Source organism: Vigna angularis, chromosome 9 (genome assembly GCF_016808095.1).
Source record: "Vigna angularis cultivar LongXiaoDou No.4 chromosome 9, ASM1680809v1, whole genome shotgun sequence".
Taxonomy (NCBI): domain Eukaryota; kingdom Viridiplantae; phylum Streptophyta; class Magnoliopsida; order Fabales; family Fabaceae; genus Vigna; species Vigna angularis.
Window position 1 is genome coordinate 25,288,141 of NC_068978.1, and position 60,948 is coordinate 25,349,088.

Below are 60,948 nucleotides of genomic sequence, written 5' to 3' on the forward strand. Positions count from 1 at the left end.
TTTTATTAGGTGGTATATATAATTTAATTTAATTTTACTTAATATCTTTGGGCTAAATTTAGACTTTCTTGTAATTGGATTATTTCGAAATAAATCCAAGAAATTTAACACGAGGGGGATGAACGTTAGAGATTAGAGATTTAAGCTTACTTTATATAGCATATAAATTTCGTAATCCAAAATCCAATCATTTGGATAAATACAAATTGTCATTGACGAAAACAATTACTAAATGATTTTACTTTCTTTCTAACCAAACATGATTAATCTAAGATAATATTTTTAACATGGAGATGATTATGCAATATAAAAGATTATATTGACGAGTGAGAGATGAGATAAAAACTTGAGAAAATTTATAAGAAACATGCGTATTTAATGTATGGTTTTGAATCATTTTGTATCATATACTTTGATATTTAATATGTGAGTTCAAAAAGGAGAACGAGATAGGTTATTTTCGTTTATACGCAGCAGTTCCGCAACCGAGACATATACAGATGAGGCAAAAAGGGTAGGCTTTTCGCCTCGGTTCTGAACCAAGACAAAAAGGTGTGTACTTTTGTCTCGGTTCAAATCCAACCGAGACAATAGAGGAGTTTTTTCTTTTTTTGTGTGTTCTTTTTTTTGTTTTTACCATTCGCCAAGTCAGTTGTTAGCCCCTGGTCACACGCCTGGCCACACGCAATCCATCAATACCCACTACTCCATCTCACACCACCATCATCAAAGATTTCCAATTGCGAAAAGCAAAGAATCCCAGAAATCCAAATCAAATATCCCAATTTCAAGATCAAAATACAATAACAGTAAACCCTAAAAGAGAATTCCTAAATCATAACTCAACCACCACCACCTGTAGAGAATCAAGCAAACACTACCACTCTCGCTAAGAATCAATCAAACAGAAAACAACCCAATCAAAATGAGAAAAAAGGGGAGAGAAGGAAGCTTCCTCCTTGCTGCGAATCAGAACGGAGAGAAGAAGAACAACAAGAACGACCATCGCGCCCTTACGTCCCCGTCGCGCCTCCGTTGCGCCATTGATGATCTCTCCAGGTTGGTTGTCCGCGCGAGACGAAGAACCCTAGGCTAGGTTGGATGCACGACTTGAAGCAAGACATATCGCAATAGAGAAGAGGAAGGAAGCCTTCCTCTCGACAATGCGAAAGAAAATGGGCGAACAGAGAGGAGTAGCACAACACCACGCACAAAATCGCTTTTGTCTGAAAAGGCCTCTATTCACGAAATTTAACCTAAAAACATGTTATTACTTCGATTATTTTTTTAGAGGTATATTGTAGAGGAAGCTTATGATGGAAGAAACAAAGAAAGTACAAGTGAAGCTGTGAATGCGTACTATTCAGCAACTTTGGTGGGTTTACATATGCTGACTCACGTCTTGTTGCCACTGGATCAACGCTATTGGCGATGGAAGTTCTTGCTACACAAACTTGGTGGCATGTGAAAGTTGAAGACAACTTGTACAATAATGAATTTGCAAAAGACAATAAGATAGTTGGTGTTTTGTGGTCAAATAAGAGGGATCACTAGTAAAAAATGACGTTTTTAACTTGTACATTATGACTCGGATTTTATTGAACCGAAGCATATCAAAACCCGGTGGCAGTCTCATAATTTTAAAAGCATTATATGCCTCGGCTGTTAAGCAACCGGTGTCTAAAAAAAATACTGGCTCGGTTACCAGAGTGAACCGAGACATAACCTTCACGTAGCAAAGATACGGCATCGGTTGGCATAGAGCCCGAGGCATATTGGGCTGGACTTAAATCGAGAAAAAGCTGGGTAGCCAAATCATTTCCCCAAAACACCTCTCCTCTTCTCCTACGATCTTCTCCTGCGATGTGCGATGTGCGACGACCTCCTCTTCTCCTCCTTTTCTCATGCGATATGCGACAACGGTGGACGCGGCGAGGCAGCACCGACGGTGGACGCAGCGGCGAGGACGCGGCGACGAGGACGCAACAGCGATGAGGACGTAGTAGCGGCGAGGACGCAACGGTGACGAGGACGCAGCGGCGGCGAGGACGCAACGGCGACGAGGACGCAACGGCGACGAGGACGCAACGGCGACGAGGACGCAGCAGCGGCGAGGACGCAACGACGACGAGGACGCAGCGGCGGCGAGGACGCAATGGCGACGAGGACGCAGTGGTGGCGAGGACGCAACGACAACGAGGACGCAGCAGTGACGGAGGGAGGTGACGGAGGGCAGATCTGGGCGCATGGAGGGGCGGAGGTCAGATATGGGCACATGGAGGGGCGGAGGGCAGATCTGTGACGAGCAGAGAACCACCCGAGGGGACGACGCAGGGCAGATCTGTGACGAGCGGAGAACCAACCGAGGGGACGGCGGAGGGGGAGCAGAGGAAGTCAGTGACGGTGGCGAGGAGGGTGGGAACGGCAGAGGATATGCTGGCAAGCTTCGTGGGGACGACGGAGGGGGAGCAGAGGAAGTCAGTGATGGTGGATGCTGGCAAGCTTCGTGGGGGAGATGGTGGTGGTCGGAGATGCTTATGTTGGGGGAAGAATAGAGAAACCCATGTGCGAAGAGGAAGAAATTTGATCTAAAACGCTTCAGCTTAAGTCCATCTTCATCTCTACTTTTGAGTTTCTGCTTCTGAGTTTCTTCTCATTGCTATTATCACTTTGGTTTTGTGGGTTGTAATTTTGACATTGGTTGTTTATATGTATGAGCTCATTTGCTGCTTCTCTATACAGATTTTTGACATTGATTGTTGTAATAATGTGTCTTGTTTGATTCCTGTTATGGTTTTCTTGTTTGTTTTAGATTCTTGGGCTGAAATTGGGAAATCTTGAGTTTGTTTGGCATGACATAATGAATGAATTGTGAATCGTCTGGAAAAAAAACACACACGCTATTGCCTCGGTTATCTAAGAACCGAGACATATTCCTATTTCGTTTTATCTCGGTCTGTAACCGAAGCATAAAACTTAATCTTTTTACCTTGCCCGCATATGCTTCGGTTGTAGAACCGATGCCTATAAACATATACAACTGGTGCCTTTACTCTTTATTGTACTAGTGGATAATGCATTATGGTGGGCCGCTGCTACATGCAGAGAGTGTAGACTTGGAATCTAAGTGCTACCCTTATTGCCTATCAATGAGACATTGTTCTCTGATGCTGCTTATGTGAAGGAGCTTGTGGAATGGACACTTCCATCTTTAAGTAATCAGAGTTGGAAGGGAATGACTTATGCCTTGCAGGGAATTTACGATAAGCAATCAGCATTGCGTGACATAAGAACATTGACAGCTTTTGAAGATGGAAACTCATTCACTAATTTTATATCTTTAGGTTATTACTCTATCACAAAAAGATAAAAGAGATTATGTTGAAGAAAAAAACAATTTAAAACTAATTTTATCATAATTCCATATTATTACAATAAAAAACTAAAAAGAAATATGTACACATTTTTTGCGGTTTTAGAATCCCGGTTAGGTTTTACCTACGGTTTTATTTAACCTCTATTAGTTTTGATGGTTACAGCAGAACCCCGCTAATTCCAGCGGTTCTAGTAAAACCTCGCTAATTCTGGTGATTCCAGCAAAATCCCTGTTAATTCCGGCAGTTTTAGCAAAATTTCCGCTAATTCCGGCGATTTTCTCAAAATCCCTAGAAATTGCGACAGTTTCTTAAAAAAATCATCAATAATTACTTAGTGATACAGCTCTTCCTAAGAGTTTTCCTAACCTCATGTAACTTACTTTTCGAAATTAAAATCGTCGAAAACGAAAAAAATAATCCTCGATAAAAATCTAATTTTTTTTGTAGTGTAACACTAAAGACATTTATTAGATTTTAAAATGACTATATCAAATTTTGAAAGAAAAGTCATAAAGTTCGTTCATACGTTAGGATGAATTTTAAGAAAATAGTAAAAACAAACTATATTTAAAAAGTAATTTTTATTTATAGATTATTTATAAATTGATTATATTTTTATAAATTATAAAAATATATATTTTATTTTATATATGAATACTCAAAATATATATTTTATATAATAACATAATAATAACAAATATAATATAAAAATATTAATTTAAATATAATAAAATTAAAATATATTAAATTATCTAATAAAATATATAATTTTATATGTATATATAAATTATATGGAAATTCTTCCTACGCTTATACATTTTCGTCTTGCATCCTCCTCAATTTTTAATTTCCCATGCCTTAATATGATTTCGGATTGTGCAAAAAGCTTTTGAATAGAATCTAGCATGATTCAAAAGGGTTTTGGAGTGCATGATTATACAATTCAAAAAAATTTAAGTAACTTCCAGAAATTGAATAGGGTTAAAATTATAGTTCATAAATTGTATAATCCGTAAATCGTTTTTTTACTTCATGCAATTCAAAAATATTTTTTTATGAAAAGTAAATAATTTTGAAATTATATAATCTGAAAATCATTTATTACTTTGAAATTATACAATCTGAAAACCATTTATTACTTTAAAATTATATAATCTAAAAAAGAAAACACAAAAAATTTCATAATCATGGGAGCGAAAAGTATAAAGGTGCATAAAGAATTTGCTTAAATAATATTATTTTCAAAAGTTAATTAAAGTTTTATAGTGAAATAAACATTAGTGGCAAAATCGTTTTTTATGACGGATGACCTGACATCATACTTTTGGACATTGTTAACTCTTTGGCAAGTGTACCAAATCGTTCAAAGTAATAAAACCGGTAAGACCGGATATCGTTTCCCAAGAGACTCGTGTAATACCTTAAAACCGTATAATAAGTTAACTATCTTAGACTAAGAATACATCATTTTGGTATGATTCGAGTGTAATAAAATTCCAATTCAACTAAAAGTGATAAAATGAACGTCTTAGAGGCTAAAAGATTGGACAATGGTTAATGGATAATGAAACAATATGGATGAGATGTTGGAGAATGATTGTAATTACTACGCTATCATGCAAATGCACATCACTACTTCATCAATTAATTGCGTTTGTCAACCTTCCTATTATACTTAGACCCAATTCCTTGGTAGAAAAAGCCTAAACTCACTTCTTTCAGTCCCAATTCCTTGGTAACCTAGAAAGTTCATCTGCATTACGATTAGAGGTTTAAGACAACTAAAGCATCAAACTCCATTCCTAGATACAATCTCCCTTAGGTGTTAATTCCAGTTCAAGATCCACACAATACTTTCCAATACCTAGCAAATCTTAGATTCATGTTATGGTTGATCAAGTCACAACAAGCTTTAAGAGAAGGAAATTAAACACTCACAATCAATTGAAGGAAGCTTAAATTCATTAAACTCAAGTGCATTTACATGAAAGTTTCGTAACTACATCATTCCCCAACAAAATGAAATTAGTTCTCCATAGTCATGGAGAACTTGAGCTTACAATGGAGAAAAATGGAAGAATGGTGATCCAAGGAGGAAGGATGGAGAGTTTCCACTGCCCAAAACCAGCTCCCTTAGGTCCGAAAATGGTGTTCCAAGCTCCAGCCGTCAAGAAGATACCACCCTCAGTTACAGAATGCTTTAAATAGATCTAGGGTTCCATGTCAGCAGAGTTCGCGCCCAGGCGCCCCTCCTCAGTCGCGCCCAGGCGCGAAGCTCTCGTAGAAGGTCGCGCCCGGGCGCCCTCTTTCTCGCGCCCAGGCGCGGAGCTCGCGCAGATTGTCGCGCCCGGGCGCCCTCTTGGTCGCGCCTGGGCGCGGAGCTCGCGCATATGGTCGCGCCCAAGCGCCCTTTTGGTCGCGCCCAGGCGCGAGGCTTGCGCAGAAATTGTATTCTGCTTCCTTCTTCTTGGGCTTTTAGGCGTGAACTTCCTTTCCTGCTCCATCAGATCCTGCTTTTGAATCCTTTTCTTGCTCCCATTCTTGGTGAATACAGTACTTCTCTAACAGCTTGCAATTCGCCTACAAATTTGAGGAATTAATGATGAAAACTTACATGTAACGCTTAAGCTAGACTTATTCGCAAACTTAGATGAAAAGGGAGGATTAAACATGTTTCAAGCTTAAAAAGGGTAGATTTGGTACAAGAATTGGTTCAAAGATAATGGTAAAAATTACCGTTATCAGACATCATAATAGGTTTATATTTTTTTATGTAGCAGAAAAATAGGTCATAATACATCCTGTGTATTATGACATATTTTCACTAATCAATTATAATATGGCAAATTTATTATGACATAGCTGAATTTATCTATCATAACATGTAATGTTTTATAACGTAGATTTTTTCAGTTATCATAATATGTCGAATATATGATGACAAGTAATTGTTCATCCGTCATAATATATGTTTTTCAAAATTAACCTATTATTACATACATTGTCATGTACGTCATAAAAACTTGTATTTTTTAAAACAATCATTATTACATTTGACATCAAATCAATTTACAATCAATTTCCTATATTATCATCTCATCCAATCAATTTATAATCAATATAGCGTGAAACAAACAAATTCAATTGAACTAACAAAATGAAATTCATTTCGAACATTAAATTGTCTAATAATATTTAATACATAATTTGTACATCAAACTATATATTAAATCTAAATATTACATTAACCTACATACACTACTAAATTTAGCTTGAGATCTCTACCTTCATCTTCCATTAAGAAAACAACCTTCTTTCCTGATTGAGTCATCTAATCTCCATTAGAAGGTATATGAAAAAAGTGTTATAAAAATAATATGCATAACAGTATTGCAAAATCCATTCGTGATTTTTCTTGTGCAACTTTAGGGTTGTTTTTGAACGTACTTTTCTCTCTCCATAACCACCGAATTTTATGCTTTAGTTTTTTAATGTTGGAAGCTTTTTGCTAGCTAGTGCCACTCTTTACGTGAATTACTCCTCAAGCTAAGGAGGGTTAGTTCCATCAAAGGCTCTATAAATAGAGCCTTTCATCCATTATGAAAAATCATCAGAAACTATTCTCCTCTCATTTTCTCTTCTCTTGGTTTCAATCTTTCTCTTTTCTTCTTTCCCTAAAAATGTTTTGGGTTTATTTTATTCTCTTTATAGAGATCCTTGCTAGTTCTGATATCCTCAGAAATTATGAAAAGTTCATGTTGTATCCTGGGGGGACTTGCGCAATACACTACGGATAAGTCCTTAAGGACAGTGATCTACATGCCTCGGGATATCCTTTGTTTGTGATCTTTATTGTTTTATTGTCAGCTTTTACAACAATCTTAAGGACTTATGGCTGACATCAACAACTCAATCCCCGAGGTTCAAATCTTTGTTTCCAGAACTCATACGATATTTGCGAAACCATTTCTTGACGTGTTAAAAGTCGAGATCTACTCTAGATAGAACTTTCAGAGGCTAGCAAGGTGCTCGCAGTAATGGTGGCTTCTGATCGCATTTCTAGGGATCGCGGATGAGGATGAAGAAGAGGGAGACAAGGCGAAAACTTGGAGTTCGTTGGAGTTAGGATGATGAATCCTAATTTTCATGTGTCGTGTCTTTATAATGTTTGAGAAAAGGTGGAGAAGATTTCTCTCTAGAGGAAGAAAAAGAAATAAAAAGATGAGGCTAGGTACTTGAGTAAATTTTCGTATACTTACCTACAAATAAGAGAAGTACAACCAGATATTTTCTCGTTTACCAATCTTAAATATTTTAAAATTGTGGGGGTTTAGGTAATTTTACTTAATTACTTGAAGAAATAACTTTGGCTTTTCACCTAATGATACTGATAAATGTGTGTACATGCAATGGTGATTGCGTTATTATATGTTTGTATGTGGATGACATGTTAATTTTTGGTACATGCAATGAGATTGTCGCTAGAACTAAATCGTTTATAGGATCAAATTTTGAAACGAAAGACATGAGTGATGAGTGAAGCCAATGTGATTTTAGGTATTAGAATCATAAGGATGAGAGATAGTATATTACTATCCCAAGAATAATACGTTGAAAAACTTCTTAAGAAGTTTGGGTTTTATGACCTAAAATCAGTGAGTAGCCCTTATGATGTTAATTCTAAATTAATGAAAATATAGGAGAATCATTATCCCAGCCTTAGTATGCCTTGATAGTTGGGAGCTTACTGCACTTGATGAGCTTTTCTAGACCTGATATTGCTTATGCAGTAGGTAGACTGAGTAGGTACACTCAATGTCCAAATCAAGAACACTTGATGCACTTTTCAGGATTATGAGATGCTTAAGAGGTTCAATGGATTATGCCATTGAATATAGTGGATTTTCCGCTATACTAAAAGGGTACAGTGATGTTAACTGAATCTCTGATTCAGATGAGACAAAATCTACTAGTGGTTATGTATTCACACTTGGGGGTGGTGCGATTACATGGAGATCAGCCAAACAAAAAATTATTGCAAGATCAACAATGGAATCTGAGTTTGTCGCTCTTGAGATGGCTGGTAGTGAGGTTGAGTGGTTGAAAAACTTCTTAGCAAACATTCCACTAGGAATGAAGCCAACCCCATCAGTATCAATACACTGTGATTGTCAATCGGCAATAGCTATAGCTAAAACCAAGAATTACAATGGAAAGAATAGACATATCCAATTGAGGCACAATTTGGTGAAGCAGCTGCTAAAGAGTGAGATTATTTCCATTGACTATGTGAAGTCAGAACGGAATCTAGCAGATCCTTTGACAAAACCCTTGGGAAGAAATATGATTTTAGAAACATCGAGGGGAATGAGACTTAAGCCACTAGCAAACAAACAAGTGATGGTAACCCAACCTTTGTGGTTAGAGTCCCATGAATAAGGTTCATATGGGTAAAAACAAGTCACTTGTTAGTTTTGATAGCACTAATTTGATTTTAAATCAAATATGTCCATTCCTATGGTGTGTGTGTGAAAGTGCTAGAGACTGCATTATTGAGAGATTAAACTTTATAACTAAACAAAGTTTTTTTAATGATCTTCATATCCCTTATGGGTGGTGTATTATTTGCAGCATACACTTGATGAAATCACCTATATGAGTGTCAAGTGGGGCTGCTTGCATGAGATCTTGGCATGATCTCTAGAGCACTCATGAATACTGGGCACTCGCATGGCCTAGTAAGCGCATCACAACGATAACAACAAGGATTGTGGGGGTGTACTGTGATTAATAAACCTCTAACACACTCAAGTGTCTTTGGTTCATATAGCTTGCTATACCAACTACATTGTGTGTTAAGTTTCTTGATCTAAGACTGATTCATATAGCTTGCTGATGAGTCATTATTTTCTACACTTCACTTAGTTTATTGTGCTAAAATTAATCAGGGAATTGTGTTTAATTGTCCAGTATTTTCCCATTTTTACTGATTGTACTTAATTTGATCAGAAATTCTTATTTTAATTAATTTGAACTATCTGATCTAAATTATTTGTATTAGTAATTGCAGGGAAAATTATTATATAATATTGTAGGACTTAAAAGAGAAATGAACACAGAGAAAGACTTGTGCAGATTTGGTTTTTGAGGATTGTATATGGAGTTAAGCTTGATTGGGAAAGATTATTTTAAAAGGAAGAAGTGGAGTATGGAAATAAAGATGAAAACACGCTACACTTAATTGCTTAAGAAAGTGGATGCTTTATTTTGGAAAAAAATGATTTATTGCCAACGGCCTACAAAGAAAACAACTAAATGAGAACTTCACGGTTACTACATTTTGTGGCTTTAAAAAATGTATGTCCAATGATGAAGAAAGGTTATTATAATATTCAATTGTGGATCATTACATCTTTCTTTCCTGATTTCTGGAAAAGTTGATGGATATCCAACCCATATTCCACGGCTTGGAGAAGCTCTCGTTCAACAATCAATTCAACATGGAAGGGACCACCTTGCCCACACTCACGGTTTCTCTACACCACCTATGAAATATCTTCAATTGATAAAGACATTCACGGCCTTCCAAGGAATGCTGGCAGCACCACACGGCCTTGGTCCAGCAAGAAGGGAGTGGCTTCCGACTTGCACAGCATGGTAGAAATGAGTTGGTGATGAAGCAAACACAGCAACCACCAGCAGCAAATGAAGGTCCAGCCACCAAAGAAGCATGAGCAACCAGCAGCCAATTGAGAGAAGAAAAGAGAGAGATGCACGGTGAAGCAAAGAAAGACATGGCTGGAAGAGAAAGCTGGAGCACACCACCGTCCAGCAAGCTCACGGCTGCTACAAGAAAGCAGTGGTGTGGTTCCTCTCTTTATTTGGTGCGCACGGAGAAGTGAAGTAGACAGCACATCCAGCTGCCTTTGAAGGAAGCACACGTCCAGCCACAGCCACATGCAAAGAAGCAATGGTCCAACAGCAAAAGAAGAAGGCGCTCCGTCCAGCACCAGAAAATCCAGCAGTTTGAAGAGAATCAGCAACATTCAAGATATAGTCCAGAGTTGGTGTTTACGTGATCAGCGGAGAGGCGTGTGCAGAGGGAAGGATGAAAATGAAGAGTCCCTTGCTTAGTTTTGGTACGTCCAGGATGCAAAAGAAATTGGAGAAAAAGTGCTAGGAGACAAAATATGGGAAGAGCACCACTTTCTTTCTTTTAAAAAAATATTGAAGCAATGGTGAGAGGAAAAGAAGGGGAACAGCATGCTCCACACACAACTCACGTTCAGCATAGGAGGAAGCAATGGTATTCACGGGCAGTGGATGTCGTGGCTATAAGAAGTATGGGTGTGGGCGTTCAGAGAGCACGGCCTGAGGCCTGGGAGAAGTTCCAGTTGCCTTCTCTTCCAGGAAGCTCTCTCTAAAATTTTCATTTTTTCCAAACAGTGTAATAGTGTAGAATTTTATTTATGAAGCAATGGTGTTTGCAAGTTTGATCATTTCATTGATATTTTCACATGATTTTGTTTCAAGTGTTGTTTGATAAATTTCATTTTTCAATTAAGTGTTTTTACTTCATTGTCTCTTTTATTTTACCGTTTAGTATTTTGTGTACCGTTAAGTTAAGTTATCGTGTTTTACTCATGTTATTTTCAACGTCATTTTTTTTACGGTTTATTTTTACTGAAGCTTTTGGTAAATTTTAATTATAATGTTTTTACACTTTTGTGCATGTTAAAGTTCACGAAATTTTATTTCCAACACTTTGTAATTTTCTATTGTCTATTTTTATCATCTTTTACCGTTTAGTTTTTACCGTCTTTAAAATTTTATTTGAACGTTTTTACTTTTACCGCAACCAAAAATATCCACAAAACCCCCCTTCGTGTTTAAATCTGAGACTGAACCCATAATTGGTCCTTGAGAGACGACCTAGGAGTCACATCCTAGTAATATACTGCATTCTTAATTGCACATAAAATTTGATCGGCCGCGACAGCTGTAACACTTGCTATACTAGTTCTGATGCATTACATCTTGTGAAACCCAGAATAATTTATTTTCTCTTTCGTTTTATATATTTTGCAATATGTGGGGGATTGTTATAAAAATAATATGCATAGCAGTATTGTAGAATCCATTCGTGATTTTTCTCGCGTAACTTTAGGGTTGTTTTTGAACGTTGCTTTTCTCTCTCCACAACCACCGAATTTTGTGCTTTAGTTTTTTAACGTTGGAAGCTTTTTGTCAGCTAGTGCCACTCTTTACGTGAATTACTCCTCAAGCTAAGGAGGGTTAGTTCCATCAAAGGCTTTATAAATTGAGCCTTTCATCTATTATGAAAAATCATCAGAAACTATTCTTCTCTCATTTTCTCTTCTCTTGGTTTCAATCTTTCTCTTTTCTTCTTTTCCTAAAAATATTCTGGGTTTATTTTATTCTCTTTATAGAGATCCTTGCTAATTCTGATATCCTCAGAAATTATGAGAAGTTCCTGTTGTATCCTGGGGGCTTGCGCAATACACCGCAGATAAGTTCTTATGAATAATGATCTACACGCCTCAAGAAATCATTTGTTTGTGATCTCTATTATTTTATTGTCATCTTTTACAACAAAAAGTCAGTCAAATATTTAAGAGGTACAACCACACAGCAGATGAGAACAATATTAGAAAAAGGAAATAAGAAATATGATAATATTTAGCCTAATATACATAACAACAAGTAATATCTTTAGAATGTATATCACCAATGACAAGATGTCGAAGCCAAATTCATTTTTAAAATAAACCTGTAGCGTGTATTGAAGATCATTTATGGTAGCTCTCAACAGAGCGTCTCCAACTATTAACCTCAGCATCTTCACAAAACCATCCCGGGATATCTGCTTTGACTGAATTAGAATATGATGAAATATTAGTGATATTATTTCATCAATCAAAGCAGAAGGACATGAACTGGAACTTATTTTGCATACCCTGAATTGTTCATAATGTGTTTTGATATGATTCATATCCTTGGACGGAACCTGATTTCTGATAGTAGCAAAAAGCACAGGTAGAGGCATCCAAGGGGATTTCGAGACTTTTGGAGTGCTAGCAACTACACTATGAGCTTTTCCCTATGGAAGTATCCAACATTTCAAAATTATATGGATAATGCTGTATTTATAGGAAATAAAAATACATGATTTAAATAAGACAGTTTTCAAAAGCATGATAAAACCTCTAAATGTGGTATGTTTCTCTCCCAACATGCAGGAACTAAATATTCAAAGCTGCGATAACAACAAACTTTCTGCCCTTAATCACCACCCTGTAACTTTAAGACTACCTTATGTAGCAAAACCTTGTGGAACATGCAATGCTTTTACAAAGGAATATCAAATTATACAAACCACTTTTTAGAATAGATCATCTACATATTTCACCATATCAAGAAAAAAATCAGAACATAAAAATATTGGAATTTTAAGATACAAAAACCACAGTTAAAAACTTGTTTAAAAACTCCATATTACCACTAGAGAACAAGTAAAAGACAAAGTTCTAAAGACAGTACATGATAGAGTGATGAAATTCTTACAAGGAAATCCTACTGCCAAAAGACTGTATTCAACTTTTATTAATGCATGCACAATAATGCTTATCTTTATGAAATATATAAATATAAATAATTAAGTCAAGCACACTTCAAAGAAAAAACAATGCAGAAGATAACAATAACATAGGCCAAGTATTGGTTAAAACTGGGTGACTGAGAAAAAAATGATACCCCTTAAGTTTGTAACATTTATTCGAAGATGCAGAGACTAGTACTCTAATTATAATTTACTAGAGATAGATTTTAGTCACCAGTTGCATTAGAAAAAATTGGATTATAACTTGCTCGTCAACCTTAAACCTTAATCTTAAAATGAAATGTCAAATCATCTTGTTCTTATCGAGAATCTAAACGTGAGTCAAAATGTTATATTGAATAAAAATGAGAAAAATTCATGGAATCCTTTAAGAGTTCTTAAAAAAGAACTGGACATAGATGATATTGAGTGAATTAGAATAAAAATATGTGATTTATTGTTTTGATATTCAAAACATTTTTCATTTACTTATCTCAAAAAATAGCGTATAAATATCTTACAATCTTTATATATTTTCTTTACAAGTCATTAGATGCAGCATTACAAAAGAATTTCAAAAACACTATTCAATCCCCTCTAGTATTTTTCCTATGATTTCAGTTTCCTAGTTCTACCCATTGTCATCCTTAAGTGTGTAAATAACTAACACTAATGCAGTAAAGGGAAACGACAACGGTTATTTTCGCTTATCCACACCGGTTCTGCAACCGAGGTATATACTGGTGAGGTAAAAAGTCTACCACTTTTTGCTTCGGTTGTAAACCGAGGCAAAAAGGTGTATACTTTTTCCTTGGTTTAAATGCAACTGACACTACAAGAAAAAAGTGTATTATATACAGCAAAAATCCGTATATAAGACCCAAAATCCGTATATAATACGTGTTTATATACGGATTACATACGGACAAAAATCCGTATATAAAACCGTCGTAGCTAGGTTTATATACGGATTTATCCGTATATAATTTATATACGGAAATTATATACGGATTTATCCGTATATAAATTATATACGGATTTATCCGTATATAAATTATATACGGATTTATCCGTATATAAATTATATACGGATTTATCCGTATATAAATTACATACGGATAAATCCGTATATAAATTACATACAGATAAATCCGTATATAATTTCCGTATATAAATTATATACGGATAAATCCGTATATAATTTCCGTATATAAATTATATACGGATAAATCCGTATATAATGGTTTAAGAAGAGCTAAATAAATGCCATATATATAGCAGTTCCCCATGCACAAGCAGAATAAAAGTTCTTATTCTATTGACAAACCTTCTGGATTAGACCAATAAATATAAATATAAAAATTAATGTTAACCTATCTAAACCAATATTCACTATATATTCTAATTTCTCTGCATATGTTATTTTATATATATATATATATATATCATATAAAAAGAAATTGTGATGTTCACCATATGCTTAAAATTCCTCAAACTCATGGTATAACACTTTAATGGAGTGATGTCTAATATTTAGTTTAATGAAGCTCAACCTAATAAGAGTAATTTGCTGACTCTTAAGAAAGACCCAATATATTATCAAGTTCAGAGTTAAACAACTATTAATCAACAGTTCCAATAAAAATTAACAAGTAGCTCAGAACTCACTGTCTCTAAAATAGGTTTTTTAAATGTTAGATAATCGATAGGGACATACCACTAAACAGTTTAAAAGACGTGGGAAGGGTTCTTCGTTGAGTGGTCAATGCTAAATCAGATTTCTTTGATAAGTAAAGGGCAGGATCAATAATGATGGGCCTTGCTCTTTGATTCCTGCATAGAATAAGTAATATAAGTCAGGGGAGAAAAACATGCAGAATATAGTCTACAAAAAATTTATCATCTAAAACTAAAACTTGTTTATTTTATTCCCATTTTAAAAACATTTTTATGAAATGAAATTGATAGTGTAAATGAGAATTCGTTATCACCAAAGATTATATAGCATGAGCTATAAGGATCTATTACAGTTAACAAGCAAGGAATAACTATACAAAACAAAAAAGAGAAGTTAATTCATGACATCAAATGATTAACATTTAAAATAAACACTACTAGTAAGGTAAGTTTTTTCTCTGCTATTTTTTATTCCAGTAAGCTTCAAAGAAATTAGATAAACTAAAATAGGTCTACTATGTATTTACACTTTACTTTCAAGACTAATATATACATGAAAACTTCCTTTTTCCTAACATTAAAAATGAGAAAAAAGAGCACTAGCATTAAAAAGTAATTTGGAAGCTCACATGGGCTGTACGGAAAGTGAGAAAGAATATGGATTGTGCAGCAAGCACACGACACTTCATATGACTCAATAAAAAATATATATAGAAGTGGAGGTGCAGCACGTGAATGATGGGCATTCATTTGTTTTTTAAATTCAAAAGTGCACATGGGAGGAGACAAAAACACACGGCTGAAAACAATAAGTGGAGGACCCTTTGTGACATGGAAAGCACTATATTATTGGAGAAATGAGAGACTTGATACGTGAAAGAAGAAGGGGGCAGTGTGGAATTAATGGAAAGGAAATGACCTCTTTTCTTGGCTGAAACAAAGTACATGATGACAAGGAAGAAAGTGGAGAGCACATAGTTAATCACAGTGAAAAACAAATAAGTAAAAGTAAATAATTAGCATGCATGGGTTTTACTGTTACAGAGTTAAGCATAAAAAAAAGATAGTTATGGGAACTGTCAACCTTCTTGGCCTTGTTGGTGGCTTCCTTTGACACTAGTGTTCTAAGTCAATTGATAAGTTAACAACTAATAATCTAAATTGTTCAGAATAAGGCATTAAGAACACGATAAATTATTGTTTATACTTTATGATTTGTCAAAAGGAATAAATGTTTAGAAGTGACACAAGAAGTTTAGAAGATGCAACTCATGTAGATCGAACTTCTTCTCCAATCAATTATGTTCACTATGGTATTGAAGAAGCCAATCAAGCTCAAATAATAGACGACGAGAAAAATAAATAAAAGTAGAGCTTTAAGAATTTATAAATAATCAGTCAATCCATAAAAAATTATCCAACATGAAGAATATGACATGCAAAACAAAGGATCAGAAGCCATTCAAATTCAAAAGGATTTCTGATGGAAAGTTCTTCCAAAAAACTCAAACTTTTTTCCTCTTCCAAGGAAGGTTCCTTGGTGAAGACCTCAGGAAAAGATTACTCCCATGTATGAGCTGAAGAATAAGAAGACAAGCTAGGTGATTTCCTTCAAAAGGAAACTGTAAATCTTCCAATCCAACTTAATTTTGTGAAGAACCAAATTTTAGTGGCTAGATCTGTTCCATCTAAATCGCATTCAATAAAATTAGAGGTCCAGGGGCAGTTACAAATGTATGGGGAATACATATATTCACATTAAAGTACAAACTTCCAAATATTCTCAATATTCTTGTAGAATTTTATATGGAATGAGCGATTTCAGTTTTAATTAGATAATGATATAAGATAATTTTAACATGGTCTTTGATAAAACTTTTGGAATTTAAGTAACATTAATATATAACAAGGATTGGAAAAGTTCTAAGTGAATGTTTATTTTCCAATCTTATTCATATGTGCTATGAAAGAGCTTGTTATATGTAAAATGAAATAGAATTTGTATTGACAAACGAAAATAACAACACCGGCCTAGAATTAGATAGCGTTTTCAGAAAGTGTTACTGATGCACACACACAGAAGAACATATCCACTTATCAGTCTAACATTGTCACTCAGACCTTCTTGCAAGGTTTCAATATTAAGAGTATATAAGTTCCCAAAATATGACTCTGTCTGTTCTATTTGGTCTTTGCGCTGGTACACACACTAGCAGATGAAGAAAGGATAAAATTCACTACAGTTTATGGATTTAAATATTATAACTGTAACCACCCTAATATAAATCCAAAATGGTCGAGTATTCTATCAATCCATTATGACTTCCTTACATATTAAAGCACTTAATAGTACAGAGTAATAGATCAGGAAGTAAATGAGTAACTAAGAACAACAATCTATCCTTATTCACGTTTACTTTACAGTGCCATGACAACTTTAGCCTTTTCATAACGTATTCTTCATTAAGCTCCAAACGATACCAAATAAAATCAAGAAAGGACATATGCCACGTATTGATTTCTGAACTAATATTACTTCAGTTTTTATCTAAGCTGTCCAATCGGAATATAACAGAATTAAGCATAAAAAAAAGATAGTTATAACAGAATCACAACATTAAGACACATAAACAACCTTGCAAGTTAGTAATTAAAGGAAGACTTAGCAAAATTGAACCGCATTGCAAAAGATAGCACTATATTTGGGTAAGAGAACCTTTTTCATTTCAGCAAAGGATTTTCATTAATGGAAAATGATTGAGATCATTTGATTCAACAAAATGATACTATGGTGCTTTAGGCTATGGCGATGAGATTGAGAAGACAACTCCAGAGATGTTGTATTATGTTATAGTTTTTTAAAATAATAATAATAAATGACACAACATTGTAATCATTTTAAGAGAGAAATAACAAAGAATATGATAACTTTAAAGCTAAAAGGTATATAAGCATGGATGCTTAAAGCTGCATAGAAGACAAACCACGTGATTATTTTTTAGTAAATCATAAATCTGCACCCAAAAATTAGATTTTCATAATATGGCTCATATCATATCATGCTAAAAAGTTTCTCAATAATTAAAATGATTACACCATATCTCTTTCACGAAGTAGGCAACTAAGACAGATGATGTTATCATGCTATCAAAAGACTATTTTTTTCATTTCACTCAAAAAGTAAAGTAAATTCTCTTGGTAACATTTATATGCAAATTACTGATGCTTGGCTCCAAGACTAACAAATTGATCAGGCATGAGCAACTCTAGCATATTGAAACTTCAATTATTTAAAAACTCAATAAACATGAAAAAAGTATTAAAAGATAACAAAGCTCTCGTTGAAGTTATTTTAGTGTGATGTTGTCTTCATTATTTACTAGTAATGTCAGCAATTCTACAATTACTCATTACACAAATCACAGAGTAATCACCAGACAAAGACAAATGCATCCAAAACCCTTCTCCCAAATTCATCCAAAACCCTTCTCCCAAATATTTCAATGTATTCTATAATGTTTTATTTATAAATAAATCCATCACTTCAGTATCCATAACCCTACTTTTATACCCTATAAACTAATCACATATATACAGGAAGAACCTAAACCAGTAAACACAGAATGAAGGTGTAATTACAACTACCACTGGAACACCAAATGATATCACTGGAAATCTCAAAACCCAAACCAATACCAATTCCAAACACAAAAATGCATCAAAATAAACAATTGTCTTACAATTTTAGAATGTACCATTTTAAAAATCTCACCTTTAGGAATCAAAGCACTTTCTTTAACCTTCACGGGAGAAGCATTAGTGCTACCACGTGCTCGACCTCCTCAGCAGCGGGTTTCACGCACGAACTTTTTTTCGAACGACTGGCTTTGAGACCCATTAAGGCTCTCGCCAGTGCAAGGCGGGTTTGGGAGTTTTTCTGAGGTTTGAGACATTAATCACAAATTTCACTCAGTTTATTCCAGAGATGGGGAAAAAAGACGGAGAAGGATGGGAACACTTACCACTGGCCGAGAATGATGGCGGAATGGACGACCATCCACAACGGTAGCAGGACTCCGATAGGTCACACGCACTGAACGAAGAAGCACTCTCACTAGCCGACCCTCTGTGAAGGAAGAGATGTGCACACTAGGGTTGCGGAGAAGAAGGGTTCTAAACGCTTCTAAAGGTTTCTAAGTGCTCTGGCTTATGTCACTCGAAGAGGGAGAATCACCCTCCAAAATGTTTAATTTGATTTCCTGAATAGTTGCAGAGAAGAGATGATCCAGAGGGGAGGTGACTGAAGGTTTGAGACGAATGTTCGACACGAGAGCCTTGACTGAAGGTTGGAGAGGAGAGGTGAATGAATGGTTGATGAAGGATTGATGAAGATGACTCCACAGAGAAGAGGGTTTGAAAGCAAGAGAGTTCGAGAGAGAGAACAGAGTTCTAGGGTTCGAGAAAGGGGAAATGCTTCAGAGTGTGATATGCAGCTCCATCCAATTAATCAGATAAAAAAATTTTAAAAATAATTTCTCACATCCGTATATAATATCCGTAGTTAAACAACCGCCACCACGTGCAAACTTTATATACAGAATTTATATACGGAAAATTCCGTATATAAATATCCGTATATAATATCCGTGTAAAAAGCCTTTTCTGGTATCCGTACATAAATTCCGTATATAATGCTTCATTTATATACGGATTTACATCCGTATATAATTTTCCGTATGTAATTTCATTATTTCTTGTAGTGTGAGGCACTAGAGAATGTTCCTTTTTTCACTCTCTTTTTTTCGCCAGACTTTTGGTCTCGGTTTGGAATTGAACCGAGGCAATAGAGAGCTTTTTTTTTCTTCAACCTTTCTGCAATTAATATGGGAATTAATATGGGAAGACTTCAACCTTTCTTCAAACCAGAGAACATCAAGACTCATGCCTTGATTTCCTGACCACAGTATTGAAGCCTCTGAATATGTTGATGATTCACAGGATAACCACAGTGTACCCAATGTTGTGGTGATACGCTTTCCATATATACCTGTACTTGTGAGTCTTCACTGGCCTTAAGAACAATGCGAAAATCTGCAAAATTGCACAAAGCTAACACTGTTAAACTTCATCTTTATTGGATTAAGATATGAAGAAGAAGTAGAAGAACAAGAGTAGATTTACTTGTAGAGTGGCAAAGCAAAAGAGGGAAATTCCAAGATTGCGATGCACACTGTACTGAACCCCTTCTAATTCGCTTCCAAGTTTCACACCAGTTCCCCATTTCGAAATTAGAAAAAAAAATCCCCATTTCGCTTCAACTGCATAACACTCCATCGCTGCAACAAATCGGGAAGCTCCCTCAGAAACACCTGCAAGCAAGCCGCCACAAGAAGATATGTAGTCTCCTCCAGTCCATACTCAATCAACAACACCGCGTCATCCATATCCAAAACCAGAGAAGCCAAATGCGTGTCACAAGCATGCTTCATCTCCTAACAACAAAACTTGTCCGAAAAAGAAAGCATCTCAAGAATAACATTAGGAGGGAACTCACGCAGCCTCTTGGTTCTACTAAAAACCTCAACAGCCATCATTGCCTTATTTTTATGCTTTCTGAAACAAAAATGGGCAGGGCCCAAATCCTTTTTATTAGGGTTTCCAATCTTCAGCCAAGAGCAAGAGAAATGGGAGCCTCTTTTTTCGATTATTTCTCCATACAGCAAAAAAAAAGAAAAGGAAACAACCACGAAAGCAATGATGACAGAGGGCTTCGACGACTGAAGGAAGATTGCTGGTCTAGGGCGGCAGCGACATTCAATTAAGGGGTGAGAGGGTAGCGGTGACTCGCGGTAAGGAGTTTGACGATAAACGCTGCGGTGGTGACGACGGAGGGCTCGCCGATCTGGAGCGGCTTGGCGACAAACGCCGCAGTCAAGGGCAGCACCCGCCGTAACCCGCGCCCTCAAAGGTGATTGGGCGGCCGACTACATTTTACAGGTTCCGCGGTGGTGCTGTCTTTCGTGACTGGTGATGACCGGAGGAGGACAACCTCCTTCTTCAGTGCGCTGCAGAGGCCATCTTTGACGTATGACATGAACTTCGGCGGAAGGATCTCGCTGGCTACCGAACGAATGACCATTGTAGTGGCGGCCACCGATGCCGCCATGGAGAGGACCGCCTTGGCGGTGGTGAAAATGCAGAGAAAATGGGATGCGTTTGTGGCATATTGGTTTAGGAAAGAAACGATAGTGGCTTGGTTTTTATCATTGGGATGCGTTTAGGGTTTAGGAGTGCAGAATTTTGAAAGGGGAAAATGCAGGAACGGTGATTGACTGCATTAGAAATAACAGCTTATTAACTCGGGTGTTCTCATAACCGAGGCACTAGCCCATTTAGGCATCGGTTCGTGGACAAACGAGGCATATACTTTCCCTAAAATTACGAAATTGCCACCGCACTGTTATATGTCTGGGGTTTTCTACCTCAAGTGTTCTCAGAACCGAGGCAATAGCCCCTTTAGACATCGATTCCTGGACAACTGAGGCATATACTTTTCCTAAAACTACGAAATTGCCATCGCGTTTTTATACGCTTCGGTTTCAGTAAAACCGAGGCGTAGGTAGCGCGTTAAACAACGTATTTTGTACTAGTGTAAACAAAACATATCTCCCTTTGTTAAAGAATAAAATTGTTAAAAAATGTGGCATTAAAGTTGTTTAAAACGAACATATAATCCTTATAAAATAGTAAATATACCAAATATAATTATAAAATTAAAATATTATAAAAATTATTAAAATAGAAATTATGATCAATAAATAATAAAACTTATATTTTACTTATTAATTTGATAGGTTATAATTATTTTGTTTATATCAGTCATCTCTATTTATTAGGAGTAACTTTTATAAAAAATAAAATTAATAAAATGAACTATATTGCTAAAAGTAAAATTGGTAACAAATTATTTTTTTAAATAGTAATAGATATCCTAATAAAAGTGAAATTATGATGCTTATAAAAAAATGTTGATAAAATCGAAAAACTTGTCCACACACACATAAATATATATATATATATATATATATATATATATATATATATATATATATATATATATATATATATATATATATATATATATATATCGGGTTTGCTAACGCACGTACGCCTGTTTTTCAATTGGTATATTTTAGCAATGTGTACCGGGTTTTAGTAGACAAAAATACCCTTATATATTATGGATTCTAAGTTTTAAGGTTAAGGGTATTTTAATAATTTTCATTCTCAAAACTAAAAAAAAAGAAACCCCGAAACAGTTGCTCACCTCCCTCATTCCTCTCAACCTTTCTCTTTCATCTCTCTCACTCCAACATTTTCTCTGTCATCCTATGGTAGCTCCAACTGTCTTTGTCATCCTATGGTAGCCCCAACTGAAAAAAAATCAGAAACACTGGCGATTAAACAATCTTACATAAAAAGATTTAATAATGAGTTTTCATTTTATAATTTTTGTCTTATCTAATTTTATATAATTTTCACAAGCATAAATGAATTGGTAATTTACCTGGAAAAAATCAGAAATACTCGTTGTTAAACAATTTCTTACAAAAAATGATTTTATAATGAGTTTTCATTTTATAATTTTTGTCTTATCTAATTATATCTAATTTTCACAAGCATAATGACATCCAAAGGAATTGGTAATTGGCCTGGAGGGTTTTTTTTAGAGATGATGATTCAACATAGATGAAATTAGAGAAGTTAGTGAAGATGGTGAAATTGAAGAGATCTTGAATGAACCATTGCCTGAAGGTGAATATGTCAATGACTCAACTCTTTACAAAGACAAATTGTTTAACGGTAAGTGTTTATGATTTTTTCAATTGGGGCTAGAGGATGACAGAGAAAAGGTTGGAGTGAAAGAGATGAAAGAGAAAGGGTTGAAAGGAATGAGAGAGGTGAGTAAGGGTTTCGGGTTTCTTTTTTTAGTTTTGAGAATAAAAATTATTAAAATACCCTTAACCTTAAAACTTAGAATCGATGATATATAAGGGTATTTTTGTCTATTAAAACCCGGTACACATTGCTAAAATATACCAACTAAAAAACAGGTGTACGCACGTTAATAAACCCTTATATATATATATATATATATATATATATATATATATATATATATATATATATATATATATATATATATATATAGAGATTTGCTAAATGTAACTTCTTAACTTAACGTAATCTCTTAAAGTGTATCAAATTTTAGTTAAGATAAATAGTTTTATATATTATGGATTATAAGTTTTAAGGTTAATGATATATGAATAATTTTTAATTTTTTTATTATTTTAAATTTAAAATAAAAATTATTAAAATATCTTGTGTTTATATTATATTTTTCTGTATGAATAAAAAGTTTTCTATAATTAAATTTGATACACTTTAAGATATTACATAAGTTAACCAACTATATATATATATATCGAATTTACTAATAATTATTTTAGTTAATGATCTTAATTACATTGATTATAAAAAATATTTGTGTTAATTACATATTTCCCTCTGCAGTTGTTGAGAAGATATGTTGTAGGAGTGGTAGTGGCAGTCTTCCTCGTGCAAGAAAAGCAAGAAGTGGAAAGTTCTCAAAGCTTATAAGCCATCCATTACAGTAAAGTTTTTGGAAAACATGGAAGTGCTTTGGTTTTTTCCCCATGATATAAGGTGGGGAGAGAAAAAAGACAACCAATTATAACTTGTGCTGAAAATTACTTTGGAAAACATCAAAAGTCCACAGTGGTGATAAGTGCCAACTGTGATCCTTTTGCTGAATGTGCGCAACCAATTATAAATTCGGCAACCCTTAGAAAAATGATACCACGAGTAAGACTTTGCCACAAATTTTGTAAACACCCACATGAAAATGTGCACAGTCTTTTAGACGTAAGTGGTCAACAATAAAAAACAAATATCTATGTGGAAAGAAATACAACATTGAAAGAGATGAGCACCGAAAAGACAAATATTTAACATAAAATATGAATGCTAGCAAGCTTGCACATTCCGCCTTTCACAAGAACTAATATGTAGATCAAAATGTGCGAATTTTAAAAATGTTTTTACTGCGTTTATATAAAAATTGTTGTGTTCTTACATAGTCAAGAATATACTTTGTAAAAGTTTCCGAAGACTGCAAATGTCTCTCTATCATTTTTAGAGTACTCATGTTCGTTCTTGTTAAGATGAAAAGGAATTATATATATATATATATATATATATATAGAAAATACTCTCACACTCAAATTGGAAAAATCAAAATAGAAAAATTAAAGAAGAGAGAGAACCTGTAGTTGGTTTTTGAAATTTGACATCTAAGAGTGTTTTCACACTATTGACCGACATCGACTCATCCTAATATTTTAGGAAAAGAGATAAACGATTCCAAGTTCTTTTATTTCATTCATAAAGTCTTTTTCTCCAAACGACTCAGAGGTAATAAGAGAGCCCTAACACCGTCACATATCGATCCTACGAGACAACATCTACATAATTAATATATATTATAAAACGTGATAATTATACTTATTGTTTATGGGTTTTTATTGGGTTTTTACCTGGATGAACTTATATAATAAATTTTACTTTATACAACGAAAATGATAAATTATTAAAATAGATTCATTCTCTCTCAATTCTTTATCAAAGTTAAAATTACAAAATTAATCAATCTACTTCATCAAACTTAAGTTAATAGAATATAAATTATTTCAAATTAAAATGAAAACTAAAGAGATATTTATTCACCACAAATACTCGATTTATCGATGACATTTATTCATCAAAAACAGTAAAAATTCTTTGTTAATGGTTGTTTTTCGACATATTTCCAACGATCGAAAATGAGTCGATAAAAGAACTATTGGTAACATTTATCGATGAATATCGTCCATCAATAATTATTAATGGATATTTCGCTTAATAATTATCGATGAACAATATTCGTCGATAATTACTAAAAAATGTATTTTTCGATAATTATCGAAAGATATTACTCGTTAGTAATTACCAAAAGATATTGCTAATGTGTAATTATCGTAAGATATATCTGTCTATACTTTTTTTACCTAGTATTGAACAATATCGATGGATAAATCCTTCATTAAATGACTTGACAGATTCAAGTGTAGTGGACTATATTTCTTACCACACAATGAATCTTGGATATAAAACCAACTAGGCAACAAAATAGACAATCAAATCAATGATCATATTAATATCGATATAAACATGTTTATAATGTAATGCGGATAAACATAGAAGTTTTTAAAGTGTAAGTTTATAAATTAACAAAGTTGTAATAATCTACATACACTAGTACAAAAACAACATATAATGTTATGCGTATGATAAGTGCAAAAAAAGCAGTAAATTTTCATATGAAATTTTGACACTTCTGTTTTAAATTGTGTACATTTGTATCAATTTTCCCCAATTTAAGAAAGATGAAATGTAATGATATGTTTCCGAGTTTTTGATTAAAAGGAAATAATTTGATCCCTAATTTGTATATGCTTCAGGTAAATTAAGAGAGAAGAGCAAATGCTGCAACAATTCGCCCAAGTTGGAATGATCTCGCCTAAGCGAGAGCTAATAAGAGAAATATATCTTCTACAAGTCATTCTCGCCTAAGCAAAATGATCTCGCTTGAGCGAGATTAGGAAGCCATTATTTAAAAGTCATTCTCGCTTAAGCGAGAATAATTTAGCTTAAGCGAGAATGACCTTTCTTCCCCAAGAAGTTTCTTCTCGCTTAAGTAATAATCAACTAGCTTAAGCGAGAATTCAGGCACTATATATACTCATGATTTAGGAAGAAAGAGAAGGACGGAGAGCGCAGAATCAAATCAGGGTTATTGAAAGAGTTCGTCTTCAACTTTAACTGTAGGATCTTCATCTTCATCTCTTAGAATGCTAACGACTACCATGAGTGGCTAATCCTTTCTCTTGGGATTGAATGTAATCGATTCAAACACAGATGTAATCTGGTGATATTTATATACAACATTTCTATTTTTATTCAATATTGGTATTTTTTTCTGCTCTTAGTGCTTGATTTTATTTGATCAATAGTTTCATGGATGTGGATTTTAGACGTGACTGGAAAGTATTTCTATAAATTTGATCTAAACAAGAATACTTGATATCCTGTGATGCTAGGGATAGATTTCAGTTTATCAATTGCTTTTAACACCTAAATATAATGTTGGACAATTTGTTGGATATGTGAGGAATCAATATTCAAGGAACTGATCTTATGAATTTTATACGTGAGGAATCAGTATAAATGACTTTTGTGTGTTGCATCAATATTGGTAATATCAGATGCTATATGTTCATATTAATATATGTGTTGCATCCATTATGAATCAGATTGAATATCCTTATATATATATATATATATGTTGTTTGAGATAAAATTATCTATTTAATTGAAGTTGTTCCTTGTAAGAACCGTAAAATTCAGAGAAAGTGGGGAGGACAAGTGTGTGCATTTGGGTGGACCGATCGATTTTTTATGGTAGTATATAAATGAACTTTTCAAAAGTTCGTGCCATTCTTTGCATGCACTTCTTCTCTCCAGATTCTGAGTTTTCCTTTTCTCCTCCTTCTCTCTACAAATTCTCTCTAGAAATTCTCACTTTTTCTACATTTGATCATCAATCAGGTTGTGCGTGAGCTTTCTTGGAGTCAAGAACTTTTCTTTTCACCAATCAAGTTGCTGTGTTGGAGTTGGTAAGTCCAATTCCTTATTCCTTTGAGGTTTCTCCATTTTATGTTACATGCAAGCACTATTCAGCTTGCATATGTTCATCAACTACTCCTCTGAACCTGTTTTGTTGTCTTTGATTCTCTGGTTGGTTCCTTTTCACCGACTAGGAATTGTAGGCTGCCTTAGAAGTCATTTGCGAGTTAGAAAGGACTATGGAAGTGTAGAATTTTTTGGATTATTCGAGGTAAGGAAAGTTAGTAATTTAATTATGTTTTTCAGTGTTGGGAATTTTTGTTTGGATGTGTGCATGAATGAATAAGTGGATGTTTGATTGAATTGTGTTTGAAACTCTATATATAGTTGGAACCTGGGGAACGATTGAAATCTTCTGTATAGAGATCGATTTGAATAGATTTTTCTATTTTGGGTCAATATATTTGGACAAGGAAGAAAGTATAATACAAGTTTCAAAAAATATAGAAGTTGGTAAGAATGTTGTGTTTTGGTTAAGGATAGGTGTTGAACATAACGCTGTCGTATTCTATGGAATTATGCCGATCGCTAAGAGTCATTAGTTGACCGTGCAGATTTACTCGAGTGTTTGGTTTTAACTGCATTTGAATTCTTATGGTTCTTATTGGTTAATGACCGATCAATCATACTGTTGTATTGTTCGATCTCTTAGTAGTGATAAGTGATGATTAACATTTATTATAAATTTTCAGTGTTGACCTAAGCATTAGGTGTTAGATCTAAGGTAAAGGGTGTTCGGCTTAGGTTGGTAATTGTCTGGGCAGTGTTTGTATTTGTATTAGTGTTTGGTCTTTAATAGAGGTATTACTATTAAAGTAAAAGTATGTTTGATCCTGATGGTGTTAAAGTAAAAGTATGTTTGATAGAGGTATTACTATTATCCTCAAGGAGAGGTGACATGGTGATGATTGCTTTTGGTGGTTTACTGAATAAATGGCCGGAGTTTTGCTGGGATTTATCCTGACATTCTAAATGACCATCCATGCTCAAGTAGAGTGGGATGAGTCATGTGGTGAGAATAGCAGGAGGTCTGAGTCCAAAATGCATGTATGGCAAAAGGGCGTTTATAAGACTAACCTGGTGTGATGACTGATGGAGTTTCTTGTACTTCATCACACCAGTACACAAATCCTTAGAACTCGATAATTTATACAATCCGGATGGTCAAAGTCAAGTATTCGATCATTGCATGCTTGTGTGGTTGGTGATTTCGTAACTTTGAGTGTTTAACGGTTATAAGATTATGTATTTGCTTTATTTGTATGATTAATTAAATTACACTAGCTTATCCTTCTTTTGTTATTCTTTCCATTCAGAAATTCTTATTTGCAATTATCACCTTGTGGGTGTGAGCAGAGGGAGACGGGTGTTCGTTGGAGCAGGCGTTGGATGGCGAGGATCCTACTATGTAGATTAGGACCGTTCGATACTAGAGCTGAGTGGTTCTGTATTAACCGTTCGGTTATAGTTCTAGTTTTGAAATGACCGCTCGGTTATGTACCTAGTTTTGTAATAGTATAGATTTATTGTAAAGTTTGAACTTTTATGGCTATTTGGTAATAACTGTATGGATGACACCTGTATATAGTTTTATGCTATATTTTAGGGATGTTACATTCCTCGTGGGATCGACACTTTCACTTACAAATCAATATACTACAGTTGACTATTGGTACGCTTGCCAAAAGATTCAATAGCGTACAACATCTAATTACCAAATAACCAACATAAAAAAATGATTGATGGCATTTTTGTAAATAAAATAGCATATTTAACGTCAGCTACCTATTTCCCAGATCTCTTATTCCGTGTAATCGTCAGCTACCTCTACATCAAACGTCAAACCCATGACACAAGCACCCAAATTAGAATTGAAAGGTCAATTTTTTAAGTCATTAGACATCAGACACCGTAAGGCCGGCGTCTAATAGGTATTAGACATCAGATCCCCACCCCATGGACGTCAATAAGCACGAAAAAATATCCTAAAATGGCACCAAGCTAGAATTTGTACCACAATAACACGTCGGTGGAGTAAGTTTTATATAAACAGACCAAGTGGAAGCACAAGGTACACTTAACAACTCCAGTTGGAAAGCAATCATCCACCACATTTCTCCTACTTTTATTTTCATCATGTATTCCACATTTCTCCTACTTCTAGAGCTATTCTACTGTAATTTTATTATAAATTTTGAAGTTAAGTTAAAATAATGTCTTTGTCTCTTTTGATTATTGATTTGGGTTATCTTTTTTGTTTTAATCTAGATACATATTAATCATATGAGTTTAAAAGTTTATAATTTTGATTGAGAATGTACTTCAATTAAATTTAGAAACTTTCATATAATTGAATGAGTTTTTACTGTTAAGAATGTATTTTTATTAGTAATAGAAACTTTAATAATAATTAGTAAAAGATGTGGTAGCATCAGGTGCGTGTTACCACTATATTACATTAGTGAAAAAAATGTTTAATTCTAGTGCAATTTAGACTTTAACACTATCGTTGAAAGCGTTCACCAATAATAAGGCTAAGAACTATTTTCTTTTCAAAGACCTTTTGTATATCTTGTTTATTTTTCTCTAAATGATATAATAAATTATAAATTTATTTTGGAAAGTTATACTTACAAATTCGTTTTCCAAATGTGAGATGATTCGTAAACTATTAATTATAGTGAGTCAAGTTATAAATAAAATAATGGTAGAAAATAAGAGAATAGATGTTATTAAACATAATAAGATTCAATTGAGAATATACTTTGATTAAATTTATTATGAATAATCTATAAAGGTCTTACTTTTATTTTAGAATCTACTTTGGTTAATGATAAGATTGTCCTCAAATTAATTAAGAATTTACTTTAATTAATTTAAAATAAAAATAATAATCAATTGAACAATAATCTATAGTTAACCGACAAATCTATTTTGAAAAAACAGTGCACTTAGTTTATTTCCATTATAATTTTCTCAAAACTTTTTATTTGTTATTTCATTAAGGGTTTAATCATTTCGGAAGTCTTTATTTGTACATAATTGTCTCAAATAGGCATTGTATGTTATTTGATCTCAACTAGGTCCCTTTTCTTTGTAAAATTGAGTCAATTTTGACCTTGCCGTTAAATTCAGTGGACGACGTTAAAATTTGTGTGTCTAGGCTTGGTGATTGCGCAATTTTTAATGACGTGGCACAATGTGGTGGAATTTATTTTATTTTAAGTTTTAAATACAATCCCTTTTTCAAACAACTTATATTTAGCATCCCATTTGAATTCTTTTACCTCTCTCACTCTCTCTCCGGTGCCATGGAATCAAGTAGGCCCCAAAGTTTTTCTCTCTTCCTCCTCCTTCGTTCTTCCAGTCGAACTCACAATGGCCGGATAAAATAAAATAAAAAAAAAAAGAGAAAGACGAAAATGGGTAAGATTGTGGGTTTGTGTGAGTGTTGGAAGGGGATATAGATGGGAGGGTCTACTGGGCATGGTAGAACATTGGCTCAGTTCTCATCCACCCTTAACCTCACCTCCTTGTCCCTCTCTGGCACACTCTACGATGACCTCTCCCACCTCCCTTTCCTCTCCTACCTCTTCCTCGCTGACAATCAGTTCTCCGACCCAATCCTCGCCTCCTTTTCCGCACTTTCCGTCCTCCGCCATCTCAACCTCTCCAAGAACGCCTTCAACGCCACCTTCCCCTCCAACCTCGCCCGCCTCGCCAATCTCCAAGTCCTTTACCTCTACAACAACAACATGACCGGTCTCCTCCCCCTCGTTGTTGTCACCATGCTCCTCCTCCGCCACCTCCACCTCGACAACAACTTTTTCCCTGGCCAGATCCATCCTTAATATGGCACCTGGCAACACTTTCAATACTTCGCCGTCTCCGACAACGAGCTCACAGGACCTATTTGAGACGATTTTACACCAATAGAGACTCCTGCAGTGATTAAACCTTCGTTAAATTCATATCTACACCAAACTTCAATCTCAATTTCATTAGGATATACTTTTAACATTGGGTTTGTCTTGTTAAGTAATAACAATTTGGTAGCGTGAATGACAACAACTTATTACCACTATACTACATATTAGTGAAAAAATGTTAAATTCTAGTGCAATTTAGACTTTAACACTATCGTTGAAAGCGTTCGCCAATAACGAGGCTAAGAACTATTTTCTTTTTAAAGACCTTGTGTATATCTTGTTTATTTTTCTCTAAATGATATAATAAATTATAAATTTATTTTGAAAAATTATACTAACAAATTCGTTTTCCAAATGTGAGATGATTCGTAAACTATTAATTATAGTGAGTCAAGTTATAAATAAAATAATAGTAGAATGAAAAACTTATATTAATTGCTCAATAATCATTTCATTTCACTTGAGTTATCACTTCCTCTGAGAAGTGGCAGAGCAATAGTGATTCCCTCCTTTTGGGGGAAAATGTGGAAGCTGAAGGTCGCAGAGGGAGAGAGTCAATGGCTACGGACACGCAACAATCACCTTGGAAGACAGGTCTGGGAATTCGATCCCACGCTTCAATCACCACAAGAAATTCTCCAAATCGAAGAGGCTCGCCACAGTTTCTACCATAATCGCTTCACTCAGAAACAGAGCGCCGATTTACTTTTGCGTATGCAGGTTTTGTATATCTGAAGAGGAGGAATCAATACTCCAAAATATCCAGTTACTTTTGAAATACATTAACAAGTTCGTTCTGGTAAAATCTTTCTTGGTGTAAACTGTAGTTTGCGAAAGAGAATCCGATGCACGAAGTCTTGCCCAAAGCAGAGGTTAAAGGCATCGAGGACGTAACCGAAGAGGTTGTGACGAGAACGTTAAGAAGGGCAACGAGTTTCCTTTCAACTCTTCAGAGTCACGATGGACACTGGCCAGGTGATTACGGTGGTCCTATGTTCATGATTCCTTCATTGGTAAGTTTTATGACGTATCAAATTCATGGTATGAATGAACAAATTTTTCAATAAACTTTTTATTACTTCAATTATTACATAAAATTAGTTCATTTATATTACCTAAATTTTAGTTTTCGGAATCGTCAGTTTTCCGCCCTTGCATACCTAACTGTGGTATTTACTTAATAGGTGATTGCTTTGTATATCAGTGGGGCGTTGAATTTAGTCTTCACAGAAGAACATAGAAAGGAAATTCGGCGTTTTATGTATAATCATCAAGTAAGAGCTTCATATCCTTCTTCCCTGAAATTTACGCGCTTCTCCAAAGTCCTATTTGGTTAAAAATGGAACTGCAGAACGAGGATGGTGGGTGGGGTCTACATATTGAAGGTTCAAGCACAATGTTTGGCTCTGTTTTGACTTATGTTGCTCTGAGATTGCTTGGTGAGGGAGCTAGTGGTGGACAAGCGGAAATGGAGAAGGCCCGTGACTGGATTCTAAGGCATGGTGGGGCCACGTTCATAACATCGTGGGGGAAGATGTGGCTTTCGGTTCATATACTATCCTTAATTTAATAATTTTGTTATATATATATATATATATATATATATATATATATATATATATATATATATATATATATACGTATATGTGTTTACTAACGCCTGTTCGTCTGTTTTTCAATTGATACATTTTAGTGATGTGTACTGAGTTTTAATAGACAAAAATACCCTTATATATATATATATATATCATGGATTCTAAGTTTTAAGGCTAAGGGTATTTTAATAATTTTCATTTTCAAAACTAAATAAAAAAAGAAACTCTCAAACCCTTACTCACCTCTTTCATTCTTCTCAATACTTTCTCTGTCTCACTTCAACATTTTCTCTGTCATTCTCATCCTATGGTAGTTTCAACTGAAAAAAATCAGAAACATTGTCTAAAGGAATTGGTAATTGACCCTGGAAAAATAAAAAATACTAACAATTTCATACAGAAAATGATTTTATAATGAGTTTTCATTTTATAATTTTTGTCTAATATAATTTTATCTAATTTTCACAAGCATAATGACATAAAAGGAATTGGTAATTGGCCTGGAAAAAATCAGAAACACTCGTTCTTAAACAACTTCTTACAAAAAATGATTTTATAATGAGTTTTCATTTTATAATTTTTGTCGTACATAATTTTATCTAATTTTAAGAAGCATAATGATATCTGAAATAATTGGTAATTGGCCGGAGGGATTTTTTTAGTGATGATGATTCAACATGCAGATGATGAAATTAGAGAGGTTAGTGAAGATGCTGAAATTGAAGAGATCAAACCTTTGTCTGAAGTTGAATATGTCAATGACTCAACTCTTTAAAAAGGCAAATTGTTTAACGACAAATGTTTATGATTTTTTCAATTGGGGCTACACTAGGATGAGGTTAGAGTGAGAGAGATGAAAGAGAAAGGGTTGAGAGGAATGAGGAAGATGAGTAAGGGTTTGGGGATTTCTTATTTTAGTTTTGAGAATAAAAATTATTAAAATACCCTTAACCTTAAAACTTAGAATGCATGATATATAAGGGTATTTTTATCTAGTAAAGCCTGATATACATTACTAAAATATACCAACTGAAAAACAGGCGTACGCCCGTTAACAACCACATATATATATATATATATATATATATATATATATATATAAATACACACAAGTGTGTTCAAGTGTGTTTATTTTCTGACTTTGGTGTGAATTATATAGGTTCTTGGAGTTTATGAATGGTCAGGAAATAATCCTTTGCCCCCTGAAATATGGCTCCTTCCGTACATGCTCCCGTTTCATCCAGGTTAGATCTTGCTTTATAAACTAATTATATATGTTTTTTTTCTTATATATCTTGTTGAGTTACAAGAGAAAGTTAGATACAATATGACACTTAGAAGAACTATCACAAGATAAACTGGATTAGATAAACTTCAATCGTGTTGTTGGAATTTCTTTTAAGAAGAAATTTATCATTTGTGAAGATCGAGTTGTCCATATAAAAATACTTCATATCATTTTTTACATAAAATATTAAGATTTAGTATTTGTAAGTCTATTTTTTTTTATATACTTAGTTTTTTTTATTTCTACTTAAAATGATAGTTTGAACTCATACTTTGATTCTTAACCGTTTTTTTAAGAAGTGTGAGTTAAGTATTAGTTTCTACTATAACAAAATATACGTGTTCCACCCATTTATCTTAATGTATTTTTACTTATTCTAACCGCGGTTGGATGTTCACCACACCGAGATATATTTTTCTGTCTGTGTGAATCGGACACCAAAACAAATTATATATTCTAATATTATTGTTAGAATTGTTTCACTGAAATAAATTAGAAGGTTGTGTTAAATATTATATCAAGTCTCTTATATGAATAACTTATACAAGTGGTCAATTTTTAGTTTATTACAATTAAAAAATTTCAACATATGTATCATAATTATATTTTTCAAGTGAGGTTGATTCAATCAAAATTCATTCCTCATAGCCTGAATCTTAAAGTTTGAAATTGGTGGTTAAATCATGTCATAACTTAATTGTTGACAGCCTCTAAGTTAATATATGTAGATTTAGAAACGAACTTAAGGGGAGAGTTCGAAAAGTTCATGAATTCATATAGCAGATGATGTGATTAAGAAAGAGTTTATATTCTTGATGTTTTGTACAAATGATTGCTTCATTGTTGAATTGGCTGTCTATGTTTAACTCAAGCAACGGTTAAATAAATTTTTTATTTCAAATACTAAACTAAGAAATCGTAATTTGTTATAAATTTGTCAGGAAGAATGTGGAATCACTGCCGGATGGTCTATTTGCCAATGTCGTACTTATATGGCAAGAGATTTGTTGGTTCGATCACACCGATAGTTTTGTCTTTGAGAAAAGAACTTTATACGATTCCTTATGAGGATATAGACTGGGATCAGGCTCGTAATTTGTGTGCAAAGGTTAGTCAATCCGCTTAATCTTTTCCTCTTCCATTTTATCATTAGACAATATATAGGGATTGTTCTTAAGTCATCATTACCTGCTATTAGATTATCTTTAACATTTTTTGAGATATTACACAAATTTCATATTTAATTTATTTTTAACATAATTAATTTTCATGATGCTTGTCTTACTTTCTAAGTTATATAATTATTAATAGAACTTAATTATCTGTTAGTAATTAAGTTATCTTTTGATAGCATTTTAAGCACAAGAAATAGCGCAATATGATTACGTGTAAGTGTCCCGCTCATAAAAAGGAAATAAGAAAACAAGTCAACCAACAACGTAGGAGTTCACCGCTAAATACGGCCGACAAAATGAGTTGATGGTTCTCAGATGTCTATAACGATTAGGCACCAATGGTACTAATTAGTTATTTTAATATATATATATATATATATATATTAAAAATATAATTAAAAATTATAATTAATTAATTAATACATTTAATTAAAAAAAATTAAAATAACTATTATATTTGTATATTAAATTAATTTATTACAATTAATAATTGAAATTAATATTATATTATATATTTGTATCATCAAATAATATAAGACAAAAATATCATTTAATTTATTTTTATTTTAATGTTTAATTTAAAAAAATTGATCAATGGCTAACTTTGTCTTGTCTCATTTCTGGCTTATCATATTAGCTAGTTGTAAATACTAACTTGTGGTCTAATTTACTTGTTATCTTTATTAGTAAATATTTGAAGTATAGGGTCGACTATCTTCACTAATCACATCTCCACACTTTACTCCGAGCATGTTTAGGTAATTCTAAATGTTCTTAATTAAATCTTTTCTATTTTACACTCTAAATCGTTTGGGAGTACTTGTCAAAAGTACTCTGATGTTTAAGTTGGTAATCAATCTGACCGGTGGTCAGAGCAAAGTCTTAAATTCACAATAAATGCAATCATATATCCTTTTTACCTTTGATCTTTAATTATAATTTTTAAGATGGGCCTAGGATTAGTGAAACCCTAATTACGGTCCAATCATGGCCCATTACCTACTAAGTAGAAATTACCAGTAACTTTAGCTTAAAGCGGTTTTTAGGGATGTTTACCGCTGAGGGTGTTCGTTCGATCTTTGATCATGCCCGACCGGGCGGTTCCTAATACTGCTTATCATGATTTCATGCGTTTAGATGTATGTGATCGATTGTTCCTTTCTTGTGGCCTGACCATACACTACACAGGCCCTTAAGCCCTGGGCAGCTTTAGATGACGTTGGGATTTGTTAGTGCAGGTGCTAGTGGTCGCTTTGTGTTGACATAGATTCTATCCGTTCGACCCAATTTTGAAAAGTTAGCTAGGCGGGAAAACACGTGTCGTGACATCGTGTCCCGTGCCTCGTGGAAGTGGTAGGGTCGCGTTATTTGGGCCATTGATCGTGGTCTAGATCAACAGTGGGGATGTACTGACGGTTATGCTAGGTTTTTCCTATAAATAAGGGTGAAGGCAACTTGTCATTTTCACCAATATCTTCTTGTTTGCTCTGCCTACCGTCTGAACTTCTATGTTGCTTTTAAGGTAATAATAATGACCACCGTTCAACTTTGTTCGTTTGAGGAGTTGTCAGGGAGAGGCGACAGGGGTTTATTGGTGAATGTGGTGGCCGTCGTCTCCAAGCTTTGTGCCTTTGTCTTTCTTTGAGACAATCGAGCGGAAAAGCAGCTCGGTTGATCTCTCACCCACTGTATATAGTGATAGGGCCATCTCGGGAATCGCGGTTGGTCTCCACGCTGGGGGAGTGGAGGTGGATGGAGTGATTCTCCCTGCACCTCACGGTCTTCCTCCTGCACCTCCAAAACATATTTTAATTCCAATGATACCCTTCACAGAGAAACCGCATTTCGAACTGCGGCAATTTCCTTCCGCACACCGCATTTCGAACTGCGGCAACTTCCTCCTGCACCTCCAAAAGCGGAAAGCACAAACCCACCGCATTTCGATCTGCGGCTAAGACAAACCGCACTTCGAAGTGCGTTAGATTTTTAGGGTTTAGTTTTTTAATTTTTTTATTAGGTTAGTATATATTTATTTTATTAGGTTTTGTTTTTATTAGGTTAGTATAATAAATTTAATTTTTTATGTTAGTTGTTAAATAAAATGTTTTGTTTTAATATATTTTGAATTATTTTATTTGTTTGTTAAATTTTGTTGAATTTGTTATTTTTCAACATATTATTATTTTCTTAATATATTATTTATTATGTATTTAATTTTATTTAAGTTTTTTAATTTTTTATGAAATTGAAATAATTATTAAGAAACAATTAAATAGATAGGAAACGCACTTCGAAGTGCGGTTAGGAAAGAAACAATTAATTAAAATATGAAACGCACTTCGAAGTGCGGTTAGGAAACAATTAAATAGATATGAAACGCACTTCGAAGTGCGGTTAGGAAAGAAACAATTAATTATAGGAAACGCACTTCGAAGTGCGGTTAAGAAAAAATTAATTAAAACGCATTTCAAAGTGCGGTATTAATTTTTGATTGTTAATGAAGGGTAAAGAAGTAAAATTGGAGGTGCAGGATGAAGGCAGTGAGGTGTAGGAAGAATCACTCAGGTGGATGGCGGGAATGAGGGGAAAGAACCCCAGTGGGCTTTGTTGATCATTCTAGGTTATGACTAGGCTGCCCACGAGGTGGGATTGTATGTCACTTTCTTCTGCATGAAGAGACATTTGGAGCAATGGGTCATCTAGTCCTTCGTTGTGCGAAACGTGGAGGATGCCGAGCAGATCCAATTGACAGTTTGTAAGGGGAACGAGCGAGTGTATCATGGGAAGAGAGACAATGTCGAAGACTTTCTCTTTGCATACACTTACCTATTTTCCCAAATCTTCGTTCAGGGTTCTTTCACCAATTTTGAAGCCGCCGTGCTAAGAGAGCTGAACGCCGCTCCTACCCAATTACATTTGAACTGTTAGGCTAACATGCAGGCGTTCGTGGTAGTATGTTCCACTTTGGGCATAACCCCTACAACTGTCATCTTCCTCCACTTTTTTAATGTTCGTCTGATCGCCAAAAGGGGTTGGGTATCGCTCATCTCCGTGGAGAAGAAGTGGCTATTTAAGCCATTTTCAGATTCTCTTAAAGGATTCAAAAGTAAATATTTTAAGGTAGTAATAAAAAAGTCGGGTCGACCGAAATTTTTTGATGAAGCCAGACACTCCGACTGAAGTCAAAGTAGTTGGGGTCATCAACAGCCTTCCTCGCCGCCTTCCCGTCCATGCCCTCAGTGTTGGTCACGAGGAATTCAACAAACAAGTGTTCGATATGATATCTTCTCTTTTGTTGTTTTTATTAAGTGAGTTGGTCTTAGCTTGGCTAATTTTTTTACTTCATTTTAGAAAGCCAATTTTCACATGAATTCAGCCAGCGGACAACTATGGAAAAAATGTCCAAAAATGAGTTAAGAATTGTCCGCTTGGAGCTTTTCTCCCATACGATCATGCTGAATTGGTACTTGGCCAATTTCGTTGATCGAAGGGATGCTGAAGAGGTCTAGGCAGAGGTGGTAAAAAAAAAGAAAACCCTCTCCGATCTACGTGTTGAACTGGAGGAACTGACCACTGCCCATGAGGGGTGTGAGAAGTTCCAATCTGATTTAATTGCTACGTTAGATGAAGCCTGTCAAGAGGTGATAGTCGATGTCGTGTTCGACCCAAATTGATGTTGCAATTAAAAATGCAGTATGCTAGACAATCACTCCTAAGTCATCTCTTAAGGATCAATTTTAGTTCAGTCAAAGGGTCAAAAATGTAGTTAGGGGTTTTGAACAGATTGTGTGAACTAAATTAACTGACTAAAACACGAATTAAAAACACTAATTAAGAAAAGTTGGTTATTAATTCAACTAAAATGCTTCCTATCCTTGATTAACAACAAATTACACACTCTTCTCATCCCTAATCCAACACGAACCAATTAACTAAACGAAGATTAATCCAGTTTTCATAAAATCGAATTAAACAAACATAATACACTTATTTAATCAATTATGCACTACCATACATTAAAGAAATGTGACCTTAATCAACTAAGCGGAGCTTAAGTTAATACAGATTAAACACTAAGTGTGCACCAATTTGAAATGCACATAACAGATTAAACATTGTGCAAAGTCAGAACAACAAAAACAATGGTGCAACAACAACCTTAAGGAAGCAATGCAATCTCCTTAATTAGGAACTCAAGAAAATTTAGCTTCCATTAGGAACAAATGCAAAACAAAATACAAAATAATATAAGAAAATTATTTTGTAAATAAGTTAACCCATCAATATCCACAGAAAAATGAAAATAAAAAGAAAATCAGAAAAATGCAAAACTGAATTTTTGTTGAATTGAACATAAACCTTGTCGATAAAAACACTCCTTGATGTTTAAGCTATTAGCTTTCTGATAGACTTTAAATGTCTCTAAAAATAAAATCAGAATACGACTTCTTATTATTTTATATTCAACAGCAACTAATTCAATTGCTCTGATAAATACATTCGTTCTTATGCAGGAAGACTTGTACTATCCTCACTCACCTGTGCAGGATATTCTCTGGGCAACTCTACACAAGATCCTTGAGCCTATTTTCATGCATTTTCCGGGAAAGAAGTTGAGGGAAAAGGCTCTTAGGACTGTAATGGAGCGTATACACTATGAAGATGAGACCACTCGTTATATTTGCTTAGGTCCTGTAAACAAGGTAATAATTCTTGAGAGTTTTTGTTCTTCCATTTTCCACCCAATAAGAGTTTAGAATAATGGACATACTTTGCACCTTTTATTTACATTACCCAGAAAATTTACTTTTACTATTTTGATTATATTTTTACCCTAAACCAAGTTCTTAGCAGTGCTACTGACAACTTGGTTATTATTATTATCAATGGAAATAATTCAGGTGTTAAACATGCTGTGTTGTTGGGTGGAAGATCCAAATTCTGAGGCATTCAAGTTACATCTTCCAAGGGTTCATGATTATCTGTGGGTTGCTGAAGATGGTCTCAAAATGAAGGTCAATATACAAGTCAACTTTTTTCATCTTGTCAAAGTTATTAATGGATGTTTTCCTTCTAATTGGACAAATTTAATTTTTAAAATAATATATTATAAAAAATTTAATTTTTTATTCAATTATATATATATATATATATATAATTGTATTTTAAGACTGATGAAATACAAAATTTTGTTAAAAAAACTGTATATAAAATTTTATATACAATAATTATTTGTAAAAAAACTGCAGTGAATTTATAAATCATGACTTTATTCAATTAATTTTAAAATTTGAATTAAAGTAGTTAGTTTAAATTAGTAGAATGAAAAAGGATGAAAATGTACTTAATCAGTTTTTGTTGCAGGGTTACAATGGAAGTCAACTATGGGATACTGCATTTATTGTCCAAGCAATTATTTCAACAAACCTAGCAGAAGAATATGGTCCAACTCTAAGAAAAGTTCATACGTACATCAAGAATACACAGGTAATAATAATTTTTGCATTTACCGTTGCATTTTTGCATTGGTTTATCCCTGTTTATAAAAATATTCTTTCTATCTTTTTTTTTTCTCCAAAGATTTTAGAAGACTGTCCGGGTGATCAAAATAAATGGTTTCGTCATATTTCGAAAGGCAGTTGGCCTTTTTCAACTGCAGACCATGGATGGCCAACTTCTGATTGCACAGCTGAAGGACTAAAGGTAACTTTCTTGACTTTCATGATTTAGGGTTATTTGAATTTTTTATTTTAAATTTAACTGTTTCTTATATTAAAATAACAATTTATTTTGTTTCGAAAATTTTTTATATTTACTTTTATAATCATAAATAAAAATTTTATTCTTTTATTTAAGAGAAAAAAATATACACACATGTGTGATACGTGTATGTATTTGTACTAATATCACTAGTAAAATAAAGGGATTAGAAAGCGCCGTATAGGCTTCGGTTTTACAGAAACCGAAGTGTATAGGTCTTTATGTCTCGGCTGCCCCGAGACCGATGTCTAAAGCCCGCTACTGCCTCGGTTCTAAGCTAAACCGAGGCATAAAACTCTGCTCCATACCTGCTCCGCTTCTGATGTACAGCTACTGCTTCGGTTGTACTCAGAACCGAAGCATAAAAGACCTGCATTTTTACACTGACCGAGGTGATGACGCAGCTTTTTTTATTTTTGTCTATTCTTTGCGCCTCGGTTACAATGCTGACTGAGGCAGGAACATTTGTTTACGCCTCGGGTGTTGGAAGACCGAGGCAGTAACATTTGTTTACGCCTCGGGTGTTGGAAGACCGAGGTAGTAACAAAGCTGTTTAAAATTTCATAACGTTACTTTTCGGGTGTTGGAGGGCAGTAATGTTCATCTTCTTCTCAGCGTGAAACAGAACCAGCGGCGCGAAACCCTAGCTTCCTCGCCTCCCCTCGGTCTCGCCTCCCTCGCGCTCACCTCCGTCGCTCTCTTGCTCCCTCGCGTTCGCCTCCCTCGCTGTCGCCTCCCCTCGTTGTCGCCTCGCTCGCTCTCGCCTCCCCTCGGTCTCGCCTCCCTCCCCTCGCTCTCGCCTCCGTCGCTCTCTCGCTCCCTCGCGTTCGCCTCCCTCGCTGTCGCCTCCCCTCGCTGTCGCCTCGCTCGCTCTCGCCTCCCCTCGCTCTCGCCTCCCCTCGGTCTCGCCTCCCTCGCTCTCGGCTCCCTCGGTCTCGCCTCCCTCGCTCTCGCCTCCCCTTGCGGTCGCCTCCCCTCGCTCTCGCCTCCCCTCGGTCTCGCCTCCCTCGCTCTCGCCTTCCCTTGCCCTCGCCTCCGTCGCTCTCTTGCTGGCTCGCGCCTCCGTCGCTCTCTCGCTGGCTCGCTCCGTCGCTCTGTCGGTCTCGCTCTCTTGCTCTCTTGCTCCGTCGCTCTCCGCCGCTTCGGGTAGCTGCTTCGGGTTTCAGGCAGCTGTGACCGTGCCGGAGAGCTGCTTTGGGTTTGAATAGAGTTTTGGATTTCGTTTGTGAGATTTTGTTTTGATTTGTTGAATGGAATCTGAGAACAACATCTTCCCTCTTGTTTTGATTTTGTTTTGATTTGTTGAACAGCTATATTGTAAGAGTGATGCATGTAATTTTCCCCAAATTTTACCTTCATTTTACTCTTATCTGAGACCTCTTGTTTTGACCGAAGCTTTGGAATCAATTGAAAAAAGAATTGGTTTGTTTATGTGTTTATTTGAGAACAACATCTTCCTGCTTCGGGTTTACTTGCTTTCTTTTTACTAAAAAAAATTGTTTGTTTGGGAGCTTGACCAGAGGCATGAGACCACAAAAAAAAAAAAAAAACCTACCGCCTCGGTTCAGTCTTCAATGGAGGCAGTAAAGGTAGAGAAACAAATTCGGTTTTAATAACCGATGCCTAAGCATACCATTTTATGCCTCGTTCCGCAACCGAGGCATAAAGTCTATTACTTTTTACATTGTCTGAATATGCCTCGGTTCAGGAACCGGTGTCTATCAACGAAAATAACCGGTGTCATTTCCCCGATTTGTACCAGTGTATTAAACATATAAAAACATAATATTTTCAATCATAATATGGTTATGCAAATTTGAAATATATATTATCCTTAAATTATATATATTTTTAAATTTTCGTCCCTCTGATTTATTTTTATTATTTTTTTAAAAGTTATAGATTTAGTAACTTATGGTCAATGTTATTAGTTTTTCTCTAATGTAACAAATGGTATGTCACTTTTTAAAACACATATATTGTCTTTCAAGATCGACAAGATAACTTGGTGATAAATAGTGTGTTATGTCCTAGTCTAATAAAGTTGACAAGACATATATTTATTTTCGGTCAATAAGATATTTAAATAACTCAGTGAAAAGTGAAGACAGTAAAGTAAGGTGAATGAAGAGTTGAGATAACTTGATGGTAAATCCATATAGTCCTATTAGGTACATGGATAATTTAGATAGGTCAATGACAATTTCAAATAGCTTGATAAGGTGTATCGAGAACTCTGATAGCTCAATGGATTTTTTACATAACTTGAATAACATCTTACCGAGCTTTTTAGACTCCCAACTGAGCTATCTGAATTCTCATGTTCCTTATTAAGCTATTTAGAGTTCACATCAAGTTATCTAAGTTCTCCATTCATTTTACCAGACTGATTGGACTTTCCACGAACTATCTATATGTTTTGCCGACTTGAGAACACAAAACATTTGTTTTGCTAACTTTAAAAAAGCGAAATAAAATTTGATTAAAGTTTGAAAGAGAGAGGAAACATGATATATTATATAATATACAAATATTTTAAATTGTGTTTTTTAAACTGTAATTTTTATTTGATTATATGATTTATAATATTTTATATATTAAGAGAATGGGAGAAGAAACTGTAGGAGTGTCCCGGTAAAAAACTATGATTTGGTTCTTCTTTATTGATTAGTAAATTTTTTTGCAGGCTTGTCTCTTACTCTCGGATATAGCACCAGAAATTGTTGGTGAGCCATTGGATGCAAAGCGATTATACGATGCAGTGAATATCATTCTTTCATTTCAGGTGACACACTCGATTCAAATCATTTGCAATTACAGTCGAGCAATGAAAACAAATCCACTCACTTATAATAATAAAAATTAAATTTCATAACTTTATTGTAAAGATAAATCATTTTTATAATTTTATTATATTTTTTAGATAATTAAAAATAATTAAACTTTTCTAAAGAGTTAAATAAAAAAATTCAGTTAAAAAAACGTTGTGTAAGAGTAATATTAATAAACTTTTATTTAAAAAAATTGAAATACACCCTAAAAAATCATTTTATAACTAATTTATTTTGTCAATAAATATCAAAATCCATTAGTAATATTAATTTTGACAGATTATCAACAATAAAAAATATGTTAAATATTTTGTTAGAAATAATTATTGACTGATAATGATCATTGGTAATTATCCACGTTATATATGTTAGTAAATATCGAAAGTTAAGGTCGTCAAAAATTGTCGACAACATTAGATTGTTGTTAACTATTGACGGTCATGATCCTTCAGAAAAGTGACAAAATCGGTTACATTATCGACAATATTCATCCTTCAGTAATTATCATTGACCGTGATCTGTCGATAATGATATGAAAACGAGTTATATTACCGACAGACTAATTCGTCAATAAGTTCATCGACAAAATCTAGAACAAGAACATATGTAGTGGATAACATTCCCTATTCACCACAATGAACCTGCCAATAATACAATCAATGCAGAGAGATGTCTTAAGTTAGACAATACAAACAAATGTCATAATTCAAACAACATAATCATCGATCATTAATGAAATTCATATCATTAAATATAATAGTTATAGTGTAATTCATTTTGAGAAAAAAAATAAACAAGTCTTAAAAAGTAAATGTTTGTAAAACTACAAAAAGTCCTAATCATTGTTTGTCATATGAATCATTATGCTCCTTTTCATGTTGTTGAGGTTATTGTTGGGGAGGTATTGTAGGGGAGATGACTGCATTCGGGTGGGTTGGATTGGAGGCATTATTGTTGGGACAATGATGGGATGGATTGATATATATCTACAGAATCATCAGCAATATCAAGAAGAATACAAATCAATATCAAGCAACCGAAGATATCAGCCAATTAAGAAGATGAAAATATGAATTTGCACTTAGTGGTAAGAATGACGCTCAATGTCATTCTTCTCCTAAAATGGCTCACTCAATGAGATCATTCTGTCGCTTAATGAGATGGACTTAAAATGGTTTCAGACCTATAATGGATCAACGATGCCCTACCACCGCTCAACGATAGACCATTCGCTAAAGTGGTAACTTAGTAGGAAAAAGTGACACTCAATGATCTGGAACTAAAATGCTTCCAAACCTGAAATCCAAGCTAGCACTCAATGTCATCTTAGTCTTGCTCAACGCCATATCATTAAATTTTCACTTCAAATATGTGATTTGGTAAACTAGAGACCTATTTAGATTGGTATTCTTGAATTAATGTTTGGTTCAAAAACATTTTTTATTGTTTAGAATGAATACTAACTTGGTCAAATGATCAAATCTTTAGTTTTCTCAATCAGCATAGACGAAACAAAACCAATAGTTCAGTTTAAGTAACACACCATACAATTTTGCACAAAATAATAATTATATTCAATAGACTTCAATCAGCAAAAAATATCCCAAGCACGCACACTAAAGTATCTAACTTCCTACCTTACACATATCAATAAGCTCTAGGAGTCCTAAGGTAGCTTCACAAACACATAAAACCTTATTTGTTCCTACAAACAACATAAATATGATTAGAACACACGGTTAAAACTACTAATCGATACAAAATCTCATAGAAGATTTAAAAGTATATACAAGCTCGTATAATTTTAAATAATGAAACTCGTTTATATAAATTTATTTATATTTAAAATTTTTAAATATTAAAATAACTTAATCTTATTATTTAAAAAACTTTATGTCCTTTAAGATTCTATTTTCTAATTTCTAGGTTCTTTTTAGAGCTCATTAAACATAAAGACCAATATTAAAAATTTATTTATCATTTATTATACTTTTGATGTAAAATAATCTAATATTTTAACTTCGTAATAAAGAAAAGTAGCACATCATCGCAAGAAAATGTGATAAAACATAAATTTTTAATGTAATAATTTAACTTTTTTCTTGAATTATACTTTTGCATTGTTATAAAAAAGTATAACCAGTCGTTTTGAATTTAATATGTATGTTTGATTGTAATTATGTAAGGTATTATTTATAAGATTAATTTAATTTCCAAAATCATTTATTTTTTTTGTTGACATTGCAGAATAAAGATGGAGGCTTTCCAACGTATGAGCTCACACGATCTTATAACTGGATGGAGGTAGTCTTGTCTCTCAGCATTGTTTAGGAAAGTTCTTTGAAACAAATTTATGATGTAATAATACAGAATAAACGAATCGAATTAAAGTAAATTAAAAATAAAAGTATTTTAAAATATTAAACCTGAATAAAACAATTTTCAAGTAATCTGTGAAAAGATTCAATTCTATTTTAAATACCAATTTCAGAATTCCCTACAACTATATATATATATATATATATATATATATATATATATATATATATATATATATAAAATTGTATATGTATTAGGAAAGATTCAATTCTATTTTAGAGTAACCCTTTTATCATTATTATTGAAATAACTTGATTTTTTTTCCTATTTGCCAATAATTTTGAGAGGTCTACTACATATGAAAATTGGTTGTGAATTAAAGTAATTGTATTTCTTTAATTTTCCTAAAATTTATATATGATATAAACGAGAAAAAACACATTCCTTACAATTTTTTTGTTAAGCTCTTTAATAATTTCTTTATGAATAAGAATATATTATTAGTTTTTATTATATATAACTTTATATATTGTGTAAAAATAAAAGTAATTAGATATATTATTTATTATATATTATATTTAAACCCAGTTGTAATATTTATTAGATTATGTACTTGTACTAAAATTTAGTTGTAATAAAAAAGTTTAATTATATAAAATCAAATATTTTAAATAATTACATCTTAATTATACCTGAAATATTGATGATTACCTTTTTCTAACATTATGTTTTACTATCTTTGTTTGCTCATTATGTTTTAATTTCATTTTTTTTCAGATCATTGTGTTTTTTTTTTTAATTTTGTTATGACTTAAAAATATTAATAAAGATAAAATAAAAATTATAATTAATAAACATTTTGTTTATATTTTTATATATTTTAAAAAAAGTTATATTGTATACTCATTGCTAAAATACATATGATTAATTTTTTTGAACTAAAAGTAAATATAATTATTAACTTGTGTCTGTAATGTCAGATAATCAATCCTTCTGAAACATTTGGCGACATAATTCTCGATTATCCGTAAGTAATTCAATGTCAATAACATTTCTATTACTGTAACAATCTTGCATTCATGACCATAATTTCAAGTGTTCATTTTGTTAATATTTCTTTATCCATAATTTCGAGTGTTGATTTTATTATTATCTCTTTATACATAATTTCAAGTGCTTATCTAATTAATATTTCCTTATCCATAATTTCAAGTGTTGATTTTATTGTTGTCCCTTTATCCATAATTTCAAGTAGTGTTGATTTTATTAATATTTCTTTATAGACAATTTTATTAATATTTCTTTATAGACAATTTCTATGTCCCCAATTTCAAGTGTTCATTTTATTAATATTTCTTTGTCCACAATTTCAAGTGTTGATTTTATAAACATCTCTTTATCCATAATTTCAAGTGTTTATTTTATTAATATTTATTTAATACATGCTGTATAGTTACGTGGAATGCACTTCTGCAGCGGTTGAAGCTTTGACATTATTTAGGAAATTTTATCCTGAACACCGTCCAAGAGAAATACGAGGCTGTATTGAAAAAGCTGTCGCCTTTATTCAGAACACACAATCATCAGATGGCTCATGGTTTGAAATTTAAAATAAATTATATTATTTTTATCTAATCTTTCTACCTTTTAAGTTTGGATCAATTTGGTCTCATGAGTACCAAATCATTTTACTAATTCAATACATGGAAAAATCACCATAAAATGATAAAAATGGTATTGAAAGTGAATTTGTGGACCACTATAAAATTAAAAAACAATCAAATATCAGATTTTTTTATTGCTTTTCATGACTTTAACTTTTAATGTGAATTTAAACTATATGATTTTTGGTTTGAACTCAATTTGGTTTCATATTTTTTTTAGTCATTGTTCGTATACCTTTTCAATAAGTCCTACCAGAAAAAGGTAAAATGATTTTTTTTAGGTTAAAATTAATTTATACACAAATTAAAAAGTAAGAATTTAGAAAAGAAAATACTTATGAAAGAATTTTTAGAACTTGCTAGTGTTAAACTTTGTTTATAGGAAGGTTTGTTTCATTTTGCTGTTTTATTTTTGTCTTTTAAAAACATTTATATTGAATTGTTAAATATGTTTTTATTAAATGGTTAAATATTTTTTTAATCTCTACTTTGACATGATATATATTGACTTCTAAATTTTGAATATGAATGAATATAATTTTTTTAATTTCATTTGTGTTAAATGTGTTTTTAGCTAATATAAAAATAGAAACGTATCAAATGGTATAAAAAAATTTAAATATTAATATAAAATATGTTTGATATATCAATAAAATTAATGTAATTGAGTTAAAAGAATTATATTAATTTATTTTTAAAATTTAAAACTAAAATGTATCAAAATTTCCGAACCTGATAAATTCTAATTTTATGTCATTCAAGGATTAAAAACATATTTTCCTAGTTATTAAAATAATGTTTTAGAGTATAAAACTAAAGGAAAAATTTATTTTGAAATCATTTCAACCTTTCATTAAGAAAAACAATATCAAATGAGAGTAATTGGTGACAATATACCAGTGTTCAGAAACAAAAAGTAATAACTATTTGTAGAGGATTAAAATGAATGAAAATGAAAATAATTGTATTGCAAGAATATTAAAAAGTAAGTCTTAAAAATAAAAATAAAAATTATAATTATGGATTTGTTAAGTAGAAGAATAAGTAGTTAAAATGTTAAACAGGTATGGTTCATGGGGAATTTGCTTCACTTATGCAACATGGTATGCAGTAAAAGGGTTGGTAAGCAGTGGAAGGAGTTTCAGTGATTGCTCCAACATCAGAAAAGCTTCTGAGTTTTTGTTATCTAAGCAACTCCCATCTGGTGGCTGGGGAGAGAGTTATTTGTCCTGTCAAAACCAGGTTTTTCTCTAATTTTAATATCAAACTGTGCTTCTTTTAGTTAATGCTTTGGAAAATTTGTTCTATATGCCTAACATGATTCAAGTTATAATTTTAGTTATTATATTTTATAAAATAGCGATGAAACAAGATATATTATAAAATAACGGATGAAACTATGTCGATGAAACGAGATAGATTTTAACCACATTTTTGATGCTATGTTAAAAAATGAATTTTAAACTTAATTTAGTTTTGTAAAACCAACTTGTAAAATAAAGTTTACTTCTAACACAGTTACATAGTTTCTTAGTTTTTAATTATAAGTAGTTTTGATTCTGTATTTTCTTTAACTCAATTTGTTTTCTACAATTTTTAATAATATTTTATTTTGCTCAATTTTCAGTTTAAGAAAAAGCTATTGGTTTCTATCTTGTTCTACTATCTTTTTAAATCCTGCTTAAAATGATACAGTTTTCATGTAATTGTTTTCCTGATCTTATCCTGTCATATTCAAAGCAACAAAAAGCTGCTATAATTTAAATAAAATTTGAACCAAACTATAAATAATTAACAATTAAGGATTAAAATTACTTAAATAAATTGGAAACCAATATTCCAGATTTGGTAAAATACACTAACCTAGATTAGAATTAGTCAAAAAATTATAAACACATTATTTTCAAATATATTATTTTTTTACTGTTTGGAATTCATTAAAAATTAAAAAATTAATATGTATTGTTATCTATTATGTTTTTCTTATAACTTTGCAGTTTTAATTGTTAAAAGAATATGTTAAATAATGGATTCCTAATAATACTTTTTTTTAAACATGGGGCTAAAAAGAGTGAGAACTCTACTTAAAATTTTATAATTTTTCTGCTTCTTCTTTTCTTTTTCTATCTCTGTTATTACACTAAAAGTAGATTTTCATTGTCATTGTTTTAAAATTTTCTTAACTGAAACGACTTTACATTACAACGTTAAGTCTTCCAATGAAACACTTGACTGTGTGAAATTGAAATTGTTGCTTGCTTAGCACAAAAACTTTTGTGCTTTTATCGTAATTTATATCTAAATCTCTTAAAATATTGACAAGAAATAAAATATAAAGCTTTGTGGATGTAAGATACATTACACAGCCAACCAAGCTTCTAAAATGCACTTTATCAACTTCAGTAGTTTCATCCTTCTTACTGAACATCTCCTTTTGATTCGTAAGTGTTTATCATTTTGTATTTATCCAACTTAAACTTTTAACATCTCTTTTGAATACTTTATTTTACAAATAAAAATCTCATTCTTAATTTGAATGATTTCCATGTTGAGAAAACAGGTCATAAAATCAAGATTAGTCACTTTGAAGACATCCTTCACTTCTTAATTGTATTTTTTAGTTAGTATTATATTCGATAAGAGGAATGACTATAATCCTTTTTTTTTTCTATAAAATATAATTCTGTAATGTTTTAGGATCTAATTAGGAGAATGATGATTTAATGTTTTACATTTTTTTTTCATTCACTATTCTACAATCTATCTAACTTGATAGATTTAGAATACGTCATTGTCTTTATATGTTAGAGGTTTATATAAATAAAAATATTTATTAATGATTTATTTATTTATTAGTCTCTTTAATTAACAAGTTTCATGCTCTCACATAAGGTATAAAATCTTGTAATATATATCTTCTACGTTTTAAACTAAAATTGAATATTACACGTGAATTATTATTGGTGAGTTTTCATGAATAATTTTTATAGAAACCTCATTTTATTCAGGTATATACAAATCTTGAAGGCAACAAGCCTCATGTAGTAAACACTGGCTGGGCTATGTTGGCCCTACTTGAAGCAGGACAGGTATAAGAAATTTTAATCCATTTGTGAGTCTTGTCATATATACATATACTAGTGCAGTAAAAAAAACGACAGCAGTTATTTTCGTCTATAGACAGCGATTCCGCAATCGAGACATATACAGACGAGACAAAAAAGGGTAGGTTTTTTGCCTCGGTTAAGAACTGAGGCCAAAAGCGATCGTATTTTGCTTCGGTTCTTAGGTAACCGAGGCAGTAGGATGTTTATTTTTTTTAGATTTAGCTTTGGTTTGTACTGAACCCAACGGTTCTCATCCTCGCTGAACGATGCTCGTCCTCGCTGAACGGTGCTCGCCCTCGCCGAACAGTTCTCGCCCTCGTCGAGCCCTGATACGTCATCTCCTCCATTGACGCATCAACCATGGAACTCGCTTCGCACCAAAGCGCCACTCCCAAAAGGTTCGCGAACCCAAGTGCGACCTCACCATCGCCACTGCCTCGTGCCATCGCCACCGTGAAGCATCACCACCGTTGTCGCGCTGCAAAGCCTACTTCAGGCCATCACTGTCGTAAGAATCGCGCCACTCAAAGCGAGATCTTGCAACCACCACATCTCCATTCAGGACGCCATCAAACATGCAAACCACAAGAATCAGAAATCTGCAGAAGGACCACGAGTTTAAATCGCAAACCCACGAGCTTTGCGCCGCCATGAGTATTCTCCACCCAATACGCACCTGCAAAAAGAAATCAGAAATCCTAAAGAACCTCCAAATAGGGTTTGTTGAGCGAAACCAGCAATAGGGAAAAAAAATTGGTGTTTCCCCTCTCTGCAATACCAACCTAGAACCAGTGAGAAAGGGGGAATAATATAAATGGCAGAGAGAAGAGATTGGAAATAGAATCAAACCTCCTTTGCCGCGAATTAGAATGGAGAGAACAAGAGGAAGAAGAACCCTAGGTTGGATAGAAGAACTTCTTTGGAGGCGTGAAAGGGAAGAGGAAGAACACTGCGTGAGAAAATGTGTTCGCGTTTAGTTTACGCAGGGGCTATTACCTCGGTTAAGTAAAAGACTGAGGCCGAACGGTACTATTGCCGCTATTCCTAGACAACCGAGACATATTAGTGGACAAAATTAACTTGGAACGTTCGGTTACTGCCTCGGTTCACTGTAGAACCGAAACCGAACGGTCCTATTGCCTCTATCCCAGACAACCGAGGCATATTAGTTGACAAAATTTACTTGGAACGTTCGGTTACTGCCTCGGTTCATAGCAGAACTGAAATCGAACAGTCCTATTGCCTCTGTCCCCATACAATCGAGGCATATTAGTGGACAAAATTAACTTGGAACGTTCGGTTACTACCTCGGTTCATAGCATAACCGAAACCGAACGGTCCTATTGCCTTTTTCTCCTGACAACCGAGGCATATTAGTAGACAAAATTAACTTGGAATGTTTGGTTACTCCCTCTGTTCATAGCAGAATCGAAACCGAACGATCATATTGCCTCTATCCCCAAACAATCGAGACATATTGGTGGACAAAATGCATGGAAGGTTTGGTTACTACCTCGGTTGATAGCACAACTAAAGTCCAACGGTCGTATTTTCTCGATCCTCAGTCAACCGAAGTTTATAAGTTTATCATAACTACGAAAATGCCACCGCATATTTATAAGCTTTGATTTTTACAAAACCGAAACATATAGTGCGAGTTAAAAAATTATTTTTTACTAATAATATATATATATATATATATATATATAAATATATATATATATATATATATTACTGAGATATTATGTTTTATAATGTGTTGCCATGCTCTTCATAATGTAACAGGCTGAAAGAGATGCAACACCACTGCATAAAGCTGCTGTGTACTTGATAAATTCACAGATGGAGAATGGTGACTATCCGCAACAGGTATCATGTATATTAATATAAAAATAAGTTAATAACATTCATTGTTTTCTCTCTATTTATTTTCAGTTCAACATCGTTCTGTTATAATTTTTTCATTAGATAAATGTTAATATCATTGTTTCCATTTTCTCTCTATAAAATTGACTAATAAATATATTAAAAGACTTATTTTTATTACTCAAATAACAATTTTAAACTACAGTAAATGACAATTTGTTTTTAATTTTATTATAACGTATGTCTCGTATTTTTTTGTGTGAAATGAACTACTTATCCAGTAATTAATTTATTTTCAGAAAATTAATATACTTCTTTTATATATACATTGTGGTATTAGCTACAAAGTGTTTATAACGTTTGACAAATCTTAATTAAACATCATTCAACTTTAATGTTACTTTTTCATCACTTCAGGAAATAATGGGAGTGTTCAACAAGAATTGCATGATCACATTCGCGGCATACAGAAACATATTTCCCATATGGGCCTTAGGAGAATACCGACGCCATGTATTTGCACGTTAATTTTTATTTAATTATGTCATCCAAATAATTTCCTGCCTTTTATGTGCTTTTGTGTCCCGTGATTAATTTGATGCTACTAAAACTTCTGGAGAATGCCTATAATTTTTTCCAATGACATGATACGCATTTTACTTTCTGACATTCTCACATATTTTTTACTTTAATATAATATTAATTAAGAGTATGTAAGTTTCTGAAACCTCTTAATAGAATGTCTAGAATGTCAGCTTAATGTTAGTTTAAAAATTGTATACATATTATCTAATAAGTTTATTAGATAAATACAGAGAACGCATGTGTCATACCATTTATCACTAGTGCAGTCAGGGGAAATGACAACGATTATTTTTGCTGATAGACACCGGTTCCTGAACCGAGGCATATTCAAGCGAAGTAAAAAGTGGTAGACTTTATGTCTTGGTTCAGAACCGAGGCATAAAATGATAAGATTATACCTCGGTTCCTAATGAACTGAAGTCGTTTCTCTCCCTCTACTACCTCGGTTGAAACCTGAACTGAGGCAGTAGGGTCCTTTTTTTATTTTATTTGTCTTCTTCTTTAGCCAATCATATTGAATCTCTGGAATTCTTTCATTGCATTCAAATACAAACATCTGATTTTCACCCACTTGGTACTCAGAAAGCAGCCTCAGTTTATTCATTTCCGGAGAGAAACCAACAAGAAATTCATTGTTATCCAACAAGCTACAATTAGAAGAAACCGAGTGAGAATATGTGCAAAAGATTTCTTCAAAGAAAAAGTGAAATTGAACTATTCAAAGTGGGTCATCACCCTACAGATTGCTAGTGAGATATTGCTCCCAAGATCAGCACGTAGATGTCCACTGAAGTTGTTGTATCCCAAATCCAAAACCTTCAATTCTTTTAACTCCACAAATCCTTCAAGGATGGTCCTAGAGAAAGAGTTGTTCTGTAAAATACTACAACATATTCACCCTCCAATTATTCGATCAAAGGCCAAAATAGAATTAATGAAGGAAAGGAACTGAGAGAGGAAATGAAACCAAGTAACAGAAATTACATGGACTTTATGTGGATAAGTTTCGCAAACTCAGGTGCCAGAGTTCCTTCAAGGCAGAGTTCCTTCAAATTCCTGAGCACAAAATCACTTAAGTTAAATTTCAAAACACAGAAGACTATTGTTCAAACAGCACGAGTTCCCTAACACCCCTCTCCCCGCGCCGTTCGTCTTCATTACAGAGCCTCAATCCCAACATTCTCATCATCGTTGCTTCCTCCTCTGTCACCTCAATCGTCGCTGCCTCCGTCGCTTCTCCTCCTCCTCCGTCGCGCCCTCCGCATCCGCCTCCGCCACGCCGATATTCTCCTTCAGCCGCCACATCTCACCGGAGATTGTCCACTCCTCGTCCAACGCCGTTGGTGCCTCAGTCATCGACACGCTGTAGCTATTCACGTTCTCCTCCGTCACGCGCCGCTCTTCCTCCGCCGATGCCGACTGCGCGGTCTGCCTCTCCAAGTTCCACCACCAAGACCTCTTCCGCCTCTTCCCTCTATGCTGCCACGCCTTCCACGCCGACTGTATCGACACCTGGCTCTAGTCCCCATTGTTAAGCCTCGAAGATATTCTCGACCTGACTGTAGAATCATTGGATTTCTTTACAAAAACGGTGGCAGATTTGGGGTTGGCAATGGTGTGGCTTAGGGCTGGGAGGAACCTGAGTGACCTTCGTGGGGTGAGGAAGAAGCAACAATGGAGGGCGAGAAGAAATGAGTAATGGAACCAGCAACAATGAAATAGTAATGGAAGCAGCAAAGTGAGCTGACGAAGAAGAAAAGAGCACGCGATGAAGAGGAGAAATGAGCAATTGGGTTTGAATAACTAAGCTCTATTACCTCGGTTTCACCTTTGACCGAGGCCGTAGGTCAGAGCAGGTGAGGTGCAGTGCAGGTCAGGTAACCGTGAAAAAGGTAGGATTTGACAGACTCTTAGGCCTCGGTTCTGCACTAGCCGATTTCAACACCGGTTTTGTTTAGAACCGAAGCACTAGATCACGTGTCAGGCCAAAAAGCAGTTTTGCAGAGGGTCAGGTGACTTTTTTACATAGTATTAGGCATCGGTTATGCTTTGAACTGAGGTAATATGCACTACATGCTTCGGTTCTTCATAAATCGGGGCATATAAGTTCGTCTAAACTACAAGATTTCCACCGCTTTCGAATATGTTTCAGTTTTTCTTTGACTGAAGCCTATTAGGCAAGTTAAAAATCATATTTTTTACTAGTGTATCAGACGAAACACTTCATGTTTCACATAAACACTAACATAATTTGTTTAAAAACTTTCATCTTAGAGATCAATTTATGCTCACACGTTATTGTATGACATACTAATATATAATATCGATATTAACTCACGTATTTGGATCGGTTTTCGTTGCAACCAAAGCATAAAATGACGTGGTGATATTTTTGTAATTATCGCAAACATGTATATTTCGGTTCAAAAAGAACTGAATCCTAAATGAGTCCATGACTTCGGTTCTATAAATAACCAAGGTCAAATCTCACTGTAAATTTGACTTTTCCATTGACTCATTTTTGAACTAGATTTATGGCCTTAGTTGTTTAGAGAATCGAGGCCATAAAGTCTTTTTGCTTTGGTTATGCCGCTAACCGAGGCATAAAATAACTGAAAATATTATTTTTATTTTTATTCTTTTGAGAGGCTTTAGGTGGTAGTTCTTAATAGAATCGAGACCATAAAGCCCTTATTGCTTCAGTTAATAAAATAATCAAAGTAATAACATGTGTTTCTAAGGTTAAATTTCTCAAAGTATAGTAGTAACTTTGGGTTGCTAAGTCATATCTAAATATTTAAGAATTTTTATGTTAAGCTCATCATTATCGAAAGACTTACGTAATCCAATGAGATGATTCACGATAGGAGTGAAACGTTTCTTAACATCAATGATGGTTTCTCCTTGCTTCATTTGAAACATCTCATATTCTTCAATCAGGGTATTCCTTCTTGCTCTTCTTACATCATGAGTTCCTTTGTGAATGGCCTTTAGCATCTCCCACATTTCTTGAGCATTATCATAAACAAAGATCCTATAAAACTCATCAATAGTTAGAGCAAATGATATAATTTTACGTGCCCTTACATCTTGTTTAGCTTTTCTTATCTCATCGACATTCCATTGGTCATGGGGTTTAGGTTCCTGCAAATTGTTAATAAAAACGGTAGGAACAAAAGGACAATTTGTGACAGTTTCCCAAATTTCACTATTAACAGCTTCCGTAAAAATCTGCATTTTGACTTTTCAAAAGACATAGTTTTGAAAAATAAACAAAGGAGGTCTGTTGATAGATGCACCATCAGCAAAGGTCCGATGTTGCCCCTCCATTTGAATTACTATCAAGGCAAGCTCTGATACCAATTGTCAAAGCGGTGCAACGAAATGATTAGTGTGAACAATTAAACCAAGAGTAGGGTGAATTGGTTTCTTATCGCAAATGTGGGCCTTTTATAATTTCTCTCAAAATAAACTTACTTAGCGAATAATTTAAACAAATATAAGAGAGTAAGGAAAGAGAGAAAATTACATAGATGATTTTATACTGGCTAAGATTACAAGAATCTTATGTCCAATTGTTAATCCAAAATAGAGATTAATGTTCTACTATCACAAAACCAATAAATTGTTATAACCACACAGAAAAACAAGTTTAACGTTTAGAAACACCTCTCTTGTTACCCTAGGAGATGATACTCACTTCCCTTGAAGACCATAAAGGATGAACACCTCCTCTGAATGCTTCACGAAGGATGAACACTTCCTTTGAATCTTCACAAAGATGACAGACTTCACTCAGCAACAACAACGACAATCACACTCCTAGTGAAAGTTTTCGCTCTTACCAACACCAAGTTCTTAAAGCCAATTTACAAGAGTTACGAAAACCCAAGGCCACACTTTACTTTGTTCAAAACATGTAGTTGTGTGTTAGAATGAGAGTCTAAAACATCTTTATAAAGATCTCTCTTAAGAACACCTCCAAAAATCTGTTGTCATCCTTCTCTCGGGTGATAATCGATTATCCTACTTAGGTAATCGATTAAACATTTAATGATTGTACAAAAGTAAAAAACGTGCTCAAAAACTCCAACGACTAGTCATGATAATCGATTATTGTAAGTCATAATCAATTATGGATAATCGATTATCAATCTTTGGTAATCGATTATTCTAGAGGCAAAAAGAGTTTTTAGCATTTTGAAAAGCCTCTCTATGATAATGGATTATCTTAAGTAGCTAATCAATTATTGTAGAGTATTTTAACTCCAAAGAGAACTTTAAAGCATACACTACAAGGAATCAAATAAAACACCGAGCCCTATACAAAAACTACTTATTACAAAAGCTTTAACAAATAATACAAGTCTTCATAAAGGTCTTCTTGCAAAGTGAGAACTTGAAACTTGATTTAGGCATCATCAAAACTGCTATACTTCAAGATTTTGCTAACATAAGAGACCACCGTAAGGAGTCTATGTGATTTTAGACCATTGAGTGACATCTATGTAATATGAAATAGGGTGATATGTTAACACTAAAATGAAAGTAAAGTGAATGGGTTATTTTTATATTATTATGATGTTATTATTGTTGTTATTGTGTTTGATTCTTTAGCTCACACATGCTTTCTATGTGATTACTGTGATGATCGTAGGAAGGGTGTATTCTACTGGAGTAGATACGAATGTAGAAGCCAATGGTTTGGATTAGATGATGCAAGATGGGTTGTGCTTTGGGAGCTTAAGAGATTCATTTGAATTTTATGACAAAAATTTCTTTTAATCTATTAAATGTATGAATACTCTAGTTTTAAAATTGATTTATTTTGAATTATAACTTATTTTTTACAAAAGTTTCAACTTTGATGCGTTTAAAGTGACTCCTGAAATTGGGATGTTACCATGAGTGTATATTTATGTCATCATTTAGCTTTTAATATTGAATTCTTAATTTATTTATGTATTTTAATAGAATATTTTAATTAAAATTTGTTATAATTTGGTTTATTGAGCATGAGATACAAAAACATGATAAAAATAAATTTTTAGTTGCATAAATGGTTTTTTGGATATTTTGAGGTGTGCAAGTGTAGCTCTAGCTAAGTTGAGCTCATGAAGGTGTCAAAATAAATTGGTTAAAGTGTCATGACTGCTTAATGATAAATCCAAGAATAACAAATAATCAAGATCACAATAAGTCAATATACAAGCATAGCATGAAAAAGTGAAGAACTTTGGCTAAGAATAACAAATAATCAAGACTATGAGAAGTCAATACAAGCATAGCATGAAAAATTAAAGAACTTTGGCTAAGCCAAGAAAAGGGAATAGACAACAAAAATTGGATCTTGTGGTTTTCTCTATATTTTCTAGTAAAAGGGCTTTAATAATTGATAAATGTTTATGATTAAAGATAATTTATGGAAAATATATTACTTGAGATTGTTAAATAATTACTTTATTTAACTACATCAATAAATATCAAAAGATAATATTTGTCAAATCTTTTTTAATCTAGCAAATATCTTTAGATGTCTTCATAACAATCAAATATATCTTAAAGATATTAGATTATTTAAAATGATAATTGAAAGATATTATATTATTATAAAGAATATTACAACCACAAATAAAAACTTGAAACAAAAACTCAACGAATTTATATATAAAAAGACTTAAGCTTAATACCAATTTTGGTCCTAATTTTGATCAGCTTTATTCGAAATGGTTGTAATTTTTTTTTCTGTTCAATGTTGTCCTAAAGAATGTAATTTATTTTCAATTTAGTCCTTTTTGCAGACGGTATTTAAATCGTTAACAACACACTGTCCAACTGTGCAATAAGTGAATGTCATGTCATTTAACTGTTGACCTGCCTTGCCACGTGGTAACCCCTTCCCCACCCAAAAAATTAGGGTTTCTGAATGCAAGGAGGAAAGGCTTCCTTACACCTGCACCGCCAGAGGGAAATTGAAGATTGTGCTAGTCCAATTGACCATAGTGGGTCTGTCGGAGTTTCGCAGAAATGAGAACGAACTCCTTTCTCGCGGCGCGATGAGGGTTGCAGTGGCAGTGCCTCCGCAAAGGTTCAATCTTTGATGTAGTTGCGATGCGAGAAGCCCACCGTTCTCAAGCGGTTTCGCGGTAATAGAACTCGCGATTGAGGGTTTCAATTTGGGGTTTTTGTTATGTTATCTAGGTTTTGTAAATTAGAATATATGATTTTCGTTTCAAAATTGATTTGGGGAATTCTTGGTTCTTCTTTGTTTTCGAGTGGTTAGGGATTTTGTTCTTCCCTGTAGGTCTGAGTTTTGGGTTTTGCGAAGTGGGGGATGAGGGTTCAGATTGGAAATGTTAGGGTTTTTGAACTTGGAATGAAGGTTCTTCTCTGTTGGGGATGAGGGTTCTTCTCTGTTTTTCCATGAATTTGTTTCTTCGTTTTGGATTCATTTGATTCGTGATAATGAGTTCCGTGGTGGTTGTTGTTGGATGCACGGGTGGCGCCAATGAAGGTGCTGGTAGGTGGCCATGGGTGGTGTTTTTGGGTGGTTGTTGAAGATGGTGGTTGGCTATGACCGTGGCGACGGCGGTTAGGATTAGGTGGTGGCTAGGGTTTCTGTGTAAGGGAAATTAGGGCTTCTCAAGGTAGGAGATGATGATAACGTGTTAAGAGTGATGTGTTCCAGGTGTGCCGTTAACGTTTTAAACGTGTTTGCAAAAAAGAGTAAATTAAACATAAATTATATTCTCTAAGATAACATTGAAAAAAAAAATTAGAACTATTTCAAATGAATGTGACAAAAAATTGAGAACAAAATTGGTATTAAACAAAAAATAGTTACAAGAATACATTAATAGAGTAAAGGAACCATTTGACCGTGATCTCCTACTCCACGTCCGAAACAATTTATAATGTCATTAAAAGGTATTGAATTTGACTTTTTCTTTTAGTAATTATTTGAAAGTCTATCCCTTAAATTTAAAACTGAAAACTCTATTAAAATGGTTTGGATTCATATATTATTATATTTTATTACATATACGTTATAAAATGTGTCTTTTACGGAAACTATCAAAGCAACTATTAATTTATTTTATTAGTTTATACGTTATAGTTTGACCAAAATATAAATATTTGATAAAAAAGAATTAAAATAATTGTATTCAGACAATTAATTAAATAAAAATTACACGCAAACAAAAATTGGAAAAAAATTCCATTATAACAATATTTTAAATTGAAAGTAAATTTTTACATTTCTAAAATATAGTTATAATTAATGCTCACTATATAAACTCATTTAAATAAAATAACTTCTTAAAATAAAAACTAAAAGTATACAAAGCTTTTAAAAAATAAATAAAAATATTAAAAAGTTTAATAAAAATATTAAAAATAAATAAAAATATTAAAAAGTTTAATAAAAATAAATAAAAATATTAAAAAGTTTAATAAAAATTTATTTATTTTAAAAAACGTGAAATTATTATGGTATAATAATATATTGTTTCTTAAAAATACAAATTTTATTCATACAATAAAATTTATATAAATACATTTTTTATGTTCTTTATATTTATCAAATACTTTTTTAATTAATTAATATCAATTAATGAATTTATCAATATTTAAAATATAAAAGTTAAGACAACAATAACGTATCTGATTACCTAATTGGCAGATTTATTGCAACACATTCAATTAGTTTTACTATTCGTCTTTAAATACCCTTGCCCAGTGTTCTGATCCATCATCTCTCGATAAAACCAAAGACACAAGAAGATCTTTGCACAATGGCTTTTAAGATGATCAATCAAAACATTCTTTTGGGAATGATATGCATTCTTTTCGTTTTAGCTTCGGTTGCTTCAGGTAAAAAAATTAACAACAACCACATAAAATCAGTCTGAAAATTGTCTAATTCCTTGGTGTTTTTTCAAATTCCCAATATTTGCATTGCCACTTTCAAATTCCTTGGTTTTTTTTTTTTTTATTGCAGGGCGAGCAACAAGTGATGGAACTGGTTGGAAGTATTGCTTAAGGCCTGGTGAGGGGAATTGTCCAGACAACGCTGCTTGTAACAAATATTGCTTAAGCCGTCCCTTCCCCGGCGGCGGTTCCTGTATAGGAAACCAATGTTGCTGCAAGGCCTAAGAATTTATTTTTGTTTTTCTTCTTTAATTTTTAGAGAAATATAATAAAATTCTTTTAAACAAAGACCATTCACTGCATTCTATACCATGTGCTGCACCAATTTAATGTATCCACAATTATTTAAAGAAAACGTAAAACCACAAAGAGCATTAAGTTTTAATAATTTTAAATTTTAAAACATTAACATAACA

The 60,948-nt window shown here is 33.4% G+C and overlaps 1 protein-coding gene and 1 long non-coding RNA gene across 3 annotated transcripts; one reads left to right on the forward strand and one right to left on the reverse strand.

Moving 5' to 3' along the window:
* Positions 1 to 15,315: 15,315 nt before the first annotated feature.
* Positions 15,316 to 19,143, reverse strand: LOC128193995 (uncharacterized). The gene is made up of 3 exons (XR_008245207.1): positions 18,696 to 19,143; positions 18,446 to 18,610; positions 15,316 to 15,604 (listed from the first exon to the last, which is right to left on the reverse strand). It is a non-coding gene; the product is annotated as an uncharacterized LOC128193995 (long non-coding RNA).
* An 11,675-nt stretch (positions 19,144 to 30,818) lies between these two features.
* Positions 30,819 to 52,648, forward strand: LOC108346678 (cycloartenol synthase). Of its 2 annotated transcripts, XM_017585740.2 has the most exons (18): positions 30,819 to 31,130; positions 31,238 to 31,423; positions 31,595 to 31,684; positions 31,762 to 31,956; positions 33,165 to 33,249; positions 34,235 to 34,401; positions 38,983 to 39,171; positions 39,370 to 39,483; positions 39,833 to 39,955; positions 40,049 to 40,171; positions 42,915 to 43,013; positions 45,307 to 45,363; positions 46,359 to 46,405; positions 46,832 to 46,975; positions 48,107 to 48,284; positions 50,051 to 50,131; positions 51,935 to 52,018; positions 52,433 to 52,648. In XM_017585740.2, the coding sequence occupies exons 1-18, from the start codon at positions 30,933 to 30,935 to the stop codon at positions 52,541 to 52,543; spliced, it is 2,271 nt and encodes a 756-aa protein (XP_017441229.1). In that variant the 5' UTR covers positions 30,819 to 30,932; the 3' UTR covers positions 52,544 to 52,648. The 2 variants fall into 2 exon arrangements, with proteins under 2 accessions (XP_017441229.1, XP_052724282.1); XM_052868322.1 differs by lacking the exon at positions 50,051 to 50,131.
* Positions 52,649 to 60,948: the final 8,300 nt, after the last annotated feature.

What these genes read in the sequence shown, in the direction of transcription:
- LOC108346678 (XM_017585740.2), top strand. Translation starts at nt 30,933, where the DNA reads ATGTGGAAGCTGAAGGTCGCAGAGGGAGAGAGTCAATGGCTACGGACA. An exon ending in ATATCATTCTTTCATTTCAG is followed by an intron (nt 43,014 to 45,306) that starts GTGACACACTCG and finishes TTGACATTGCAG; the next exon opens with AATAAAGATGGAGGCTTTCC. An exon ending in GATCTTATAACTGGATGGAG is followed by an intron (nt 45,364 to 46,358) that starts GTAGTCTTGTCT and finishes CTGTAATGTCAG; the next exon opens with ATAATCAATCCTTCTGAAAC.